The sequence below is a fragment of the Serinus canaria genome, chromosome 13 (assembly GCF_022539315.1).
Source record: "Serinus canaria isolate serCan28SL12 chromosome 13, serCan2020, whole genome shotgun sequence".
Lineage (NCBI taxonomy): Eukaryota > Metazoa > Chordata > Aves > Passeriformes > Fringillidae > Serinus > Serinus canaria.
The window spans coordinates 9,662,632-9,723,579 of NC_066327.1; the positions used below are offsets into that span (position 1 = coordinate 9,662,632).

The 60,948-nt window shown below is 41.9% G+C and overlaps 1 protein-coding gene across 1 annotated transcript; it reads right to left on the minus strand.

The window, feature by feature from the left end:
• Positions 1 to 1,684: 1,684 nt before the first annotated feature.
• TRPC7 (transient receptor potential cation channel subfamily C member 7) lies at positions 1,685 to 59,449 on the minus strand. Its single transcript, XM_030229344.2, has 12 exons — positions 58,676 to 59,449; positions 43,547 to 43,729; positions 28,442 to 28,606; positions 23,800 to 24,016; positions 18,847 to 19,080; positions 16,798 to 17,062; positions 11,205 to 11,400; positions 8,031 to 8,252; positions 5,583 to 5,663; positions 3,860 to 3,913; positions 2,556 to 2,631; positions 1,685 to 1,827 (listed from the first exon to the last, which is right to left on the minus strand). The coding sequence occupies exons 1-12, from the start codon at positions 59,426 to 59,428 to the stop codon at positions 1,685 to 1,687; spliced, it is 2,589 nt and encodes an 862-aa protein (XP_030085204.1). The 5' UTR covers positions 59,429 to 59,449.
• Positions 59,450 to 60,948: the final 1,499 nt, after the last annotated feature.

Here is a 60,948-nt window from a genome sequence, read left to right on the forward strand (position 1 = left end):
TAAAATTACTTTGTATAATGATTTCATTGTTCACATATTGCAGAAAAGCAAAAAAAAAAAAAAAAAGAAAAGGCCATGTAATAGGTAGTCAAAAGATCAAGCAAATATTTCACTCAGTGTACAACAAAATATTATGAGGTAATTTTATTTTTTTTCCATTTTTAGGTAAAAATATTACAGTATACAAGATAATTTTATTAAAGGTAAAAATACAGTATTTTTTTTCTAAACAGGTCTACGTACAGTACACTTTTTTATTTTGTTTTCTTTCATTTTTGTACAAATATAACTATTATTCTAATAGGCTATATGTATTCTCATCTGGCACTTAAGAACTGATCACAGGTCACCTTCTGGCTCTGCTTGTTTGTCTCAGCTGAAACCTAGATGTCATGTTCATTTTATAGGTGTCTCTTGTAAACAAACAGTCCAGTTCCATGGTTCCCAAGTAGTAAGGTGTGCTTTAAGTAGTTGAAATCATGTAGCCAACCATGAAAACCCAAGCCATTCATGTTTGCAGTTGTGTTGCACAGACTTACAACCTTCCTGTTGAAAAAGTGTGATCCTTCTCTTACCACAGCCTTAGAACAGTTTGAATCCCTTTCTCATCCTCTGTAAGAGCCAAAAACATGACAAAAATTTCTACAATGATTTTTCCTTTATTTCCTTTCTTTTTTGGTCAGAATGTTCAATTGAAACCTTGTTGTACTAATTTCAAGGCTGGAAACTACTGGGCAATGTTCTTTGTGGTTGGTCTCTCCCTATGGCTTGCAGTTTGACCTCTGGAATCTGAAAGCTGAGCTTGGTTGCATCGCTGTCTCTGGATGAGTGTTGTTCTTTGAACTGAATACATTAGCACAAGTGTTTTATCTCTGGGTGTTCCTGGGAAGTGAGTTTCACATCATGACGGATATTTCAGTCCACGGTTGTTGGATGGGATTGACTAAAGATAAAAGAGAGGCTAAGTGCATACAAAGAGACCATATCCATCAGCAGACTAGCTAATACAGCTGGAAAAGGTGGACAGGAGTGTTTGGCTGGGAATCCTTTCATCAGGTTAAAGGATAATTTACCCCACAAGCTTGATTTCATTTTGCCAATGCTGTCAGTGTCTCCTTCTCGTTCACTGCCTCGGTTACTTCAACAGATGATTTCTCATTAGCTTTTCATTAGCCACAGTGCTGATCAAAGTTATATTCAGGGTTGCCAAAGTTATATTCAGGGTTGCCAATGTAAACATAAAAGGAGAGTACACAACCAAGAATAGGAATTTAAAAATTTTTGCAGGGAATTTGCTTGGAACATTTTTTCTTCAGGCTTCACCCATTCCTGATCAGTACAGACTCTGTTGGTGTTAATGAGCACAGTTACATTGTCTTCTCTGGAGTCAGATGAATGAAGATCTGCCTTTTTTTGCCTTTAATTGGAGGTGCCTTCTCTATGGTGCATCTGTTTCTGATGTCGAGGGGCTTAGATTTTTACCATTAAGTCTCTTTTGTATCAGAAAATATTAAGCTGGTCACTCACCAAGTGTAGGAGAAAAGCAAAGTGCTCCTACCAACACTTGCTTGTCAGCAAAAGCTGAGTGTGCAGTACTCATCTTTCACACGTTTTTGCCCTCCTAAGATGCTGGTTGAGAATGAGCAATGTTTAGAAAACAAGTTGTCTTTCTCTGTATTCTCCATCAAATGTCCTTATTTAAGGTCTTCCCAAACTTGTCACTCAGCTGCTGTATTAGTTTTGCTAACTCACCAGTAGCTTGGGACTTTTCCTCTAAGAGTTCATAGCGGAGACTGGAAATATCTTGTTTGATTTCTTTAAGTTCTCCTGAAAGAGGAAAATGTTCTTGTTAACCATACTGAATCAAGTCAGTAATCCCTGTGGTTCCAGACCTGAGAGAGCAATAATTGCAGTGTATTTGGTCAGGAATGGGTGTGGAGCTGCATTTGATCTCTCTGCATTACACACTTAATATCTGTAGTTACAAGGAATAACCTGTACTTGCAGTAGTGGTACCAACAGCAAATATGTGTGGAGAGTTCATGTTTCTTTCTCAAATTTATTCTCTCTCCACAATCTGACCTCCACCTACACAGGGTATTTGCAGAAGGGTGGTTAAGAGGTGATAGAGGTTCTTTTCCATCTGCACACAAATCCCACATGCTACCACAGCAATATGAATCTGGATCCCATTCAAAACAGGGTCCTTGGGGCAGGCCTGGGCAGGGCAGTCAGAAAATGCTTCACCTAGACACCAAGGTAAGGTTGGGTGTTGGCAATGCCCTGGTAGTTGTAAAGGAAGGAGAGCTAGAGCTACAGGGGTGAGCAGAGCTGGGTGAAGATCCTGTGGGATGTGTGTCCTGCTAAGGACAAACAAGGACCTGGAATTTCAAGGGCACAAGGGTGGCACAGAGTCAGCCCCGCTCACCTGAGTGTGAGCATGAGCAAGCTCTCTCTACTGAGGATCTTAACTAAGCTCAACCCTCCTAGTGGCCAGATCAGCAGCAAGAACAGCTCATGCTCCTTAGGTGGGTCAGGTATGAAATTCCACTTGCCTTCATTGACCTCGTCATTTTCCCGGTCAACCTGAGCCTTCAGCACGTAGCGCTTGATCAGACGCTTCATTATCTTCTGGAAGGAGAACAGAAACACTCCTTCAGTGGGACACATGCCAGACTTATTATGAGCAGCTCAAACATCTGGTTTCACTAGGGATATTTTTTTCCCCCCCATTTATTTTACATTTTATATTGGGAACATTGCACTACAGTAGTTGATTGACAGCCACCCAATCATGACTCCACATATGAAGCACTTTGGGGTTCTTTGTGGGATGCATGTGAGTGTAGAGCATGTCCCACAGGCAGAGAGAAAACACAGATGATCCAATAAAAAGATAAGGAAATGGGTTCCAGAGCCTTCTTTTAGCATGTTGCTGTCTAATAGTAATTTACAGGAAGAAATAAGTGGTTAATTAATGATGTTAGCAAACTCGCTCACAATGCAGCTGACCTGAGGTTCACAGAGCCTTCTGTTAGCCTTGTCATTGGGTTTTTAAGAGAAAATAAATTTAGAGAAGAACAGAAAATAGAGAGTCTGAACCAAGGTGGGGACTTGGCTTAAGGGAGAAAAGTTTATGGAAATGGTAGATTTTAAGAGACATATATGGTGAAAAAATATAAAGCCATGTAAATGTACAAAATGGAAGATGAGTGTTAGTAAGGAAGAGTAAGTGTGGGAATAGATGATAGTTATGGATATGAGCTTGCAATGTGCTATTGTTCCAAGAATATCTATGTTCCATTTATCTAGAGGGACAGTAACTTTGGCAGTTTTGGGCTGCACTCTGGGGTACAGCTGCTAGCCTTGCCTTCACTGTAGAAAAGACACCCCAGTGGAGAAAAAAATCTCAAAATAAAAACTTATAAAGGAAAAAAGGAATAAAAATATATAGACATGAAAGGAACTGCTCTCTCAGAGACAGAGATTTACATACATCCTCTGCAAACACAAGAGAGCTCAGTGCCTTTGATTGACCAGATGTCCAGTGTTAAAGGAGAAGCCTCTCCCAGCCTGGACTCACTTCTTCACAGAGCAATCACATCTCTGCTTGGAACACCTGAAAAATGCTACAAAGGGTGTGAAATTAAGACAACAGTACACCTGCTCTTTCTTCTGACTAGCCAAATAAGGATTGTAGCAGTGCAAAAGGCTTGTGGAGATCAAAGAAGGATCCAGTCATTTGTATATGCCATGCAGCCATGGAATATGGGATGACTAAGACTGTCCTTTATGTCAGAGGCACCTGGCTAAGCAGGTGAGTCACTAAGGCAGCAGAGATGAGGCACAGTGCACCTACGGTGTGCTGGAGATGGCCAAGGCAGTAGAATCCAGAGGGAGGTAGGGCTGTCACCTGAGAAAACATAAATGAAGCAATGTTTGGGGAAAGCAGGGAAATCCTGGATCCAAAAATAACTCATTTTTTTCCAGAGCAGAAGTCAGAGGAGATTTAGGCTAAAACAAGGAATCAGAACATGGGTTCTTATTGCCTGGGAAAAATGATGCATAACCTCTCCTTACACCAGTTCCCATGTTCTCTTTGACAAAGATATCGTTTTTCCTAGACTAGTTTATTCCCAAATGATGGCAGCTGTATTGACTTGTTCCTCATGCTTTTCAAAATATTGCATGTTTAAATTCTGTATATTTTTGTTATCCCTCCAGAGCACTGTTCATATGTAGCCTTAAGTGCACAGACTGCAGAGACTGCAGATATATCCCTCGATAAACACTGCTAAGCAAGAAGCAACTGCTTCAAAGTTTTTCCCAGTTGTAGAAGAAAAGCTTTCCAGCCAGATTATCACTGTTCCTTCTTTATGTTTAGATAATCAAGACTATTACATTCTCCTTATGTTATTTGGGCAATTTCTTTCTGCAGCAACCAAAATGTTCCAAGGCAGTTTGAAGACAATCCTGGCATTATTAAAACAAAATAACAGGTACTTATCTTTTTCTATCTATTTTTCACTGTCACCTTTGGCTTTTTCAATATTGGAAATAAAGGTCTAATTGACCACAAACACTGGGTGGTCTCACTGAGAAATAATAGGTACAGGAAGAGAACCAGTCCAGCAGAGGCTGACACATCACTTGTGGGTTTGAATGGATGGGAATGTGTCAGGAGTGCTGAAATGCCACTTTGAGCAGAGCACAATCTCTCATCCCTTTTCCTTTGATAGAATCAAGCCAACTAACTCCAGATCCCAGAGTGAATGTATCCCACTTCTAATTTAGATTTTTAGATACCCCTCCTGTTGTGGTAGAAAAGCATGAAAAACTTTTAAAAGCAGTAGAAATTTCTTACTGGTCTGCGGAACAGCTTGGGGGCCCATTGTGCTGGAAGCTGTACCAACACAAGACAAACCATTTCTGAAATTGCCCTTGCACATTTTAGCCAATTTAACTATTTTCCTCATCTGCCTTTAATGTCAGTCCCTTCAGATACAACACTTGCCATCAGATTCCTTTTCAGTTTATGCTAAAAAAGAAGGCAAAAACCCTGCGGGGCACATTCTGTTTATTGTGTTGCCCTGGGACACGTTTGCACAAGAAAGAACACATCTGCTGGCACCACACTGGAGCTGGACAGACAGCTGTGGTACCCTGTGCCACCTCTGCAGCCACAGGGGGGTTCTGAACCGTAGCACATTGCAGGGTTAGCTTGGCAGGACGAGCCAGAGGAAGCACATGCAAATGTTAATGCAGCAGCTGGAGAGATGGCTGAGCCCTGGGGAGTGAAATGCTGTCAATGCAGGATGGGAGGAGTAAAGGTTGGGTGATGTGTATCGAGTCAAACACCCTGGAGAGGAATTAATTAGCATGACAGATGCTAACACCGTGCCTATTTCCATGGGGTACAGGCTGCCTCTGTTTCCAAAACACCCCAGCCCAGCCCTGAGCCATCCCCAGCCTGGCACACGCCAGGACAGCCTCGGCTGGGACAAGGCAAACGTGATTCTTGCAGGTGAGGGCTGGGCACAGGCAGAGCTCTCCCCTGGCTCCTGCCTTCGTGCTCTGATTACCTGGTATCTCGTGGGCTTGGTGTAAGCGTTCTTCCCAGAAAAACTCTCTGTGTTTTGAATGCTAGAGTGAAAACGAACTTTCTGAAATGATAAAACATCATGACATGGTTAAATCAATGATAGCTTCTCATACCCTGACAGCCCCAACCAAGCAGAGCTATAGAAAAACAGTGGGAAATGGTTCTATGTACAGTAGAGTAAAAGCCAGAACATTCAGGCCAAAAAAGGAAATTTTTGGAAGACAAAGAAAACAAAGAAATACACAAATGAATGGAAAAAAAATCTGGATTCTAAATTATCTAGACAGAAATGGTATTCACACACAAGTTTTAGACAACAAGGTGTTTAGAGGCACAAAATACTTTTATCTTAATGAGGCTTCTGCTTATCAATTCAGAACACAAGAAAGATAACTGGTATTTGGAAGAACAAGATTGTGGTACAAAACCAAATTCTGAAACACAGTTGATTTTCATGGGTCCTTTTAAAACAACAGTACCTTGTGCTGTTTCAGGTCAAGAAAAATATGCATTTTTTAAACAGACAATATTATTTTTATCAGAGGCATGACAGCTCTAGAAGCTTCCAAGGAGACTTTCTGGACACTACACATATTTTTTTTTGGAGGTTTCTTTGACTGTAATCCACCTCTGAGGTTTTTGATCCAATACTAACAAAAATAATCCCTTATTCAAGGAATAAATATCATAGACTTCTGCACCTATATGCAATTGTATGTAGAGGGGAGGCCCTGGATAAGGACTTTTCTTCCATGGTTGAAACAGAGATCCTGATTATTTTTTTTCTTTCAAATCAGGGTGTTTATAATGATTAGATTGAAAGTCTGAAATAATAGTGTGATTTTTAAAAAAATTCTTTCTTACTCATCAGGTGTATCATGAGCTTACAGAGTCTCTTGAAGATGATATGTGAACAAAATCAATAGGCAAGCAAGAAATGACTGATATTCTTAATTGTTTATGCTAAAGCCATGGAAGATATGAATTTTGCATGAGTTCCACGAAAAAGGGCAAACCACACACTTTCCCTCATCAGGCTTAGGGAAGGAGAGGCTTAGAGAAAATTTGATTATGTTGTGTTAGGCTTTGAAGCAGAAATTAAATTTGAAACAAAGCGAGCTTAGTGCAGTCTGATTCAAATAACATTTTAAAACAATTTAAAAGTCATTATTTGAGGTAGTTGAAGAAGAAAAACTTCTTTCATTTTGAGACTCCACTGTTCTAGTGGTTCTTACAGTAATCAATAGCAGTATTAAATGCATTTCTGGGCATCCTTGTCTATCTCAGCAATGCTCCCCATGATAGTTAAATTATTTGATAATACAGAGTAAACCACATGGACAGACTTCTCCCTTCAATTTATGTGCTGGCAGAGAGTGGGTGAGCATCAGACCTGAGCAGCTCTCTCAAACTCCTGGGAGGATGATCCTCTTTGGAGGCTGTGGGCTTTGCCTGGACTGGAGGGCTCACCACGAGCTGGATGGTTCACCATGAGCTGGGGGCTCACCATGAGCTGGAGGGCTCACCATGAGCTGGATGGTTCACCATGAGCTGGGGGGCTCACCATGAGCTGGGGAATTCATCATGAGCTGGGGAACTCACCATGAGCTGGGGGCTCACCATGAGCTGGATGGATCACCATGAGCTGGGGGCTCACCATGAGCTGGATGGTTCACCATGAGCTGGGGAGTTCACCATGAGCTGGATGGTTCACCATGAGCTGGGGAGTTCACCATGAGCTGGATGGTTCACCATAAGCTGGAGAGTTCACCATGAGCTGGATGGTTCACCATGAGCTTGAGGGCTCTGTTATTTGCTCCTCCAAGAGATCCAGGCAGACCTTAAAGCAGCCTACACGTCCCAAAGGCAAATGCTGCAAAGCCTCCTCAGTCTCCCTTCCAAGGTTACAGCTTTGGGTGGGCTGCACACATCTCAGCTGGAGAGAGCCACCCTGTTGTCCCCTCCCTGGGCAGTGTCACACATCTCAGCTGGAGAGTGCCACCCTGTTGTCCCCTCCCTGGGCAGTGTCACACATCTCAGCTGGAGAGTGCCACCCTGTTGTCCCCTCCCTGGGCAGTGTCACACATCTCAGCTGGAGAGCCAGAACAATGGCCCTGAGCCAGACAAGCTGTGAGCCTGTTTGTGCCTCTGCTTCTGCCCCTCTCTCTGACTTTGCTTATTTGGCCTTGGAGCACCTGTTTTTACAAAATTTTAGAAAGTGCCTTCTTTTATAAAGATTGCCTGGTGCAACGAGGCACTCCTTTGGGAGGACCCTCTGTTTGCAATGTGATAGAACAAGGTGCAGTGGTGAAGTTCTGGGAGAGGCTGTGCTGTCCCCACAGTCCCTGAGGACCATCCAGCCCCCTCCAGAGGCTCCCTGGCATGAATCCTTTCCACAAAGAAGCTGAAAAGTGGAGACAAAACATACCCGTTTTTTGGAGTTCAGCATCCCCATCTCAAGGTCATTTTCACAGTTTTTGGCCTTAGATTTGCAGAGTTTTATGAGGCACATTTTTATTCTCAGTATGAGATAATAAAATGATTTAGGGCTTGGCACTAGATTAAAAGGAGCAGGTAAAGTCCTTCCTTCATCAAAGTAGGATAGCCAGAGCTTGGCACGTGCAAACTTCCACTCCACATCCGCGTCCTCCTTGGGAGGGGAAGAAGGAGAAACAAATCAACACCCAAATTAGTAATTAGGAAGGAATTTAACTCTGACCAGGACAAACATACAGGTAGGAGTTAACTACAACCAAATTCTGCCTCCCTGCACAAAACATGTGTTCGTAGGCTTCTCTGTGGTAATTTCAAAACAAGGAAAATTCAAACAAAATGATGCATAAACAGAGTGTATGTGTGTTCCAAATATTAGACTATTTCCTTGTGTGTCAAAGGGGTTGTCTCAGTAACAATCTGGGTTTTTTTGCTATGCTGACAAATGAATGTGTCAGAACATAGAGACATGGAAAGCAGAAAAAATTTTTATGAGCACAACAACAGCAGAGACTGCCTGTGATGAACTGCAATGCTCTGTGCCATCTGTTACCACTGCACTGGCCAGGAGTCCCCCTAGGGAGGCTCAGACACTGCTTTCTTCCATCATCAGCTGATTTCCCTCTTGGGTCCTGTCTGTATTCACCATCATGTATCCCTAAACACCTTAATTCTCCTATATTCACCTCCTGCCACTGATGAAGGTGGAAAAAAACTCCATCATTCAGTGCCTGTGAATGTCCTTTATGAATTGTCAAAGTGGGCCAGGATCACTTCCCAGCAACAAGGGCAAGGTTAGCAAATATTTTATGGAGGAAATCGTTCACTTGGCATTTACAGAGGAGGATGATCAGGGCCATGTACCAGGAGCATTTTTCAGGCAGAAGAAAGGATGAGATACAGCTGCTGTACTGCTATGTTCATTGTGCTTTACATGGAGGGCAGAAGGAGCACAGAGGTGTGGATCTGCCAGCTCCCTGTACTCGTGTACATCTGGAATTGTGTGTTCTGCTGGAATTCACACCCTCTGAATACCCTGTACCTCTGGAACCTGCTCAGGAACTGGCATGACACCGTGGAGATGAATTCTGCCACAGCTACAGCAATGTGTCTCCACCAGAGCAGCAGCATTCCCTTTGCCATTTGCTGTTCTCATGGTTTGGGGTTGCACCTCACAGAATCCTTTAGGTGAATTGCAGAACAAAACACTAGTGAACAGTTCTAGTGCCTTTCTGTTGAGCCCCTAAAAGTACTACTGATGGGAGTAGTTCTGTTTTATGGCTGGCAAAGGGATTTCTTTCCATAAATTCAAATTCATCAGGAAGCACCAATACTTGAGGCATAAACACAAGAAAACCAGAGGCAGCAAAGAGAGATATTAATGGAAGGCAGGAAAATATGGTCTTGTCACTCCAGCTAATAGCAAACCATCTGCCCACTGACCATGATGGAATTTAATTCCTAAGCAATGTCCATCCCAGGACATTATTGACATTGCTCTGGTCAGACAAACAACAGAGACTTCCTCTGCAGTCAGTCACCACCCCTGAGGACACTGAAAGATGTGTAGATGTGGCACCTGGGACATGGTTTGGTGGTGGCCTTGGTCACCTGGATGAATGGTTGTAGGTTTTTTCCAACCTATTTAACTCAGATTCTACAACTCTCTTTAATCTTCACAGAGATTGACAGAGAGTTCTTGAACTCTCACACTAGTGAGTACTGAAATTAATTACTATGAAAAGAACTAGTTTTTGTTCAGTTAGGAGGATCTGGGCCAAACACTCACCCTTGTTTTGCTTGTTCATACTTACAAGTAGTCTTTAACAAAATTTTGAAACTTTCCATGCAATCAAGAAGGATGGCAAACCATTTTGCCAAGAGAATGGCTTTCACAAAGTTTAAACTGGAAAGTTAATACAGGCCACCTATTCAGATATTTTCAGAGATCTTTTTTTCTTCAAGAGCATCTCTGTCTACAACAATAAACTAGAAAATGCAGTAAGAGGCTGAGACCTCTTCTGAAGTAAAACTTGTTTCAGGTGGACAGGATTCAGGGAATTTCTTGATCCTATGTGATTAGAAACCTTTGGGGAAATGACTCTGCTTTCTGCAATCCTGAAAGGTTCTGGGGCAGAGAGCATATGTAAGGTCTCTCTGACATTTAGACTCAGTTACAGCATGCACAGGATAGAGTTATATTTCTACTACAGTTCGTGGATGAATCAGACATTACAGTGAGAAAATATTTTCAGCCCTGGCCTTTTTCAATGTCAGGTTTTGAGGGGAGATTAGGACAAGTAATTACTACAAACCCAACTGCAGAAGTTTGACATTTAACAAATCAGAAGTAAAAGGTGACTCAACACTAACATTATCCAAATAATGTATTTTTTTTTCTGCCTTTATTTAGATTAGCAGAGAGTTGTTTATGTCCAAAGCATTTAGCAAATCCACTCTGCTAATAGCCACACTACTGAACAGGGCTGGGTAAACCCTGCAAATGCCTTTCTGCAGAAACCTATTAATATTCCTTGAGGGCTCTGTTTACGTGCTTTAAAAGATGGGTTTTGTAAATGTCCACAAAGTCATGCTTTGCAGACCCTAAAGACTCTTCAAAAAATTGTAGCAAGTTTTATGCCTGGTAATTGGACAATATGGAATTTCTAAACATTTTCATGAATGCACATGAGCTTCAGACCTACATGGGCTGGAGTGTTTAAACAGCAGAGAACAGGCCAAAAAGTCAGAAGAAATATTACTCTGTCATAAGCAAACAATGCAGCTAAGGCAACACACATGGATAAATTATCATAATGAACAAAAGGAATGAAAAATATCACAAACCACTTTCATTAAATACATGTAAAGGAAATTGGGTTTGCTCACAGAGGGTCATTAAATACAAGGAAGCTGAAATAGTTATAGAAATGATTCATTGTTGATAATTAATTCAATCATAATCTGGGAACAGGCTCAGCCTTAACTGTTAAATCATGTTTTCAGGATTCTAACCTTGGATGTAAAGTAAACTACAGCCTCCTTGGGTTTTTAGCGTTTTTACTATCAGTAATAATTAAGTTTGAGTTTGTAATCTGATTTATCTTACCTCAATTTCCTGATAGGAGTTGTTGATCATGGCTATTAGCATATTAAGCAGCACAACCACCATAGTCACGTTATATACTCCATAGAGTACATATCCAATATTCTCAATGAATTTATGGTCGTACTTCAGCACCACAGATATCACTTCAGATAAGCCAAATATTGACCAGAATAAGGTTTTAAAACTTTCTTCTACCCTAAAAATAAAGCAAACAATCTCTTTATAGAGCTGACACTGGGTTAGCCAGGCCACATGCTAATAATAAAAGCAGCAATCCACAAATATAAATATATCTTGGCACAGTTATTGCAACCCATTATCCATCACCCAGGGATGTGCCAAATCACATTTCCTGATTTGATAAAGTATGATTTCTGATCAATACTGCAAAGTTACAGTGTGCCCTGATTTGCTCCATCTGTTCTTATCAGCTGCATTACACTTGGATTTTGTGTCCCTAATAAGATGACAAATCCATGGGCAACTTGCAGTTTGAAACTTCTTATGCAGGGCTTTTGCTTCTACTCACTCACTCGCTCTTTTTCATCCCAAGAAGATAGAACCAAGTCTGACCTCCTTCCATGCAGTTTCCAGGGCAGAAGAGAAGCATGTCTTTCACCCAGGAGAAAGGATTGAAAAGTTCTGCATTGTGGCATGAATATAAAGAGCACAGAGTGCAAATATAGTCAGACCATAGTCTGATTTTCTTCCTATCCTGCTTTGGGACTCCAAACATGTCAGACACCAAAGCATTTGTAGGAAGAAATTGGATTTAAGGGATGGTAGAAGATGTTGCAGAGAGGAATTTCAATTTGCTTATTATCCTTGCTTGAAACTAGAAAGGAGCAAGAGGAAAATTAAAAGGCTGAAAGTTAGGAAAAAGGGGAATAAGCCAATGTCAAAGAGAAGTGGGGTGGAAAGAATGAAGCTGGACAAACAGGTCAAAAAGAGTCTGATCCGAGGAGCTGGGGCTGTAACAGGGGAGGGGAGCAGCCACAGCTGGAAAGGACAGAAGGAGGAGGAGGAGGAGGAGGGATGCTGGCACATTTTGAAAGCATTTTGCCTAATATTGAACTTAGAAGGCATTTTGCCTTTGCTGAGCAATCCTTAGCCTGTTTACAGTTAATTGCCTTCTTTCTCCTCCTGCCTGCCAGGAGGTAACACCTTCAAATGAAACAATGCCATAAAAAATTATTTTGATGAAATTTTTCTTACTAGGGTGGCATTTTACTAATCCTGCTGAATCTGTAAAAACAGCTTATAGGCACAAACCATGGCATATTCATCAGGAAAAATAACCATTACATCAATTCCAGTGTCAATTTCACCATTGATAAAAGCAAGTGAAATTAATTTAAATCCTTTGAAAGGCTGGTGCAGATTCCTGGACAGCTCCTTTCTGATGCAGCAAACTGGTTTTTAATTCTCACCATAATTTGTGGTACTCCACAGCTCATTTACAAGTAGTAGTAAAACTGCAGTAAAGAGTATAATATTCACTCTGTATATTGTTTTGTGGGGGGTAACCTTGAGTGATGTTTCAAATAAGTGTTGCACAACTTCCTAGATCCCCAGAGTCACTGATGCCCCACTCCCTGATCCCTGTTGCTCTGCAGGGCTGCAGAGATGCCCCTGGGGGATCTGTGACTGTGCTACACTCAGGTGCCATCACTTTTCCACCTGCTTTTTCTGTCCTGTAACCAGAACCCTGCCCTGTTCCCCTGCCCTCATCTGCAGCCTGACCTGGCATTAATGTGTCAGACTGGCCACTGGCAATCTGGCCACTGCTCCTTCAGTAGATGTTGTATTTCCAGTTCAGGAACACATATTACACCAATGATCTTTGGCATTGAAACCCACCACCGAGGTGATTTCCCAAACTAATAAAAACCATAACTCCAGCCTTGAGCCCAGCTGCACCCTGCTATTAGCTTTCCTTTTTAATTTAGAAAGGTTCCCTCAGTTTTCCACCCTGCTGGCAGACTTTAATACAATGTGTCAGCTCTGCTCCTTTTCTGCAGCTTTAGCATTGACCTCTATAGTCCAGCAGTGCCGGATTCTCCTTGAAAAGTAAACGGAGAGCTGAGAGCAGCCTTGACCCCCCTGAGCCCCAGAGGTAAGGGTGGGGTGCCAGGTTCCTCTGTCAGGTCCATAAACCTGATTTCCAGTGTCAGGGAAGGGACCAGTGCTCGTGGTGGTGGGACTGGGAGGCTGCTGGAGAGGCTGACCTAACCTGTAGCACCAAAATGATGTCTGGCAGTGCCCCCAGGCAGATGCAGGTCTCTCTGTCAGAGGAAATGATTTAAGGAGACCTTGTCCCAGTCCATCCCTACCCTTCAAAAAGGCTGGATGGCTCTTTCCTTCTCCCTTTTAGATTATTGCCAGGTTGCACGAGATTTGGCACAGGTTGCAGGGAAGATCAGGGGGGCTTTTTTGGTTTTTTTTCAGGAACATCTCACTAAAACATGAGAGGAGGACATTGGGAGCCAAGTTCTCAAAGATTCCAAGACGCCAGTGTGTCTCCTTGTTGCCAGCTAAGCAATTTACCCCCTTCCTGCAAGGTCAGCAGGTGTTTTATCCTTCTCAAAGGCAAACAAATGAAGGATTTAGGAAGTCAGGAGTCCTGCCTGGACTGACAGCTCCTGGCAGCAGGGGGGTCTGGCAGTGACAGATTGGCACACGTTCCCTGTGGAGGTGGCTCTGCAGCAGTCACCCTCTTTACTGTGCTAGAACTGACTGCACTGGGGAGACCACAGAGATTGTTTGTTTGTTTGTTTGTTTGTTTGTTTGTTTCATTACACTTTTTTCAGTAAAATTTAAAGATTTTGCATCGAGGAAGGTGATGCTTCCTAACAGACCATAGCCAGTTATGTGTTTGCAGATTTTTCTCACTTTTGTATGCAGCAGTGTGCTGTTCATCAGAAAGGATCATGGCAAGGCTCTCATTTCATATCAGTCTTGTGCCCTCCTCTTCAAGAAACCTTAAGGCATCCTTTCAGATTTCTCTCCCTAAATGAGTTTGAGAACTAACTCTGCCAAAAAAGCAACACAGTCAGTGTAATCTACAAAACTATCACATTTTGACAAAACAAAACAAGTAGAAAAAGCCTCCAAGCCTCGAAGTAGCTTTGGCACTGAACAGTGAGTCACATTCCCCTTTGGGGGGAGTGAGACAGAAAACCTTGCCTTGTAGCCTTCAGCCTGATTTCTGATGCAGAAAGCAAGATGAACACAATCAGCCTTGCCTCCATTTCGATTTTGTTTGCATAGCATGTTCTTAATTACAGGCTGTTTCAAGAGCTGTGTGCTGTACACAGCATCTGATAAACAGATAAACATAGCTGGTGTGGTGGCAACTGCTCTGGAAATGATCTGCTCTTCAGCACTGAAGAACTTCCAAAAATTTTTGAAAGTGTATTTAGTGAAATAATTTCTATATTTAACTAGTGTGGAGTAAAGACAACTGCATCCTTATTTCCTTTGCTTCCAGAACATCAAAAGGAAAGAAATGACAGAAACTTTGTATAATAACTCAAATCAGAGGCCTCTGGGGTGCTATGTGCTTGCTCTGTAGATGAACAGAGAAGAAATTGAGTACACAATTTCAAAGTACAGTAGAAAGGGAGGGTGAAAGTTAAACCAAATATTCACTAACTGTTATCATTAGAACTAAGCAAGCAATTCCCTCAGAGTACTTTTTTTCCTGCTTACATACTGCCCTGGGAAGGTGTGCTTTTCTTACATGTGTAATTTGAAGTATTTTAGTGAGCAGCTGTTTGTCTAAGGCTTCCCACTGAGGCCATCCAGGGAGCTGTCAGTGCTCACAGTCAATTATGGGCACAAATCCAGTGGGTCTTCTTCTGTCACAACTGTCCAGGTGACCTCCCAGAATCAGGCCCCACAGTTAAATAGTCACGTTTCTGACTGCAAAACTCTCTGTCAAATTTCACCATCCTCATTAGAATCCACAAACATGGTCCCAGGAGATGCCTTCTGTGATGTTGCTGCAGTCACAGAAGGGTTATGAGGACACCAAAGTAAGCGTGACCCCTTTTTGCCCCAGGGATTTTCCAGGGAATGAACAGCTGCAATACCCAAGCTCTCATACTGAAATCTTCCTCCTTTCCATGAGACAGCTGATGGCAGCAGGAGAACACCCCTTTCAGCAAGGCCAACAACCTGCTGAACCCAAAATAGAGCAGGAGGCATTGCTACAACTGGTGTCTGCCCATCTGCCAAAACAACCTCGTCATCAGCTTATTAAAATTGTTTGAGACTGTCTACCTCAGGGCTTACAGTTTGTTGCAAGGAATGTCTAAGAAGGATCTTCAGAATGAATGTGAATCTGTTCTCTTTGTTTCACGTGATGAGAGGGCTCATTTTCACTGATCATCATTTGCCACTCCTGTGTGTTTAAATAACCAGAAGAAAGTAAGTACTTTTAAAGGCTCTTCCAAATTCTTGAAAGGAAAATTTATGCTCATGGAAGAGTTGCTTTATAACAACATGAAGTCCCCCCAGGATAAGGAGTCAGCAGGCTGAAGTTAAGGAGGATCTCTCCCCAGTCCAAATATCCCTTGGGCATTTAAAGCAATCTTTACTCCAGGGAGCAGTCATCATTTTAGTGAATGTTTGATCATTATTTCAATCAAAAGCCAGTAACTACTGGAAGATGCACTTAGATAATGAGTGCTAATAAGAGAGCTGCTGGGCTGAATTGCAGCAGTGACTGGAATTTGTCAGTGCTGCTCCCCAGGGATGTGCCTGAGGGATGCCACAAGTGAGGGCTGCTGTGCCACCAGGCACTCAGGGATGGTACTGCCTTGATCCTCATTAAATCTTGTGCTTCAAGGGCATCTTCTTTTCAAATCTGAAGCAAGTCACATCCCACACACTCAGTTCTCTTCTCCCTAACTGCTGAGCACAGATAGATGTAAATGCATCTGGTCTCACAAATCCTTCCATTAAAATGCACCCCGAGGCTCCAGGAGAGGTCTAGAATGCAAATTTAGCTCAAGGAGGGAAAGTAAACATTGTGTTACAGGTTACATGTGGCACAAGAGGGTGGTGTGGTAAAACTGCAAGGCAACAGCCACTTGCAGGACAGAAATGATGCTGGAAAGGTAATTTCTCCAAGAGGAGTGATGAGCTTAGCCCCAGGCTCACTGTGTAACACGTTCCAGGACTGACACATCAGATGCAGCATCCAATGTCTGCTGTGCACACAGTAACCACTGTGGGCTTTTGAACTAATTACCAGATGTACCAAAGTTATGAATATGCATTTGTAGTTTGGGTATTCAATACTTGTGTAGGTAAAAGGACTCTGTAATCACCGTAAATCGTGGTGTGTATTTGGGAGCCATCCCACAATAAACATACACTTCCTAACTTTGAACTGTTCGAGACCTTTTGTCCATCGCAGTCGGATATCGGTACTAGATCAATATCCATATTTTTAATAAATCAGTGGTACTAGTTTCCCTGCCAAAACCTGGGTGTGATTTCCCCCCAGAGCTGCAGCAGGAAGCAGCAGAGCAGAGGGCCAGAGGGGCCAGCCCTGCAGAGCAGCCTCCGTCCCGCGGGTACTCACGTTGTAAACGCGGGGTTGTACTTTGCACCAAGGTAGTAAGAGTAAAGGTTGAACATGCCAATCATGAAGGCTAGGAACACCATGATGAAGATGACCATGAACTTGAAGATGTCCTTCACGGTCCTGCCCAGAGAGATCTGCAGGGGGCCGAAGCTTTCGTTGGCTGGAAGAATGTAAGCAATGCGGGAGAAGCTGAGTACCACAGCTATGGCATACAGGCCTTCTGAAATGATCTGGGGATCCGAGGGGAGCCACTTGTTCCTGGCTAAAACAATACATGTACACTAGGTGTTAGTAACAAAAAGGGTTAGGTGGAAGCTGCTATGATAAACGACCCTTTTCCAGACTCAGTCTTGCATTTGGGTGGGAATTAAAGAGGAAAGAAAAAACACCAACTTTGGGGTATTTGTGCACTGGACCACAACAGGCTGTACAAATACAGTGAATTAGTTGTATTTTTCACATGGTAAAGGCAGGAAATTACCAAATCACTGGGATTTACTGAAGCCGCACAGTGAAAAAAACCCAGCATGGCTTTAAACAAACTTGGCATTTTCTGTTTCCTAGTTGAATATTAACTGTGCTGCACTTTCTCCATTTGAAGCTCTTGAGATGGAGAACCAAAACCACAACACAGTGGAGTATAGCTGTAGATTTGGATGCAGTATTTGGAAAGGCAGCATTAGGGAGAACAAGATCTTCTCTCCCTACCATTAGATAAGAAAGTTAGGATTTGTTCAGATATAGCAGATATAAACATTGTGTACCATTTTCATGTTCTCTCTAAATTAAAACCAGTTTCTGAAGTCTAGTCACTTTAATATTTTTACTTTAGAAAGCCCCAAATATGCATCATTTACCTAATCTGCTGAAATGTAAATGTTTTTATTAATATGGCTTATAAATGTCCTTGCATCAACTCAGGTTCTTGATGGAAAGATTGCCACTCACAGTTAAAACATGTGACATCCTCAGGGCCACAGCAGTAAACTAGGGCATTATTTGCAGCAATCTGAACCAAAGGAAAAGCAGCAGATGGAGGAATTCACAGGGTCCTCTTGGGAAATTCTGTTCTGGACCCTTTGCCCCTTTGTGTGGTGAACTCACTTTAAATGGGTGAGCAGCAAGCCAGAGAGGGAGAAGCCACAGCCTCATCTCTGTGGCTCTTGGCTTGTGTGGGCAGAGAGGGCTGCAAGAGGCTGGGCTGGTGGGGCCAGCCACATCCTGTGGCTCTGGAACTGCTGTGGCTCTGGGTGTGGGGCTGCAGTGGAGGAAGTGCTGCCTCTGCTCTCCTCTCCAGCCCAAGTGCAGCACCAGAACAACCACCAGGACACACAGGGAGCCACTGGTGTTCCTTAGTTCCTTCTGGAGCTGCTGCAGCCCTCCTGTGAGCAAAAATCCCCATGGGTTTTGCCCAGGTGCCATCTAGAGCTTGCAGAGGTGTGCAGTGTCTCCAGTCCCCACATGGGTGTGAAGCTCTGTTCATTTCTGTATAGCAAAGGAAAACCATTTCAGCCATCCAAAAGAACATTTTCAAGGCACTGCTGTAGCTTGCATTTCCCAGTGTCAGCACTTACAGTGCTACAGGCTCGACAAAAATGTAGGTTTTGATGAGCTGCAGCTATTTTTGTTGCTATTCTTATTTATTTTTGTAGAGGTGTTGGATGTAACAGAAATGCAGAGTTACTGCAGCCTCAGATTCTGTGTTTGTTCACACATTTCCCTCCACTTTCATTTGGAAAGCCAAGCAGATTAATTCATCTGTAATTTAAATTCTATTCTGCTCACTCAGAGTTCCTGATTACCTGTTGCTCACGCTACATTTTCAGGATGTGATTGACCTGAATGCAGCACAGGAGCAGAGGCTGAATGAGGTTTGGGTCCTTTCTGACTGGTTAGAAGGATGGCTGGAATGGGTAGATCCAGGGAAAATAATGTGGTTAATTTAGAAGAAAACGGTATAAATATCACAAAAAGAAAGCTGTTTTCAGTTCTGCCACACATTAACTTAAAAGAACAGGAAGTATTAGATAGCAAAAAGCATCTTACCATAGGTAAAGTAAGCAACTTCAGGGGGAAGGGTGACATTATTGAGGTCATCATCCTGAACGTACTGATCTACGTACTGTTGTGCCTCAGAGGCTTTAAGAAAAGCCATGAACCTGGCAGTGAATGATGCCACAAAGATGGACAGCATCCCAAAGTCCAGCAGGTTCCAGAGATGCACCACATATTCCCGTGGACCCTCTTCCCAGATCTCCTTGCACTCTGACCATATCATACCTGTGGAGGGAGCAGAACATCTTTAACTGGCAAACACAGAAGGTGTTTATTCAGACAGATCTGTTGTTTCCTGCTTCCAGTGGCTTCTAAGATCAAAGCAAAAAACTCTTTAATTGAACAAATTTATTGAGAATGTCATCTTTTCTTAAAAAATAATACCACCTTTTGTGATTATGAAGCAGAAATCTCAAAATGTCACTGTAGATGTCAATGGAAAAGCTGATTTCTGATGATGACAGAAAAAGCACTGTTCAGAAATTCTGATGACACTGGAAAATTCTACTGCTGATATATTCGGAGAAAATGTAGATTTCCTCTTGTCCCCAAAATGACCTTCCTACACTGTGGCACTGAAGATGGCACTGCTTGCTCTGCTGCTCTTTTCCTTCTTCCTTAAGAAAGTGGCTGTGTCCATTTTGAGAATGCAAACAGAACTGTTCAATAGTAAATTTAGTATTATTAAAAAAGCGTAAGACAGAAATTCTTCCAATTTCATAAAGCTTTCTGTATTAAATAATGAATTTGCATATATTAAAGTCTGAACTACCATTTTGAAGATGCTGAGTTTAGCCCAAATTTATGATTTCTGACAACAGACTTACAAATAAACCTAAATGGCAAACCCAGTGAATTCAAATATTGGACATCCATGTACTGGGAAGAGCTGCAGTGGACAAGTGAATTCAGTCAAAGAGCTCAGGTCAGATTCACCAATTTGCCCAACTTTCAATCCCAGCAGGGCTCCAGGGCCGAAATCTTGCTCCTGAATAGCGAAAGTGTTGGAATATTTAACCCACTGATAAATATTTCCTGCGCTCTACCCAGTCCTGTTTCCATAGCAGCAGCAAAATTCACATTTAATCAAGAAGGAGCAGCGCCTGCCAATTTCCATGTGACCTCCCGCAATCTTCTCCTTTCTGTGAACTCCTCTCATCCTCTCTGCTGGAAGCTCCCGTGGTGTGGCATGTAAATGCTTTTGCTTGGCTCCTTCTGCAGCTCCTGGAAGCACGGGGTGTCCCCAGAGGTGCACTGGGAAGCCGGGTTACAGAGAGGGAAACAGGTCACTGGGAATTTAGCCTGAGGTGGAGGGAGGAGTGGAGAGCTGCTGCTCTCAGTCCTTGTGCCTGGGGAAGGATTTAAAGAGAAACAGGAGCACCATCAGCCAAGGTCACAGCGAGCCTGTGAGCTCCACAGCCCTGGAGTCTGCCTGGAGATGTGCCCTGATTTAGGGCTGTCCTGGGAGAGAGCCTGAGGTCTGCAGAGTGCTGAGCAGAGGGCAGCAGAGGAACCTCCTGGCTCTCCTCCTCCGTGGAGCTTGGCTGTGTAAAAGCAGGAACTTCATCCCACACTGTCACTCACCATGAGTGAGAGTTAATAATAAATAGCCTAAGGGAGGAGGTGGAAGAATTGGTTTCTCAGGAATTTTCCTGGAGCAAGGATGAAATATTAAAGAAACACTTCTACCTTCAAAAAAAAGCATTCCAGAAATGATGGATAGGAGCCATTAGCCCTGTGCATTACACATGTGTGCTTTATAAAGGCACTAAAGCACTTAAGGGAATATCACAGGCATGGTAGCATTGCCCAAGAAAGCACTTGTTCACTGATGACCAGAAATGATTCCCATCCAAATTTATTTCTAATCTTGCTCACTTATATACCTAAATCACAGATTAATGAAGTAAGAAGTGTCTAAAACTGAGGAGTCTGACTAAAATTAGAACCTCTCTGTGAAAGTACCATGCTATTGGCCTATAATTTCCACCATTCTTTTCCTCAGCTTTGTGGCAATCCTTTTTTAAAATGTCTATTCAGGACAAGTAGAAAAGTTACAGAAATTACTTGGTCAGTACTGCTGGATAATTGTATATACATTGTGAGAGAGTAATTAAAAACTTTTCAGTAAAAGTATTGAGAAGAGAAAAATCAGCTAAAATTCAGGGGATGGGACATAAGATGAGGTGTAAGAAATAAGAAGTAGTTAGACAAAGCAGGATGTGATAAGATTGCAGTGTGGTGTTCCTGAGGCCCCCAATGGCTCTGGCAGGGGGCAGTTCCCTGAGTTTGATGCTCAGGGATGTGGGAGGTGAGCAGCTCCTGGCCTCCAGCTTCTCATGTCTCTTGTTCCCACAGCAGGGATAATCAGAAATGTCACCTTGATGGGCAGTTCTGGTTTCAGCAGGGGAAGGAGGGTCAAGATACAGGCACAGCCCATCTGGAAGGAAAATGGGAGTGTGCAAGAAGTGTTCACCACCTGTGCACAAAAGGGAACAGTTTGTCAGATTTTTATATCTGCTGGCCTGGTACATAAATCAGGAGCAGCTGATGCCTTTGAGCCTTCCTGTGTGCACCCAAGGCTGTTGGATTAAGAGATTAATAGTGCTCAGATTGCATCTACCCAAAGTTTAACTGCTACCCTGGCTGCTTTTCCAGGGGGGATTTAGAAATAAACCCCTCTGCTTTCAGTGCACACTTCAGCCCATGCTGTTCATGAGGAAAATTCAGCCTTCCTCATTGGAAGGCAAGGGATGGGAAGTCCTGGCCACAGGGAAGAGGCAGCCAAGGCAAGTAATGAGCCCTGGGTGCATGAGCCAGAATTGCTGGGCACCACACACAGAGGGGATCTTGGCCTTGTTTAACCTCATGAGATCCCCACAATTCCTTAAACTTGTCTGGACAATTCATCCCATCCTTCAGGTGTGCCAGCCTCAGCATTTTCCATCTGCCAGCTCACTAAGGGTGCACTTGAGCCCTCTGTGTCATTAATGCTGGTATTAAAAAACACTGTCCCCATACAGACCCTGAGGGACACCACTTGTCACCCATGTCCACCAGTGGACTCTGAGCCACTGGCCACACAACCTTCAGCAGCTTTCTTACACATTGATCAGTCCACCCACCAAATCCATGTCTCTGATTTAGAGAGAAGGATGTTGTGTGGGGATCCATGTCAAAGGCTTTACAAAAGTCCAGTTAAATGGCGCCTGCAGCTTGTCCTGGTGCACTTACACAGTCACTCCATCAGAGAAGGACACTAGGTAGGTCTGTGTTGGCCCCTTTAATTATATTTCTACCTGAATATAGGTATTTATAACATCTGTAAGATGTTAGCACCAAAAGCTGCCACCCTTAGTGCTTTTACAATCCTTGAAGTTCAGGGTCACACATGGGGCTCAACAAGTGCAGGTGTCTGCAGCCACGTGCACCAAACTTTCACCTCAGTATTGCTGAAACATTACTTGAAGCTTTATGGAAGCAGGCAGGTAAAATGGCCAGAGAAGACTGTCAGTGCAGATGTAGGCAGTCATTAGAAAATCTCATTATATTCAGGAGTCTGTACCATGAATCACCTTTCTTCTCCCAGAAAAGTGAAAACCTTCGCTTTAAATGAAATGTTTTCTTCTTCATCTCTCAGGAACTCAACAAGCAGACAGATACCTACTGCCTATAAGAAAAGAATACCTAGTTTAAAATCTAATCATCTTGTCCAACTGCTTTAATATAATTTTAAAAATATATCTTACAGTCTTACTCTATCCAGTCTGGCATCTATTCAGTATTTTCTAGCCTAATATCCTGTATGGGATTCTGATTGTCACAGGGATAGGGAACAAAGAAACATTGGCCAGGAAGTCATCAGATAGAGCAGCCATATCCTATTTTTCAGGGGAATTTAATGCCATCAGTACTTATGGAACAGTGGAATTATTTGCTGCAAGAAGAGAATCAAAATCATGGTGGTGAACAAAAATAGCTACAGAAGAGGTAGACAAAGATTCTACAGAGTTGATAAGCTCAATTTCCCAATAAATTCTCCTGAACTTGTTTAGATTAGTGATTCAAACTAAGTGACCTGCCAGGAGTAAACGATGCCTATAGGAAAAGTGAGACATCTGAATTTGTCTGAAACTCCTTAGAAATTTGACTTGTGCATGTGGCACACTTTCCCACTCAAAGGGTTCACCCACATGAATCCTTACTTTGTAATTGCTGAAAACCTTAATTTCTTTTGTAAGATTTGGGCACTGCACTGTTCTGTCACCAGTAAAAATTTCATACTATGCATTTCATAAAATCTAACTCTTACTTGCCTAGCAGGTTTCATCACTAGACCTTGGAGTGCACTACAAGAAAAGCAAATGACATTATACTCATTTTGCAGACAAAGACACTGAGGTTCAGTGAATTACAGTAGGATCCCATGGCAGGGTAATAAATCAGACAGACTCACCACACTTCTTTCTGCTCACTTTATCCCAGAGTGAAACCACTAGTTTCTATTATAATATTATCTTCTTTAAGATGCAATGATTAAATAAACAGAAATAAATAGGCAACATCTATAGCATTTATGATGGAAAGTGGAAAAATCAGGTAAATGAGAATTTGCTAAGCATTATTCACTCATTAATTCACTTAATTTACATTTTTCAAAAGTAGTGGCCAAGATCAAAGTCTTCTTCACTCCTCTTTTAGTCAAAACTCTTGACATCAACCTTTAGATTCATAGTCAGTTGTTTCAGTTTTGGGGAATTTTCTTGGTTTGGGTTTTTTGTTTGTTTAGCTTGGGGTTTTGTTGGGGTTTTTTGGTTTGTTTGGTGTTTTTTGTTTTTTTTTTTTTAATGTTTCTGTTTTCTTTGTCTTGTCACTGTGTAATATGCCATTCCTAATGAGGTTGAATTTCCACAGGGGACTTGTGGAGACTTTGGTTCTACTTACCCAATACCCACTTCATGATCAGCAGTTCTGTCCATGAGAACTGGGTTGTTTTGACTCTGAATATTTGTTTTGGATGATCCGTGATGGTTTCGTTGGGGAGATTTTTGACTCCTTCAAACCGATCGGAGGCGTTCACCACCAACAGTCCCAGGAAGATTGTGAAAGAAACTGCATGAGCCACAAACTTCATGAAAGGACTTCGAAGGGTTCGTCCCAGCTGCAATGGAACATGCCCAGTCAGAAGGTTTTTATTTACCCACCACAGCTGGCCTGCAAGCAAAGCTGAGTTAATAGAAGAAATAACAATTGATGATTTTCGAGTGTATCCGTAGCAAAAAAGAAGACAAGGCTGTCAGCATGGAAACAAGATACATGAAAATTTCTGTAAGCTAAACTATGTGCATAGGTAAATGTGTGTATGTGCCTTATTAAATTTCTGTAAAACTTTTGCCAGTGATATTGACACTAATTGCTTTTCACCAATGAACATAACAAGTTACTGTGTTGTAGTTAATGACTTAAGATCACGCTTTGTTAAGAGTATATAAGCTGAAGAACACACAGAATAAAAACTATTTTCTTAGACCCTGATCACATGTATGTATGTCACGTCCAACCAAACAGTGACATTTGATGTGATGTTCTAGATGCTTTTCACTATAAAATTTGAAACCTTTTGGCCACAGTGAAAAGGATTCAGTAATTGATTCTGGATCATCAGCTAAATCGAGTTCAGATTTGTGCAAGTTGTGATTTGCCATTACTAGACACTGTGCATTGGGTAATTTTCTATGCATGGCAATGTCTGACAGTGCCTCTGTAAACCCACATGTAATGTCTAATTGCCCTGGCCATATGGTGAGTGGAAAATGAAGAGCCAGGACATTTATATGAGAGACATGTTTGTTTGTGTGTGTGTTGTATGAATGCACTTGTGTGTCAATATAAATCCTAATGATGGATACAATTCTCCCCTCATATGTTAGAGTCTTTTATTAATGGTGAATTCTCGGTTCATTATCAATGTGTAAGAAATGGCCTTCTGTTTAAATATCCTTTAGTAATGCTTTTCATATGTTTTGCTGATAGTCTTCTCTCATAATTAGCACCAAAGCTGGAGAATTACTCCCACAATACAAGGATTTATTTCAAGACACTAAGCCAAGAACAAGAGCAGCAGGTCTTTTCACTACAGATAATTGTTCTGCTCTTCTTGACAAGCTTTCTTGGTTAATGAATTTAAATATCAGTCTTTAAATTTTAAATTTTCTGTGACCCAAGAAAACATTACTCCAGAATGATGGAAAGAGTAGAAGCATTTTCAGGAGCACTAGGGCCAAAGCCTGTAGTGTTGGACACAACAGGGAGAAATGGAAGAGTTGGCCTGGATGGGGTCATTCCAAACTCCCCTCAAAGCCAATTGGAATGTTTTTTTCACTTTATTACTCATTGATTAGGTATCACCCTTTTTTTTTTCTTAATGTCCACTGATTTGATAATAAAACTTCAGAGGAAAAAGGACATAAAAAGGAAATTACTTGTTTTCATATTTATCTCCAATAGCAGATTAATTCCAAGGACCCTGGTCTCTGCTTATGGCAGAACAAGAAATATTTCAAAAGCAGAAGTTTCTAGGTCTAGCAGAAATTCAAAGGAAGTACTAGGATTCTGGGGTTTATTTGCTTTTCTTATCAGAGTTTATAACATGTCAATAAAATATTTTACAAAGTTGACAAATAGGAAATCCTTTTGGAAAATGTGCATGCTTCTCAATAGCATGGATGAGTCAGCAAGAATATTTCAGGATAGGATAGGCTTAAACTTCATGGATTGTGTCCACAGTCTGTGCATCCAGAATGAATGAATGACTGACTGACCCTAAAACTGGTTTTAATAAATGAGTTCTGTGCAAGTGAATTAAAAAATATGTAAGGTTGGGGTACAAACTCCAGTCAATATTATGTACCAAATTTTTGTGGGTGGTATTTGGTATGGTACATTCTAACCCCACAGAGCTTCATTAAAGGCAATTTTCTGTTGGGGAGGACAGGCTCTAAAGTATGTTCTAGCTAAGAGACATCAGTGCAGGAATTTTGAATGTGAATTCCTCTATTGCCCTATGTGAAACTGCAGAATTTGATCATCATAAGAATGTGGCACCCAGTAGTGCTGCTCAGGACAGCTCCTATTGCAGTATTCCACATTAGAGATTTCCTCCATTTCTCTTGCTGCCTTGGTCCAGAATTGAGCCCCTGACTCACACCTGGGCACCTGTGAGTCTCTGAAGACAGGCCTGATATAAGTTAAATATCTTAACTGATTATTCCTGTGGAAAAATGATTTCTTTGCCCAGTTGTGTAACATCAGGATTGCTCCATCAGTAAAAAACAAATAAAACACTTGTAAATCTGACCAGGACAAAACTGGGCTGCTCAGAGTGGAGATGCTGCCTGTGTAGAATTTTCTGCAATAACACTGTGAGAGGAGAGCAGGCTCCTGGATCAACCTGCAGCCCTTGAAATTAACAGTGATGATTTTGGGTGAGGTACCAATTCTTAGGGAAAAAATTGTGTTTGTGATTCAGTTATTTCTATCACAGGCCCCAATCAAAAATCAAGACTACATTGTTCTGATCAAGGCAAATCCATGCATTAAAAGACAATACCTGTCTGAAAGAAATTTCAATTGGGCTTTGTGCTAGAAGGTTAAATGTGGTTTTTTCACAGCCTAGTGGGGCGAAAAGGAAGGAACATTGAAAAATGAGAATGCATGAAAGGTTTAGGATAATGAAATCAAAGCTGATGAAAAGCTAAGTATTCCCCTCCCCCCATTTTAAAATTTTAATATGCCTACCTCAAGAAATTAAAACCAAGTAACTTTCTAAATAAGTTCTAACTTCTGTTGTAAAACTGTTTTAGTTTTAGCAGGGGGTTGTCTCAGTTTCTTTCCTCTTAGTTTTTATCTTTTTCTTTTAAATTCTCCACTTATTTCTAGTCTAATTGTTCTTCCCACCTATTGCCATAGTCAAACGTGGCCTCTGTAATTCTGAGACTGCACCACAAATGTTGCTGTTGGCTGTTGGTGTGCCAACTGCCAACACATTCAACAGAGGTGAAGGAAATTGAACAGCTTCATGAATCCCTGCTAGACTGGGGTCTGACACGAAGGAATCAAGGTGGAAATTCCACACAATAATTCCCTCTACAACCCAGCCAAAAGCACCCACAGCACAGCCTGGATTTCACAGGAACTTCCCAGTGAGCACCTCTGAGTCCTGGCTGGTACCCATGAAAAACGAGGGGCTTTGTGTTGGTACAGACCTCGAGGAGATGAAGTTACATCCTCATATCCTCTAACACAAAGTGCTCCTCTTGGAGCTATTTTGGAGGAGATCAAGGCTTAAATGTGTTTTATTATCTCAGATGTACTGAAGGACTTTTTCTGGTTGTATCAATATGTGTTTGAAATTATAGTCTTTCCTCAGTACTCATTGATGGATCTATAGCTACCTGAGTTTGAGACATCTAGAAAGGATTCCTCACTGGTGTTTAGAGGAAGTGAAAGAATACAACACCAGTGCCAGGGGGTCATTTTTATCAAATTTAAGTACCTGTGACAAGCCTCCTGCAGAAGACATCTACCTTGTAAGGGAAGATGTTGCTGGCTATTGCTGGATGTGAAATGACCTTCTCCCCTGCCACCCCTTTTTCTGTGGCAAGAGCAGTGCCAAAGCTATTTATCACTCAGTCACACACTTATTTATCTCCACTTGTTTGAGCAGATTCTTTCAGGATGAAACCTCTACAGATTTCATACCACAAAAAACTTGAGATTTTACCTAAGTTAATGTTTGGTTCTGGTCCTTTGACCTCTAGGTCTCAACAAACTCTCTTCCTCCATCTGATCTATATTTAGGTATACAGGAGTATTCCAAGTTTCATCATCTCTTCCCTCAAAACCATAAAGATTTTATGATTAAGTTTAGTCCTTGCTACAACACTAAGTTGTTTCCTGGGGCTTGCCAGAGTTTCAGGCCCGTATGTCATGATAATGTTCCACTAACTAAAACCACAAAAGTGCTCTATTAACTAAAACCACAATAATGCTCCACTTACTAAAACCACAATAATGCTGCATTAACTAAAACCACAATAATGCTGCATTAACTAAAACCACAATAATGCTCCACTAATTAAAACCACTAGCTCAGAAAAAAGGAGGAAAGGTAACAAAGGAGCCCTGAAGAAGGGAGGAACCCACAACAAAAAGTGCATAAAGCAACAAGAATTTAAACATCAGAGTTAACTAGAACAAGAGTCACCTCCTTTGGTGGTTCTTCCATTTTTTTCTTCACTCCACTCCTATGTTGTTATCTCCTACACATTTTTTCTTCTTTTTGTTTTCTTGTCACCCATTCCCTTGCCCTCTTTGCCCACCACCCCACTTCTTTCCCTGTAAAGATGAGTCTCAGACCATGGCAGTTCTATTTGTGTCTGTCAAGCAACACCCCAAGCCTGCTCTCCCCAGGGCCAGCCTTACAGGATGCCATGAATCACTTCCCAACATCTTTATGGAAAAATCTGGGGTTTCAGTCCAGGCCCTGGGTGAAAATGCCTGCAAAGAGCCCATCAGGAGTTTGTACCTTGCTGCAGGGAGCAATCCAGTAGGCTATGGCAAGGAAGGGCAGCCCGATGGAGACCCCAAAAACAGCCAAGAACTTCACAGCGATGGATTGCTGCCGTAAGCCTGAGAGGTTCTCGTACCACATGGTGAGCAACTGCTGCTGGCAGTTGGGGTGAGCCACGAACTGCAAGGAAAGCAGAAACAGAGACATCAGGAGCATTGTCTGAGGAGGAAGAGATTTCAGGGAAAAACCTTCTGAACTTGCCCGTGGAACATGACAGGTCCTGTCCATAAGACAAACAAACAGAAAACTGCAAACCAGGCAGGCAGGACCCCCGGGTGGTGGCAGAACGTGCATCACTTCTGCTGCTTGTCTTCTCTAGAGAAAAGCTGGTTTTGTATGGTTAAAGAGCAGAATGTCTGAGCTGAATCCCAACATCCATCAGTGGTCAGCACTGGCAAAATGCCTCTGAGCAAGATTCCCCTTGGGGTAAGAGAGTGAGCCCTGAGATTCAGAAAAGACACAGAGGGGCTTGGAAGTCAAGCTGAAAAACACTGTGATGACTTTGCCAAGGCCATTGACACAGCAGCTTAACACAGCACTAATATTAAATTGTTCTATTCACTTTGTAAAGACCAAAAGGGAGCCTTTCTGCAGGGCTCTCCTGCAAATTATGAGATCTGGCTGGTATTTTGCTACTTTAAATGCTTTATCTCAGAGTACCTTTCAAAACATGACAGCTCATTCTTTACTGATAGGACAAAAAGACAAATTCAAAAGCAGCAGGAGAAGCTGTGGTGCTCTGGTACAGAAAGTACCTGTTTTGTACCCTGTAACTGGGACTCTCCAGTTTACTGTTCAGAAGTAAAAAAAAAAAGAGGTAAAAAGAAGGTGAATGGTAGAAAAGTGAAAAGGGCAGTTTCTTAATGGCAAAATTACAGCACCACCAGATCCTACCTAACAGTTTTATAATAAAAGATTAAATTTTATTTCATATTGTTCTTTGAGGTGATTGAATTTAGAATGTGGCTATTTTAATCACAAGGAAGGACAATTGAAATGCAAAAGAATAGAAAGAAAAAATGAAAAACAAATATGTTGCTGGTGCAGCTAATTTCATAAGTGGAACTGAGGGTTTCATTTATTAGTTCTGTGGCTGAATAAATGTTCCTAGGAGGGAAATATAAAATGCTCTGCTCTTTCAAAGAGTAGAACTTCCTGGAGGTGAAGGGGAGAAGGAAGGGGGTCAAGAAAAAAGGAGAGGAGGAAAAGCAGAGGCTGCTGAGGGCTCGGGGGTGACAGGGACAGGGATGGGGACAAGGACAGGGACAGGGACCACACCTGGCAGCCACCCCTTGCCCTGGATCAGCCAGCTGGAGGATTTCAGCTGCCACCTGTAGTGTTCTTGGAACTGAAAAACAGCGGGAATTCTAACTGTGCTTTCATCTTCACTACCTGTGAACGATGATCGATTGGGGAACTGACCGGACTCTGTTTGAGATGTTTGCATAACAGAACTGCTACTGTTCAGGAGGAAATGCAGTTGCACAGTAATTAGGATTGCTCTGCAGTAACACTCTTCCTTTATTAATAGCACATTAGCATCTGTTTAAAATATGCTTTTGGCATGAATTAGGCTTTGGGGTCTACATTTCTCAAAAAGAAGAAAAAAAAATAAAAAGAAAATAAGACTCTACCCCTTCCACTGAATAAATCAATCAATGGATGGGTACTTTTAACTTCCTTTGTCTTTAGAATTTTTTCCTGGAAATATTAACATTTTAATATACTTTCTTTTAAGCTGTTTTCATGGAAAAGAATGCTTTCAAAAAAAAAAAAAGGTAATTATAAATCATGAGTCCTAGTCTTTCTGAGCATTTAAAGTTTAAGGTTGAGGTGATGACAGCAGTGTTACAAGGAGGCATTTCCTAATGCCTGGTGTTTATCTTTGTTGCTGCTTGGGCTTGTTATCTTCCTGGCAAATGGACAAAAAATGAAGTGGGAGGATGCTCAGTAGAGAATTGATTCCTTTTGCAAAGTTTCTTTTCAGGTATCATGAATTCAACCCCACTTGTAGTGGCTCATGGGAAGGGAAATGAGACTGGTGGATGTGCAGATTTCTGGGATGAAGGGCCCAAGCAACACCCAGACTTCCTCCTCCTGTTGCAATTGTTCAGGATTGATTCTAACAAAGAAATTCAGTTGTCCTTGGCAATGAGACAGTCAAAGACTTCTGGTTGGCATTTCAGAGACTTCATCAGACATTTTAATCTGTCCATTTTTTCAATGTGTCTGGAAACAGCTACAATAAAAATACAAGTATAGGAAAATTGAGAAGGAATTGCCATAAAACCCAGTTCAGTGGAACAATTTATTTTGTACAAGGCAATAAAGACAGGCAGAGTGCCAGAGAGCCTAGATGATGCTCATCTGTCTTCTGTTTGGCCCAAATCCTCCCATTGCCCACACCAGTCAGGATTTTCCATGACTGGGTCCACTCCTGGGTCAGGGGTCTCATCAGCCCCTCTGGACATCTCAGCCCTCACTCCAGACATGCTGCAGATCATACAGAGGAAGCTTTCCAGATAAAACACCAGGACAGGGATCTCTTTAACATTCAGGGCAAACAGAACAGAAAGATTTCCTTGGGGAAAAGTGGAAAACTCTGTTTATTTAAAAAGCAAAATACTCACAAACATGAAAAGATTGATAATATTAAACCATGGAACCTCTTGTTGTTCTGAAGAGATGGCAAATTCAGGAAGTCCTTCTGTGGATTGGAGAGAGAAAGTCTTTTTTGTGGGTATGTCCTGGGTTTTCCCTGGTCTCTCCAGGGCTCAGGTCTGGTGTCCCAGCTGCAGAGCAACCTGGAGGGGTCCTGCATGATAATCCTGGTGTTCCCAGACTGAACATCAGCTGAACAGCTCCAAAAAACCTTCCAGCCTCAGCTAACTAAAGAAACCTAACTAAAATCAAAGGAGAGCTCTCTCCTGCTCCCTGTCCGTGCTGCAGACAACACAGGCAACACTGAGAGCTGGAGCTCTTTGTTTTTGAATACAGCCACAAAAAATTATCACTGCTTTTCCTCTCCTTTGCTCTTGGATCTAATTTTAAAGGCACAAAATTTATTTCTGGGCTAAACAGATGAATGGGGATACAATTCAGCATCATCAAGTCACCCCAGGACATCTTTCTCTGATTATTACAAAAATGAGGGGAAAATAAGTTAAGGACCAGAGATTATAAGATGATAATGAGTTAGAGCATGAATGAGTTTGGATCTGTTGTTTGCTTACAGCAAGCAGTACAGTTTCCATTGTTTTCTCTCTCAGACATTAATGAGACACCCAGTGACCCCTTGGGCTCTGCCAGCCCTCTCTCTATCAACATTTCAGAAACTGGACCTAGATCTCCCCAGAGATGTTACATTTCCCTTTCTCTCTTCCCTGGGAGTGGGCACTGACACCAAGGTAAGGGTTCCACTAATGCTTTGGTGAGACACTTGGGCATGGAGAGCAGAGCTTGAGACAAAAGCTTCAAGGCAGAGCGCTTCAAAGCATAATGACAAATGTGTGATGTGTGATATTGAATTTCAGAGGAATGAATGCTGCAGTGCTTTTTCAATGTTCCCATTAAATGCCCTTTTCCTTTCCTCAGTGCTGGAAAATGAGGCAAGGAGGCTTTTAGGGACAAACCTGGGTGCTCCTGAGCTGCAGACAGGAGAGAGCAGTGAGAGCAGGGCTGTGCAGAAGGGCAGGAAATCTCTGATTGAAATGGAAGCACTGGCAGTGGAGGGGATTGCCTGGCTCCAAAACCAGCCTCTTAAAAGCATTGAGTGCTTTATCTCCTGGGCAGAGTCAGTAAGGTAATGCATCAGGATCTGCCAGCTCAAGCACAAGGTTTGCCAGTGCTTCTGCATTCAGAAACCACAGGGGAGCTTTGCTGGCCCCAGGGCCTTGGGATCCCAGTAGAGGGCAGTGGATTTTCCTGGTGCTGCTGTGTGTACCTCTTGATATAGGAAGGAAATTGTTCTTCCCTCCAGCCTAACACTCACAGAGCTTAAGTTAAAAAAGGTTAAAAAACCCCATAATAAAATCACACAGCAGTCAGCTCAAACAATGGAGCCACCACAGCAGCATTTTTGAGAGGCAGTGGAAGACTCAGGTAAGTACTGACACCTCCAAAAGCCCTGCCCTGTGCTACAGGGGATTAAATAAGAGACATGAACATTTATCTGGAATATGGAAAAAGTTTCTCAAAGAGTTCAGTGGGAATTGAAAGGACCCAAAGGAAGAGTTTTACATGTAGGAATCAAGAGGGTTTGTCAGAGACCACTGTGGATACCACACAGAGTGATCACTTTTCCACATTTCTATTTAATTTGATGAGTGACAGCTCTCTCTGGTCACTTACCATGTTATATGCATTGTGGGGAAACACTCCTGAGCTCCTATGACACAATCAGGGGTTTTCCTTAGCATAGTTGCTCATAAAAGCAGGAGTTTCACTCCACAGATGATAAAGTGCCTTTATATTCTATAAACATATAGAAAGTTACTTCTGATAGAAAACACTGCAATAGAAAGACTTTAATTTTATAATTTCCTATTAATAGAAGGTAGAGGAGAGGAGAGGAGAGGAAACGGGGGAGGAGAGTGGAGAGGACGGCGGAGGAGAAGGAGCAGTCCTGCCCAGGAGCCGGATGATCGGAGAGGACGAGGAGAGGAGAAGGACGCCGAGTAGAGGAAGGAGACGCGGAGAGGAGACCTGGAAGAGGAGAGGATCAGGTACTTGCAGTGAGAGGACGAGAGAGGCGAGGCGAGCAAGGGAGTACGGGAGAGGCCATTGCGGAGAGTGAGATTCGAGAGATTAGAAAAAAGGAATAGGGATAGTAGAGGATAGATATAGAGTAGATGAGAGGAGAGTAGATGAGAGGGTAGAGGAAGCATGAGAGTATCGTCTAGTATATGAGAGGAGATTAGATTATATGATAAGGCGAGGAGCTGAATCATCTTATATTAATTCAGTGAATTAGATCGAGAGAGAGAGGAGAGTATATGATATGATAGGAGGGAGCTTCTCTTCCTTCTCTTCTCTTCTCTTCTCTTCTCTTCCTTCTCGTCTCTTCTGTCTTTCTCTTCTCTCTCTTTTCTCTTCTCTTCTCTTCTCTTCTCTCTCGTCCTTCGCTTCTCTTCTCTTCTCTTCTCCTTCTCTTCTCTTCTCTTCTCTTCTCCTTCGCTTCTCTTCTATTCTCTTCTCTCTCTTCCTTCTAGTAGCGTAGAGGATAGGATCTTAGACTTCAGACGTATAGAGCTTCAGATTAGAGATTCTCTCTTTTGTACCGAAAATGTGTGTCAGCAGAAATAAGAAAACTTATGGCAAGACAGCAAAGAGACAGAGGTCAGCTTCAGATGATTGGAATTAATTGTGCAGAAAGGAACCAGTATTTCTTTTATCACTGAAATAATTCTATTTCCCTTAAAAGTACAGAAATCTACCACTGAGGCAAAAGAATGAACCACTCAGACAGGATCATCTCACTTTGCTAATGAACCCTACACTGAATAGCCAGGGGCTGTGCAGGAAGGCAAAACTCATCAGTGCAGCAGTGAAAGCAGATAAAGCCCTGCAGATCAGAACTAACAACATGAACCTGGGACTATAAAGTCCTGAGGTGCTCCTGTGTGTCCTCTCAGCTTGTGCCTTCCTGTCAGCTTCATGGCAAACTTCAGTGTGTTCAGTCACTGAGGGTGAGCTGAAAGGGAGCTGCATAAATAGACTTCCAGGAGAACATTGGGGATGTCAAGAGACACTGGCAGGGGCAGGGATGAGCAATTTCTCTTTCCATCATGTAGCTGCATTCATGTCCTTGGAGCAACCTTTCTGGGTTCATTATTAAGCATTTCTCTTTTGATGTAGCTCTTTGCTTCTGCAAACCTACATTTATTAACACATTTTAGGCTGCAGCAGCTGCTCAAAGGAACCCTGGGCTGGGTGTGTAATGCTCCAAATGCCAGAAATTTGAGGGCAAATGCTGACTCAAACGAGCCATTCAAAGGGTTTCAATTGGCACCTTGTGCCCCTGAACTGCCAGCCCTGCCCATGGCAGGAGGGCTGGACCTGGGGGATCTTTAAGGTCCCTTTCCAACCCAAACCATTCTGGGGTTCTGTGCTGTCAGGAGCAGAGGAGCAGTGCTCCTGCAGGGATCCACACACTGGAAAAGCCAGGTGGGATCTGGACCACACACACTGTGTGCTCTGGAAAGGTAAAAGCACATCAGAATAATCACAAAGCCTTCCTGACACCTCTCAGGCAAACCCAGCCTGAGCTGAGCTTGCCATGCTGGTGCTGCCAGCAGGACAAAGCCAGGGCTGCTCTGGAAGGGGAGCTGAGGCTTCCTTGGCAGCTTTCTGGGCAAAACCAGAGGGAAGGAGGCAGGCAGGGAGGGAGGGAAAGCTGGGCTGGCTGCACAGGCAGGGCTGTGCTTCTCCAGCAAAGCCTTCACCAAAGGGGAAATGCAATCATCCTTTCTCAGCAGGTGGCTGAACACTGTGGGAGTATCAGCAAACATTGGCAGGGCTGGGAAAACCTCAGGGCAAGGTCAAAGCAGGTGATGGCTGCTCTTCCCTGAAGGGTGAAAAATACACTGCCATTTCAGCACAGAGGAGCAGATAAACCAAGAGGCAAACACATGCCCACATGCAAATAAGAGGGGAAAAAATCACTGAATGTGTTAAAATAAAACATAGTTTCTTTGCTTTTGTAACACTTCTCCCTTTTGAAGATTCCTTGGATATTTTAAGCATTTTTAAGACTTGAAGCCTAAATAAAGGGTCTGCGTTTACACTGAATAAAATACTTTTCTTGAATGGAAACATACTTTTTGAGGGGCAGGAAAAAAGGTGGAAAATGTGTCAAAACATTTTTTTTTATCCAGTAAAAGACCCGTTACAGATTTGTTTCACTTGATGCAGAGCAGAAGAGGACAGAGCTCAGAGGGAATTCCTGGAGTTTGCTGGAAAACACACAGAGCAGGGAAAGACCAGCACAGGCAGAAGCCTTTTCTTATCTCTGCTCTGTGAACTTCCAAGTGAACAAAGACCCCTTTGTTTTGCAGAAATTATTCTGAAACCTTAGCCAGAAGCAGGTGGGATTTCTATATATTGTGTATTTATTTCATGCTCTGGAGTCAGAAAAAAAATTTGCCTTTAGCAAATGTATGCACTATTAAATTCTGGCAGCTGAAATTGTCAGGGGGTAAATATGGCTGGAACTTGGTTCACTCTGCTTTGCAAGAGAGGCAAATAAAACTGCAGAAAGTTTAAGAAAGAAATAGAAAAGTACATGCCCTACTGCTAATGAATTAGAAATAACAAGTAAAGTTTCATTCCAAAGACCCACAAAGTGACACTGGGACGTTTTCACAGACAAATATCTGCTCTAATTATAGCTAAATTCTATCCATGGCCATGGGCCCTGTTCTAAAAACACTCTGCACCAGGCTAACCTTACAAGAGAGAGTAAAAACAGGACCAAAATCCTTTGCCCACATGCAAAAGAAAGGTTTTCATGGATGAGAGAAAATTCAGCTGATCAATTCTGGTTTCAATGGGATCTGACCACAGCATGCAGGGAAGCACTGTGTGACAAGAGGTCCTCTGAGGTACTGCTGCAGACACCCAGAGAAGCAGGAAATGTCCCTGCCCTGAGGATTCTGCAGCTTCCCTCTGTCCCTGGGGCTCATTTGACTGTCTAATGGCATCACACAAATATTCATCAGGCTCTTGCTCATCCTGCAGATGAGCTTTGTGGCAGGCTTGGTGAATATTCAGACCTGCTGACTGGAGTTTAACTTCAGTGGTTTTAACCCTGCAGCAGAGGGGAAAGGTTTGTATTTGTGAGCAAGGCCCAGATGAGCCAGGATTATCAGGGAAAAAAACCCAACTAATTGGGCAACTTCAGCCTCTGAGTTACATTTAGGGCATAAACCCACAAGTATTTAGAACAGTTTTAGTGATGAATGGCACCTTTCACAAAACCTTTCACATGGTTTCCTTCTGAACCAAAATGTCTTTGCTATTAGAGCCATTTGGCAGAGGGCAAATACTCCCACCAAAACCCAGGAAACTCACATTTTATTGAAATCCAAATCTGGATCCACTTGCTGGTTGACCTGAGTTATCCAGTACAAAATTATAATTTTGAGCACTTAAAACCTTCACATAGCTCCAGTTTACAGCCACATCTCCTTCCTGTGACTCATTGTGCTCTGTAAAACAAGAGGGTTTGGGGCAGATCTGCTCCCTGCTGAATCAGAGGGTGCATTCCCAGACTGGGCTCCCACTCTGCAAAGGTGGCAGGGGACAGAAGCAGGGCACTGAAGGTCACCCCAGTGCTGGTGAGGCTGCCCCAAAGCCCCTGTGTGGCTCAGCCCTGGAAAGGGCAAGGCAGGATCCTGCCAGGGTGAGTGATGGGGTGGAAACAGGCTTTGAACAGGCACAGCTTAAAACCCTGTGAAAACAAGCTGGTCTAACAGAAAACAAAAATAATGGGGTAAATAAAACTGCCAAGCCCACTGCAAATGAATTTTGCCCATTGACACTAATGCTCTTCAGCACTGACTGGAAAGGCAAAATGAATGATAATAGTGGAAGGGACTTTTGTTGTTCTCCTGTTAATTTTAGACCATTTGAAATGAAATGGCAAGTCTGATATGTGTGATGTGTGTAACTAGAAAATGTAGAGATAACACAAATTCTTTGGTTGGTTCTGTTTAAACCTTTCTTTGCCTTAAAGTTTCTTTATAATTTGACTTTTCTGAGATAAAGACTGGGCTTTTTTGGGCTCAGCATTCTCCTCTAGGGTAGGGAATGAGGTGGTTGGCTCTTTGGAAAACTTCAGTTTCTTCTTCTAGCATATTTTCTGAAGAGATTTATTGTTACTGTCTGATTTCTCCTCTTTTTACATATATGAATAAATCTTATCACTGAATTATTTATCTGAAAACAAGAAACTGAATTGCAAGTCCCAGCCTTTAACACTCCGGGATTTTCATATCTGTGCAAAATCAAAACCAATTGAAAATCTTTATCATTGAATTATTCATCTGAAAACATGCCACAATAAAAAACTACCAAACAACAATGTCCCTTTGGTCTCTAAAAAAAATATCCACAGAGGGCACAGAAGGAGAGATTTAAAACATTGCCTATGGGGATTTAGGCAAAGTCAAAACTGGAGTCAGCTAAGGTCAGGTTTGTAGCAAACCATATTAATTGCCCTTTTGTATGGTAATTTTATTATTAATTATTAATAAAGGTAATTTTAAGCCCTTTCATCAGTGATGTACATCCATGCAATGGTTTTCATGTGTTCTTGTGCTCACTTGTCTGTGTCTTGTGGACATTTAAGACCCTGTGACACTTTGCAAATGGAAATAATTAAGTCTGCATATTACAGTGAACTGGGAATATTGCAGACAATATTCAGGATGGAGAAATGATTCATTGAAACCTTAAGAGGATGGATGGATGTGCAGGAAATAACAAAATGAGATTTGTCAAGGAAAAGAAAAGAAATTAAAACATCTGGGAAAAAGGAAATAATCAGAGTCACAGATTTTAGTGGGAGGAAGGAACCTTGCTAATGAAAAACTCAGATATAGAAATGCATTCTGTGGGGAAGGGAAGTAACTCCTTCCCTTTCCAATCTCTGTCAAAACATCTGCAACATGCAATTAAAAATGTAAAAAGAAAAATTACACGGATTAGCTTTAGAGTCCAGAATGACCACAGTGTTTCCACTGACATTAAATTACATTTTACAGTATTCACTGGCTCTCCCCTGATACTTTCCTTCCCACCACCACTGTCCAGGCCATCAATAACTTCACAAGACCTCAATTGCATATTCCTGAAACTAAAAAGTGGGAAAAAAAATTAATGAGGGCTTGCAGAAACAAAAATACAACTTTCTGAAAGCCCTTTTGATTGAGAAGCTCTTCTCCTTGGGGCTTCTCATCAGATGCAAACCATTACCCTGTCCTGTTCCAAGGCATACCTGTGTGTGCTACAGCCCCTGGGGCAGTGACAGGTCAGTGCTTGTCCTGTGAGAAATTCCTAAACTGAAGTTGTGGATGTGGATGATTCACCTGGGTTGCCCAAATGCAGCTTTCCATGGGTGCTCAGGCTGGTGTGCAGGTGTGGCTGTGCCCAGAACCCTGCAGGATAACTGCAGCCAGAGCAGAGAGATCTCACCCACCATGGCATGTGGCAAAGGACACTCCTTGTCCTCCTACTGCCACAACTTCTGGTCACTTCTGGGTTGCTCCTGCCCTCTGTTCCCCACCTTATTTTCCTGGGCAAAACCCAGCTGTCCCAGGTAAGCTTCCTGAGGATGCTCTAGTGGAGCTTCTCTGGGGCAGTGTCTGTTACTGCACCTTTGGGGGCAGAGCTGTCCCTTCAGCACAGGCAGGGCTGCCTCTCCTAACCTTCTCCAGCTCCAGTCAGGCTGTTGCAGCAGTAAATGAGAGCTGGGACTTCTCATGCCCTCAAGCATCTGAGTCATGTGACTGACACAGTGAAAAGTTATAATCTAATGCAGCCATGACTATTCTGTTCAGAGCATCCTCCATATGTTAATTATTAATAATACAGTTATGAAAAAAGTTCCTGTTCCAGCTCTCTCTTAAATAGGATTTACACAGCCATCTGGTGTTCTGTGGAATTCTTATTTTTTTTCCCCAATCCAATTTGTGTGTCTTACTGTTAATTAAATTAAAACTCGTGAAAGAAGAAGGTGCTCTGGCTTTGTGGTGGCTATGGACAGAGCTGCTGAGAAGACAGAGGTGGGCACTCAACATTTGCAATTAAAAGAATAGAGCAATGATAATTTTGCCATTGGGAAAGAAGGGAAATGAATGTCACCTCCTACAGAGGAGCAAGAGCTGTACACCTACAGAGAAGCCACAGCTTTCCACCTAAAGGTAAATGCTGACACAAGTCCCCTGCCAGCATTAAAGAGAGACAAGAAAGGATCATATTGGTACAGACTAAAATGAGAACATAAAATGTGTGCATCTGTGCAGCTGATGTACAGCAGCAGAATGGTTTTGTTGTAAGACATCAAAACTTTAATTTTCTCACTGTTGGCTGTCCAAGGGCAGTTCCAACCTCTGAACCTCTGCCTCTCAAAGTAGAAATCGTATTCTGGCTTAATTAGAAATGAGTTCACACAGAGCAAAAATGTGTGCTACCCTTACATTTCAAGTACCTGGGTGAAAACAAATTGGTTTGAATGTTTCAAGAAAAGAAAAAAACCATTACTACCAAATTTTCAATCAAGAGCACAGTGAGCTTTCAGATGTTGTAAACCTGCATGAGGCAACCCATGGCTACAGAACTCATGGTCCTCGGGATCAGAACTTCACCTTAGCAACTCAAGCCACTTTTGGTCATAATCCACCAAAACCACCTGTCCCACCCTAATGCTGCTTTTTATTTTGCCACTTCTGTGAGCAGCTGCTGGACCCCACCAGAGTTTGGTCTCCCTGTGAGAGCTCCCAGCCTCTGCTCCAGTGTCCCAGTGACACCTGGGCAGTCTGGCTGCAGCATCATCAGGGTGCTTGGCTGCTCCTCCTGCACCCAACCCTCCTCCTCGCTCTGCCCCAGCCCCTGCAGAGCTGGAAGAGAAAGAAATCTCTTCTGGGCTGAAGTGAGCAAAGCATCATAAATCAACCAGGGGAGACAATGGTGAATTTGCAACAATCCCATAACATGGGCTAAAAGTTCAGTTCTTGGAATCCAGGACTCAGTAAATGCTGAAGTGTTTGAAAATTGTTTGTTTTGCTCTTGAAAAACTGTTTCCATTTTGATAAATTTCAAGGAATCATTAAGACAGATGATCTCAACAGAAAAATGCCTCTGGAAAACTTGGTCAGAGGACATTTGAGTGAGTTTTTTCCAAAAATCCTGGAGTACAGAGTGATTTAGTTCTTTCAAAAAGTGTGAAGAATAACAGCAATACACCATTTTTATAAACACTTTATAAACTACTTTAATTTTGGGTTTCTCCTCGCTGCAAAATATGTAAAAGCAGAGTTTCTTAATTCTTCAAGTGTCTTTTCTAGAAAGTCCTTGAATTAGAGCCTAAAGCTTCTCACCATCATCTCATATGTGTTGGAAGGATGCTTTGCAGAAGAAAAAAAAAGGAAAAAAGAGACCAACAAATGGAGCCTGAAATTGTTGATGCTTTCTTGAATGGCTTTACAAGGTTCATCTCAAGCTTTGTGAATTACAAAAAAAGATAATGATCAATAAAACCATGTCCTTTCACTTGACCAGAGAATTGCTTTTGTGAAGTTGAAAATGAACGAGGTGAGAGGGGACTTTAATTGGAAGCACAGGAGGAAAAATGCAGAGACATTTCCATTAATATGGAAAAAACCTGCTGTAGGTACCAGCTGCAGGTTTACTGAGCAGAGGAGGTCAGAAGGCTTCAGCTCTGATGTGAACACGAGATTTTCCTTAGACACCATAACTGCAGTAACTGCACTGTGTGAGGACAGTGAAGCAACAAAGAAATTTGGAAGAACTAGGAAGATTTTAAAAGATTTTGCAAAGGCCTGATGAAACTCTGCAGATGCAATTGCTCTTCTGTCTGAGGATGGGAGTCCTTGACATCTTTCCCAGACTCTAGAAATAAAAATGTGATGAAATACAGACTGCATCAGCAGCTGTAAAAGTAAAATAATGGATATTAAATGATAATTTTCAATGTGTTTCATGGTTCTCTGCAATTTTTCATCAAAGAAAGCCTATTGTAGGCACTGAGTATTAATATGGAAATGTGAATTAAGAAGCTAATGGTAGAAATAGATTTTTTAAACATCAAATATTTCTTAAATTTCCCATGCGAGTGCAAATATTTAGTCTGGATATGAACTTAATGAAAAAATAACTCATAACCACTAACCCCTCTTTCTTTTTTTACTTTTTCAGGCCATTCTGAAGTCCCTGAAGTTGTTTTGTATAGAGCTCCTGCCCAAGCAGGGTCATCCCAGAGCACCTGGCACAGGATTGTGTTGGGACAGCTCTTGAATATCCCCAGTGAGTGACACTCCACATTCTTTGGACAATCTCTTCCAGTTCTTGGTCACATGAACAGTGAAGAAATTCTTCCTCATATCCAGGGGAACTTCCTGGGCCTCAGTTCCTGTCTGCTGTCTCTTGTCCTGCTAGCTGGAGCTCTGGGCAGAGCCTGGTCCATCCTCAGGACACCCTCCCTGCAGGCACTGACAGACATCGAGGGGGTCCCCTCTCTCCTCTCAGGGGTGAGCAGGCCCAGCTCCCTCAGCCTTTCCTCATAACAAAGATGTTAATTAAGTGCCTTAATTATCTTTGTTTTCTGCTGGACCCATTACAGGAGCTGCACATCTCTCTTGTACTGAGGAGCCCAGAACTGGACAAGGTCTAGTCATGGTGAGTCATTAGCATTGAAAAAGTGACTTGAAAAGTACAGAATCTGTCCAAGAATCTGTTCATTAAACATGTATAATACTTCACCCTCCCTCTGACCCCTCTCTATTGCAGGATTTCCTTAAAATGAAAGTGGATTTCAAATCACAAGATCTGTACATAAACCTAAATATCTGGGAACTGAATAAAAAGCTTGCACCTGAAATGCATTACCTCTTAAGGAATTAATTACTGTTTTACCATACCACAATGTCTTTGTTCAGTGACTGTGACCAACATCAGTCCATTATCATGTCACTGCCAAAGCCAAAGCCATTTATCTGAGTGTGTCTGTGCCTCCCACAGGCTGAACTGCCTTGTTTTGGAGTCAGCAGTTAAATACTCATCTTACACATAGACACACACCAGCTGCTGAAAGGAATGTGCTGAAAAGTGCCAACCTGAGAGCCATCCTGAGACTGCTGAATGCTCCTGTTCATACCCTGCAATTGTTTAACAGTTGTTACCAGTGTGCAATGAGTTGCTGTGATCCACTAAGGATGCTCAGCTCTCCTGGGCTTGGGAGGATATTTGTACATGAAAAGATTCACTGTACATGACCCCCACTGGTGCCTTAGGTCAATGTGCATTGGGAAAAGCTGCACATACAGACAGGGTAAGGAAATGGGGGAATGTTCCTCTGGAACCAGGTAAGCCAGGGTGGAAGTGCCCAGAGCAGCACAGCAGCTCCAGATCGTGGTCTTGGTATCAAAAGTATGACACAAATTTTTAGAAGGAGGAGTGAGCAAAGTAGCCCAGCAGAATTCACACTTTGAAAAGGCTCGAGGTTCTGACGCAGGTCCCTTGCAGCTCAGAGTGTTCTGTGATCCTGTGATGATTCTCAGGTCATGGATCACTGGGCACTGTTCCATGGGGAGGTACTCTCTGTGTCTCTTAGATTAGTTCATTTTCTGAAAGAGCACCAGAGCAGTTTTGGCCTCCTGTTACCAAAGCAACAAATTCAACAACTAAACTTGACCCAGCTTGCTGAGCATCTGACTGAGAGTAAACTGAGATGTTCAGCTTGGTCTTGGTGATGGAACAGAGACACAACATCCTAGGAGAGAACATTTGGCTCCATGCTATGTGCTCCTGCATGAAAGCATTTAATTTCAAATATGCTTTAAGATTCTCCTTAATTAATGGCTTTCATAACAGGAAAAGACCTTCTCCAGCCAGCACAGCAGCACAGTCAAGAGGCAAAATGAAGCAGGTGGTGGGTTTGGGAGGGGAATGGAGAGCAGATGTTAGCTTGAAAATTTGGAATGCACTTCAAGTTCCATAGCAGGAGCCCAGTTTCCATCAAAGCACATTGTAGGAGCAATTATTGGGAGCACACAGGCCTAGAATTTGCCAGAATAACATTTTCCATTCACACAACACACTGGCTAGTAAGGCTGGCTAGTTGTTTCAAGTACTTCTAGAAGAATTTATTTTTCACTTTGTAGATAAACTTCTCCATATTAAAGGATGTGAGAAAACACAAATCGAGCCACAAGTGGCTAAAGTTCTAGGGACAGTCCTGGTCCCACTAAAATCTATCTTTTATTTATTTTTCAGGTGGCATCAAGGGAGCATAATGAAATGTGAAGGCAAAGGAAAACTTACCTTTTTGACCTCATATTTAATAGCAAGTTTAATCCTGCTCAGACTTGGCCGGTGGTGCTCAGGGCACAAGTGGATGTTCACATCTCCATTCAGAATAGCCTCCACCTCCTCAGTGTCTCTGCACAGGTCCAGCACCCCCACAACAAAGTCCTTGCATTGCATAGATAACTTCCTGTAGTCATTCTGAGGGGAAAAAGGGAAAAAAAAGGTTTTTAATTGTGTGCTGGGAAGCTGGGCTGCAAACAGCAAATGAAAAAGGGAAGAGAGAGCAATTGTGAGCAAGGTTACTTCTGCAAAACTGCTGCCTGGAAGAGTAAGAAAGCATTTGATTTACACAGCATGTTGGTGGCTTTTCACAAAAGTACAGGAACTCCTCCAGACTTAATTAGCAATGCCTCTATCAGCAGCATAGTTTGCATGATAATAGAACAAGTTTTACAGAACGAGTAAATAATTTCTAGGGAAATTTTGGTTTTAAGCAATCAGTTGATGTCTGTTCTCTATGTGGCATATCTCTAGGAATGTAAAAATATGGCCAAAAAAAGGTCCTGCTAACTGGGTAAAACATGCAGCAAATTTTTCAGTTTAGATTCTTTCCTAGTAATTCTTTCTTTTGTAACTTTCAAGAAGTTTCAGACTGGTACAACAAGCTGGAGCATCACACACGGATGTGTTCAAATGAATTATATAGCTGTAATACCAACTTCAGCCTCAAACCTTAAAATTTAGTTAAACATTTCTGAAAGAGCATCCAGATGAAAATTGTCACAACACCTCTCCAAGAAATGGAACTTCAGAAACTCAACATGATTTTCTGTGATATAATTTCGCTTTGAAAACCCAAATTACACTTGTGGGGAAAGAGATAACCTGTTCCTGACTTGACAGAGGACTAGAAGAGCAATTTCCCTGCCCTAAATTAAATTGTGATTGATTTTCACATGCTGGCACTTAAAAAATGAGGAAAGAGCCACCACGTGAGTAAATGTTGTAAATTAGAACACAATTAAGGCTACCATTCATATCATAACAAAATGGTGATATTAAAGGCTCCATGCAACAAATGGGAATAATAAGCATGAGACAAGCTCTAACTGATTTGAGAGGTCTTTTCAAATTAGGTTTGATGAGTTAATTAAATTCAGCACCTTGTCTAATTAAGGCAGCAGCCAAAAGAAGCAGATAGTTAAACTTGGCTTTGATGAAGTGATAAGGGTAACCTGCTTTGTGCTTGTGTATTTCCTAAATTATCTATTCTATCATTTACACATAGCAACATATTAGCCTTCCTTGTTCCACAAAGATCTCAAAGCACTGTGCAAACATTCATTAATTAGTTAGAACAGAGCTGTCTAAAATACTTAATTAGAGGTGGCTTAACTTCTTTGGTCAGTTTTTCCCCTTCAGAACTGAGATGCTAATGATTTAAAATCAGTTGGTTTAATGACTTTGGCATAGGTTTGAGGTTACTTCTGCCATGAATGGGTGTGTGTGTGTCCCAACTTCCCTTTTCCTGCATGGAAGAGCTGGGAGGAGCACAGAATAATTGAATAATCACAATAATAATCACAGGGAGCCAGAAAGCCCCTCAGGGCTGCAAGTGGGGCATTCTCAGAGGAAGGGGAAGAAGCCATTTCTGATCTGTGTTTAGGAGAAGGGGCTGAAGACGGCTGGGGAATAGCAGGGATTTTACTGCAAGGTGAAACTTGTATGTTTACATCCTCTTAGGTATCAAAAAAGTTTAGATCTGAGTTCCTCTCTTTGTCCTTGAGTGCTGTAGTCAGACCAGGTGCTCTAATTGTGTTGTTAATGGAGGGGAGCAAGAACTTCAAATCTTCATTAAGAGGAGACCAGAGAGTACAACAAGCAGATCTTGACCTGGCTGAGCACCCCATTGCAGAGCTGGGGCACCCAGACTTCCATAAATGTGCCAAGCTAGAGCACTAAGATTTAAGATGTTCTTATGTCTCAGGCAAAAGCTAATGGCCCATTTACATCTAAATCTAGTACAAGAGCATTTTGTGGAGATAGATAGGATTTCTGGAGGAAATGTTTTCAAAAACAAGGTGAGATAAAGTCTGAAATGTAAATGAAAGACAGATTTTACTTTATGGTTTCAAAGCACTCCTCTCAGATCAATTCCATGCTTTAATCTTCCCCACACCAAGATGAATTTCAATAAGTTGAAAGCTTACCTCTTCACTAAGAGAATGGATGGCCAAACAAAAATATCAGCCTCAAAATAAATACAGAAATAGTGAAGGACAGCAAATATGGATAGATCTGAAAACATGGGTAGGGTGGGAATGAAATGCCTTGGTGCCAGGTAATGGAGATGCCTAATTAGCCCAGCAGCTTAAAACAAAACAAGGGTGATAAATCTGCTGAGCTTTAATACCATTCTCTATGTACTGTTTGCAAAGCTCACAAGCTTATCTCTTAACCAGCACATTTTAGGTCATTCTCATCACCACTATTAGATTATTTTCTCTCTTCTCCTTTCTTCAAGGAAAGATGTTTAGTAGCAACTAGGAAAGTTCTTCCAAACCTGCAAATGTCAGGTTCCCAGCTGGCAAACTCTATCAAGACCCAACTTTATGCACATCTCCAACCTTAATATTTTTACTGGTTCTGTAGATTTGTAGAAACTATGGATGATTTCCTCATTCAAAGTTTTTTACTCTGATTTTCAAGTAGATGCAAGCAGCCATACATCCTATCCAAGACACAGGCTGTAGAAAGAAATAAAATTAAATTAAATTAAAATAAAATAAAATAAAATAAAATAAAATAAAATAAAATAAAATAAAATAAAATAAAATAAAACTGCCCTCCAGCAATTCTGCAGCCAGGCAGGGAGGCAGATTATATCTCTCAGGAGACTGCTCATCTGTTAAGACAAGTCTCAAAGATCACTGAACCTGCCGTGTCTTCTGATGATCCCTTTTCCAAAATCATTTGTCATCTTTGTTCTGGCCTCCTTAATGCTCACAGTCATTATAGTAAATCCTGATCACCCTGATGGCGAGAGCACACTCAACGACTCTCCTCGTGTCAAGGTATTTCTCTCAAGCACACATTATTCTTTACTTAAAGCTGAGATTACCAGAGGTCTGACAGCCAAGCTTCTCCTGATCCTGGCTTGCAAGGCACAGCTCTGGTGACGCAGGAGAAGTTCTGTACCTGCCTCTGAAATCCTCTGAATTGTGAGTTCTGACGCACGGGAAAATCCCAAGGAAGCCAAGAAGATTTATTTACAGGCAGCATCCAAGCTCTGTTGGTGTTCATGCCAGCACTGTGTATTTCACACATTTGCCTGTGTTTCACACATTTGGAAGCACCCAAGATGCTGCTTTCCCTGCAGGAAGGAGTGCTGGGACAGTGGATGGGAGGCTGCACCCCAGGGCAGAGATTAGCCAGGGGTGGGAGGAGGAGGTGAAGAAGAACAAGGATGCCTTTCCAGATTCTTCCAGACACTGGTGAGCAGTTACAGAACTTGGGGAAATGACCCAAAGCTGTGTCAGGAGAGGTTTAGGTTGGATATTAGAAAAATATTCTTCACCCTGAGGGTGACTGAGGACTGGAAAAGGCTCTCCAGGACAGTGATCACAGCACCAAACCTGACAGAGCTCAGGGAGCCCCACACTCTCAGAAACATGATGGGATTCTTGCTCTGTGCAGGGCCAGGAGCTGGACTTTGATGATCTGTGAGGTCCCTTCAAACTCAGAGTATTGTGTGATTCTCTGTGATTCCTGTTACCCCAGGGGTTTTGAAGATCACAGCCCTGAGGACTCCCTTGACTCAGCCAGAGCACAGAGGGGCAGATGGCCACTGTGCCTTGGGGTGCAAAGGGACAGTCCCCTCTTCACCACTGCCCTGCCAGCCAGGTCCAACCCCTAAACCAGGCACTGTCAAATAGGCTTTGTGGAGAACCATCCTGGCTGCAAGCCTGGCCAGGCAGTGGGGTCACACTTGTACCACAACAAGAAACTCAGGGCTGGAGACACAAAACCCAGCTCAGTTCTCCTGGCAGGGCAGCAGAAGCAGACACAGGCAATGACAACAACCCAAACCTTCCCAAGCTCCCAGTTAGGTGCCATGTGATGGAAGGCTGAGGATGAAGAGGCTCATAAACCAGATGGATTTTTACAGTAATGAAAATTGCAGATCACACATGAGAGATGAGAGGCCTCATCCTGACAGGCTGAGTGCTGTCAAGCCTCAGGGAGGAAGATGAGGGATACAACCCAGTAGGCAAGAGAGCCAGTGTGTTTCAAATAACACATGGAAGAGAGTTTTATTTCCAATAGAGGCAGTGAGCAGAGCAGGATCAGGATAATGCCTGAGAATGTTACAATATCATTTTTTAAAAACTAGAATGTAATAAAAGGATTCCAAATTAGTAATTTCCTGCTTCTTCTAACACTGTTGTGCATGTGGAGTTAAAAATGTCTAATTTTGCTGTTTTGAAAAGGCTGATGGTACTTGTCATTCACTGCAATTTCTCCAAGTACCCTATTATTATCTGTTGATTATGTTCTAAATGAACTCTGTCATGTCTCCACATCTGTTCAAACCAACCAGATTTTTTCAGAAAAGTGCTCTTTCAGGTCAGGGGGATGGAGTTTGAGTAAAAAAGTTAAGTGAAATGAGAAAAACTAAGACCAGGAACCTATCTGGGCATTTCTGGGTAGCATTAAATTTGCTGTGCAAATGAAAGCTGTAGGAACATTGCACAGAGTCTCTTTTTATGATTGTTTGAGCTCTTGGCTCTTTGTATTTATTCTACATCACACATACACATATATCAAGGAGAGAAATATTGCATTGTTTAGATTAGCATTTTGAGAAGAGACAGCAGGAAAAAAACAGAGAGAGTTAATTCTGTGAATGTGAACAGAAAACTCCCCGAAATAAAAATTATTGTAGGAAGAAAACAAAGCTGAGAGAAAGGAGGGGGACAAAAAGCAGAAATATTTCATGCAAGATTTGAAATGAAATTGTTAAATAAACCATCGTGTCAAATATTCAAATGCTTATAAATATTTACCAATTAGATACCACATGAAAAATGCACAAGCCTGTATGGAAAAGTTGTGGGACAGATTTCCTTCTGGGCACTTACAGTGGCTTTGGCTGGCCATGTGTTTGGGAGTGAAAAGAAGCCCAAGGCCTGTGGCAGGACAGGTGATGGGAGAAGATGCAGAGGAAGGGCCCTGCACTGACCCTGACCATGTAACTTTGTTCTCCTCTGAAATGCACTGAGCACCTCCCAAGGGCTTTGCCAGCTGCTGACACTTTAGAATACAGTTGAGTGCATTCTTATTGTTTCCAGACTAAATGCCTGCATGCACAGTCCATGCCAAGGCTGTACAGTTAATTCTCCAGGAAGCACATAAACATTGGTTTGTGTTCTCTTGCTCCTTCAGTGGCAGCACATCAGAGAATTACTGCAGCTCTGGGTGCATTGTGCCATACCCCTGGGCATGTCTCTGAATTTAGAGCCCAGTGCTGGTTCAAAACATTTCCCCACTCAGGTGCAGGTTGCTAAATGTTTCTAGAGGTAGGAACAGATGCCTCAGTTCATTTTCAAAATGATCCAGACCTTGACTTCTTAATCTCCAGTGTGCATAATAGAATAAGCAATCTGTTCATATGCAAGAGTTTGACATTTCACAAGTGTGACTCTGTTGCTTTCCAAGTAATTTGGACCCTTCTAAATGGAGCCAAGAGAAACATGGCCATGGTTTGTCCTCTGAGCAGTGCCAGGTTGCAGCATGGCAGAGCAGAGGGGCCTCCAGGCAAAGGGGGATTTGGGATTCTGTCAGGAGACACCCAGAGATGTGGCCAATATAAGAACCCAGGGACAAACCAGAATGTGTCTGTGTTGACATTATTCTTCTCCAAAGGAGCCCAGAAAACAACAAGATCATTTGACTGAGGGCCAAAAATTGTCTGACTTCCAACAAGCTGTGGAAATAACATCCCTTGCATCATTCCAAGGATTTCAATGGCAGTTGCACTGACTGATTTACAATAAAACTTTTTTTTGTTGGTGTCCCTTTATTCTTCTCAGCTTTCCAGCTGCAATTCATCTCTTCATATGCACTGCAGAAGCTCATCTCTGAGAGAGCATATCCCTCCACCGAGGGGATGGAGCAGTAAGGAATCAATCAAACCACTGACTTTGGATTTCATCTTGCACCTATTGACTGGTAGATACATCAAACACTTCAAGAAGCTCCAAGAGGGTGGTACTTGGAAATCCTTTAGGATTGTTACCATGCTTTTGCAGCATCATTTGCAGGTCCAGGTATATGTTTAATCTTCAGCAATAACATTCCAAGAACTTTGAAGTGTGACCTGTCAAAAGGACAGGTTTGCACCTCCCTGTTGACTTTCTTTTGCACTTCAGCTCTTTTCTGCTCTAGCTCTTACAAATCTACAAACTCTACCAACAATGCCTTTTGGGAAATTATTAATCTTTTTGATAAATGTAGCTTCTGTGGCACCAAAACTAATGAATAAATTCTGGAAGCTGTTTTTCCATCAATAAAAACAGTAAAAAAGGAAAAATACTTTACCTTGACTTCCCCTTGGAACAATTCCTTGAAGAGGTGTCTGGGTGGATTTTTAAATCTAAAATTAATGGATGTATTATTTAGGGAAGCAAATGCAGAAATCAAACATAATCCCTATAGTTAGGGACTGAGACTGAGAACAATTCCTGACTCTTCAACCAAAGTTTTAGATTGCCTAGCATAAGAAATTTCAGAATCAGTCCACTCTCAGCCTTTTTTATTACTTCTATTGATTTTCTTTACAATCTGAAACTTAAAATAAGTTTCCTGTACAAGTGAACTCCCTCTACACTGAAATTAATGGATGATTTGACTAATCCAAAGTTCTCACCCTGAACAGTCTTTTCATGCCAGAAAAACACCTCTATCTCCTCTACTCCTTTCCCCCACAGTCACCTTCAGCCTGACAGGTACCATTACTGAGCATCCCCGTGCAGGAACATCAAAATGGAACACTAATAAAATTGTGGTAAACTGAACTTTTCACATTTAAATTTTGAAAGTATTTCTAAACTATTTGTATAGAGATTTTCCAGCTCCTCAGAAATCAGCTCTGGATGGAGGATGGACTGCTTTTTTGTAAGGAAACACTGAGCATCACTCTTTGGAAAGCAGGAGAAAAATTACCTTAAGGCAATTTCAACAGTTTCCAGATTTTACACTTATTTCTCTACCTGGCTAAAGTATCACAGTGATTGGCTTAAAAGCTTTATATGTAAAAATCTTTCTGAGTTGCTTGGCAATGGTGAGGCAACTGCTGTGCTACTTCCTTATGTGACACTTTCCTATTACTCTCTGCTTCCCAGATGTTTTCTCCCATTAATGGTTATAAGAGGATTCCATGTTATTTTATATTTTTATGATCATGTCTGTTGCTCACCTAAACTAAAATCCTGCTCCAGGGATGTGTTCAATCAAGCTGGAAGCAGTAAGGTGTAAGTGCTGCAGTTGCAATGTTGCTCATCCTTAACTGAGCAGGACTAAAAATGACTTCCCTGGGAGCTGTAAAGGGTAATAAACATTGCACTGATGGTGTGCACACTGGCATTGCCAAAAATCTCACTTTCAGTAGCATCACAGGAAACAAAAGTATCCCAGATATGTTGGGAGAGTCAGATATTTCCAGGGTTACATCTGTCTTGCCATCCTCAAATGTTGAAAGTTTCTTTCAAGTTTTGGAGATTTTTTTAAGGGAGAAAAACCCTCGAGGTAATAATTCAAATATTCAATTTTCTTACACTGGTGCATTGTCTATGCTTTGATGTGTAGAAAGAACCTTTTCCCCCTTTTCACTCTTTCAAAAGAAAGAATGGGCAGGTTCCCTAGGAAAGTAAATTAAAGTTTTTCCTGCATATAAAGTATTTTGTTAACTTTAAAGAAGTTTTCTTTTATCTGGGAGATTTTAACAACAATGTCATTCCTAAGGTAGGTGAAATAACCTTGTGGGCAGTGGACATTATCCAATTTTATGTGACTGATCAGTGGCTTGTGCTGCCAACAGAGTTACAACTTCCATGAAAAATGGTCCTCATTTTCCCAGGTGCAGGTGTGGGTTGTAGATGACTGAGTTATTCCCTCCCCTGGGAACCACAGCCCCTCCTGCTCTGCTTGCCTGTGAGCAGACATAGACAGATGCTAACACACCTTCACACACAGAGACACACATCTGGATTTCTCAAGGCAGCTCCTGACATCCCAGTTTTGGCAAGGCTCTACACCCCTCTAAAAAGCTTTGAAGATTTTCTTCTCATTCAACATTTTAAAACCATTTTTCTTGGGCATTATGCCAGGCAGAAAATTATTTAATCACAGAACCTAAAAAGAGCACTTACCAAAACAACTCTCAAAATATACAGGATATTTCTTAGTTTATAAATATGTAGAGAGCAACATGAGAGTCACAGATTTGGGGGGTTCTAAGGGCAGAAAGACTATATATATCCTTTTTCCACAGTCTCTGCTACATATCCTTAGAAAAATGTAACCACAATTAATTAATTTAGCTATCAAGACAAAGCTGGTGTAGCAGCTATTATTAGTGAATTTGTCTGTGAAAAAGAACAGCATAGAGAATGAGTTCCTTCTGCACAGAGTGAGTCCCACTCAGTGAGCCAAGCACTGATTTCACTAGAAGGCTTAAATCTATTCTCCTTCTCCCAGGCTATTTCCATTACCACTTTTAATTTCCTCTCTTATTTTAATACCTAATTTGTTCCAACAAGAAGTTAAACTTGTAACAATAGGAAATTTGTTTTCCTGCTTTACTGGGACTTGATTCTTTCCTGTACTATCAGTTGGGTAATTAATTGGTTGTACTTGTTTATGCATTTGCTTTGCACAAGTGAAAATTAAAACTGGCTTATAGGTGAGAGGGGGGGAAAAAAGGATCAGTTCTTTATTAAAAGTTAAAAACCACCAAACCCCATTCCTGACTCCATCCCTAAGAAAAAAAATTGTCACTAAAGATTGACCTGGAAAAATTAATATACCAAGAAAAATCACCTGGGAGCAGTAATGTTCCTATACTCATTTGTACTGGTGATGCTTAACTTTCAAAACAGGCACTGGGTAAGACTGAGAGCTGTGCAAGAGAAATAAAAACAGTAATAAAAGGCAATGAGTACATTCTGCCTACCAGACCAATTTTCTGAAGTTCCCTGCTACCTTCTCTTCTTAAAACCCAGCAAAGTGAAACATGAGGGGAAAAAAAAAGAAAGCTGCTTAAGTAAAAAATCCATCTCTTTAAAATATGCAACTCCTGTCTGGAAGAAAAATAAAGAAAAGAACAGAATGTCTGAAAATTTAATGAAAACTTAAACAAATGCCATATAAACACATTAAAGCCTTTAAGAGCAACTTGCTGAAATAATAAATATGAGTCATAAAAAGTAATCCCAAACATAACAGAAGCAAGATGTCTGCCAGAGAATGTGTTAAGGGCAGAGATTAAGAAAAGATGAAAAGATCACTCAAGGAAGAATGGGTCAGAGTGGAAATATTAAGTGATGGATTTACAGGAATGTTCATGAGGTTAATTAGAGAGGTTCCCACACCAGTTTCTGCTTTCAGTGGGAGATGAGTGGCAGGCACCAGCTCCCATCAGTCAGTCCTGAGAGCAAACAAGCCCCAGAGTCTGTCCAGCCTGGGGAGGAAGCAGAGTTTATAAGTGCAGCCTTGCTGGTTTACAGTCTGAGGAATTTCAAGTATTTTTCTCTTTCCAAGTTCACTGCTGTCCTCCATTCCCTCAAAGTATTTCCCCCTCCTGCTATTTCACTCTTCAATGTTTTATGCCACTTTCCATCTTTTTATCACTCATTTCAAAGCACCAAGAGTCTAATAATGATTTTTTAACTCCCTGCAGCATAGGGAGCCAGAAACACCAAGAAAATGGACTAAGTCATTTCTCTTTTAAAGTTTAAGTTAAGCATATCCTGTGAAGTTAGGCAAAATAAAAGCTGGAGCTGACTTGCTGAGGCAAGAGGAGTGCCAGATCATCCTAACAAGTCCTAGAGTCTCAAGGGCTGTTTTGTTACTCTTTCAGCATCATGAGAACAGGGGGAATTGAGGCTCAGCTGCTCTGCATCACTGATAGATGGTTCCCAATGGAAGCAGAGGCAGCTCAGGCTCATCCCTGCAGGCATCCACACACTTGACTTGCTGCCCACCAGCCTCCCATCCCACAGCCTCTCACAGTCCCTCAGCCAGCTGAGCCTGCCCCTGATGCTCACCTGCACATGAGAGCAGGCTCACTGCCAGGACCTGCTTTTGGATCCCAAAAGCTTTTAGAGAAAGCGTTTTAGAGGAAAAGAGACAGGAAGAAACATATAAGTGAGAAACAAAACATGTAATGCTGTAGTAATTGCACTGACAAGGTTGGTGGGAGCAGTAAACAAAGACCACACACCATGTGTCTTCCAGGTGGTGATTTTGATCTTGCTTTTAGTACCATTTCAGTCAAGAGGAGCTGAGATCTGATTTACTGTTTCTGGTTGGTGAGATCTTTTCTAAGCCTCCTTTGCGAGGCTCTAATTTGATTTGTCTGGATTGCTGAATGGAATGATTGACCTGATTTACTTCATCACAAGGATGCTTCCTGACACACACAAGCATGGGGTCTAATTGAGAGCATGCAAGGCTGCAAAACAGCCCTGGCTGTGGAGTGGGATCTCACCAGAAAAAGGAGTACACAGGCACTGCTTTGGGAAAAGTAAACAGAACTGTTATTCTGGGTTTCTCTCAGTTCCCACACTGTGGACAGTCATATTAAGCTGATGCTGCTGTTAAAGACAGTTGCAAAGGCATTTCCTGCAGGCTGTTTGCTAGAAATTCCATCTCCTAAGGCTTTTGATTGACATATAAAAACCATTCTGTTGACACTGCTTTTAATATTCCAGTCTTGGAAATGAATCTCCTGGCTGTGAGCAGCTGGTAACTGTGCACACATCTGCATGTGCCTCCCCCTGAGCTGCCAGGAGGGAGGTGGATTTCTCTGGACAAAGAGGAGAGCAGTTCTCACCAGCCTGGCTCAGGGCTGATGGCTGCTTCAGAGGGACAAACCCTGGCTGTGCTATTCACACTGCAAGTGATCTCAGACTCATTTATATGAGCAAAACAGACAGAATCCTCTGGTAGATGGCAGAAGGGTTATTTGCTTTATGACTGAGGTCCAAGATCTGCAAGCTTTTGAAGAAATTGCAATGTACAGAGATGGGTTTTTTTTTGAGAAAAAAGGGGGAGAATGAGAGGGGAGAATTCTTCCTGTGTGGACTAGAGGGATCCTAGCTCTGCTAGGCTGACAATAAATGCTTTCTCCCTCAAAACATCTTCACATATAAATCATTAGCCATTAGCCTAATATCTGTTTTCCTCTCTTTGTGGAAAACTACAAAGCACTTATAATTGTTTTAATTGTACTTTTGATTTTTGAATTGATGTGTCCCTCAGTTTCCTACCCAGTTTTCCTACACTCTGCAGAGGCATGGTCACTTGGAACCTTTCAATCCACACAGGATCTTCTCTTTCTCTGTTTCCCAGGGTGATGCAGAGGAAGGAACCCATCCACTGGACTGTGAAGCCCCCAATCTGTATTGCCTTTGCTCCAGTGGATGTTGGTTTGGTTTTTTAAAATACAAAATTTAAATTAGAAAGACAGAGAAACTGGTTCTTAATTTTGAGCTTTCAAGTGGGGTATACAGAAATGACAAAGCACTTAATTAAGCTTAATTTTTTTCAACTTGGGCTGCCTCCACTACAGGAGAATATCATTGCATAAAGACCTGCAAGCATACACAGGGACTCTGATTTTTGCTTCTCTCTCTTCTGAAATCCATCTCTTAGGGGTTTCCCACCCACCCCATTTCTACATGTATTTTCACAGAAACAATTTTCATTTTACTTTGGGGAAGGGGCCTTATTTATTTCTAGACTAATGGACTGCATATTTCATAGCAATTTTTTTTCTACAATTAATAAGAAGGTTTTTTTGGCAACATTTTGCAAAGCTGTTTCATCAGCTTTGCAGCATATGATTGAATCTCAGCAATTTAGGGTGATAAAAATCTATTCACCTTCTGCCATAGTAAAAAACTAAAGAATGGATAAATTGTCCTAGCACAGGTAACACAAGTTTTCTACTTTAAAGAGGCCCATGTGGCTGTTTTGCTTCACATTTCTCTGCACAAAGAGGAAACTTGCTTAAAAAAATCTAATGTTCTCAAAAAAATAGCACATGCATTGGCTTCTCATTTTGATGTGCTGAAAGGTGCTATTGCATAAGAGATTTGGGGCAGCAAGCAGCAGGAGAGAGGCACTGCATTTATATTTTAATTAGCTCATGCTAGCAGTATCTTCAGAGGTTACTAAATTACTATTTGTCCACCTACATTATTAAAATTTTGTGTCTTTCCATTTCAAGGACTCTTTGTACCTCCTGAAAACTGCATTTCTGCAATTGCACATAATTTTTAAATAATGTTCTTAAATAATCCCAAGTGATAATTTTATAAGTCTGTTGAGTACCAATTTTAATTATAAACTTTAGGAATCAAACATATTAAGATTCTGGGAAAATTCTATTTTAGTCACAAAAAATGATCTCTAGGACTTGTCTAATTTAATAAATTTTCTTCATTTGTGGGCTTCTTAAATACATTTTCAGCAATTGTGTTTTTCTTCAAAAAAATTCTCAAGTTGTCATGTTCTGTGAAAAACCCCCCACTGTTTTATTAATACCCTATTTCACATCACACTGATTATGTTAATAAGAATAAATATTTTTACATAAATACATGCCTCTGGGGTTTTTTTTTGCTACAGTGAGAATACATTAGAATCTTGAGAAATTTCTTCTTTCTGGAAGAATTAATGTACCAAAGGAATGTGAACTCTTTGAAGCAAACTAATGGTATGGGTAGGTACTTCACTAACATTCATGGATGTGTGCTGCACAGACCCTTCCAATAAAAAATTGGAACTGGAAAACCTGGAAATGCAGTTATTTGGCAAATGGTTTCTAATGTTTTGGAGTTTTTCCTGGTATTCATTTATTCCCATCCATTTGCCAGTGCAGAGATGGAACCACCATGGAGCTCTTCAGTATTGGAGTGTTGGTTTGCTCCTGGAGGATTCGTGCAGGAGAAGGTTCTGGTAGAAATATATTTCCTCTTCTGCAGCCAGACACTTATCAGGACTGACAGGCACACAGTGCTTGAGGCTGCTCATGCTCCTCTCAATATTCAGCTGTCTGTGAGAAGAAGCTGGAGCATTAATGAGATATTATTGTTGTTAAGTGTGGGCATCAGCCTCCAGTGCCTTCACAGTGGAGCAGCCCTCACTCCAGCCCTGGGACTCACTGAGCCCAAGGAGGTTGCTTCAGTCAGACTGAATCCAAATAAAACTTCCCCTTCAAATTATTGTGTCTTTGCCTTCTGGTGCACATGGGGGAAAAGCGTTTGCAAAATTTTGCCCTGATTTTATTGCCCAAAAGATCTCAGTGGTTTAGGAATTTTTTCCTTTTAGTCACTAAAAGGTTGCAAAGTCTGAGGATATGTTTTCTTCTTACTTTTAAATTGGAGAGCAAAGATTCACCGAACCATTTAGGTCAGAAAAGCTCTCTAAGATCCAGGTTTAAACTGAAGACTGAAGGCCACCACTAAACCATGTCCCCAAGTGACACATCTATGCATCTCTTAAATCCTTCCAGGGATGGTGACACAGCCACTTCTCTGGGAAACCTCTTCCAGGGCTTGACTCTCTTCTCTGTGAAGATTTCTTTCCTGATATCCAGCCTAAACCTCCCCTGACACAACTTGAGGCTGTTTCTCTTGTTGCTCATTATTTGGGAGAAAAGACCACCCCCCATGTGGCTACAAGCCCCTCAGGGAGCTGTAGAGACCTGGAAGGTGCCTCCTGAGCCCCTTTCTCTCCAGGCTGAGGCCCCCATCTCCCTCAGCTGCTCCTCATCAGACTTCTGTTCCAGACCCTTCCCCAGCTCTGTTGCCCTTCTCTGGACCTGCTCTAGAACCCCAAAATCTTCCTTGGGGTGAGGGGCTCAAAACTGAACCTGGGATTGAAGGCAGCCCCACCAGTGCCTGGTACAGAGGGGTGATCTCCCCAGTCCTTTGTAGGATAGAGCTACAAATCCTGAAACAGATGCTTTAACACATGGATAGTTTTCTTAATTAGAAATAATGGATTCCTGTTGAGAATCCTGCCCCAGTGCACTCACAACGTGGACTTTATTACCCCAGAGTCACTGATCCTGATTGCAGCTGCACAATAGCCATAAGTCAGAAAAAGTCTAATGTTGATGGCTGAGCCACTGAAAATGAGGGGTTTAATGACTAATTTATGTTAGAAAGGGAGACAATGCTTTTTACATCATGTAAATGACATACAGAAATACTGCATTGGACATTTACAAGCTCATTATGATAATGGAAATCTCAAATAACTTGTAAGAGAGTTCCACAAGCTCTACTCTTATGTTTGGCATGATGATAAACTTCATAGCTATTTATTGATTGTTTCTCTTTTCCTTTTTCATGCAATTCATCATGTATAGATGCAGCACCAAACCATTAAGATGCAGTGCAGTTTAAATTATTTTACAGAGAACCAAAATTCCTTGATTTATACCTTTTATCATTGTAGCAGAACTAGATGTACTGGATTCTTAAAACAGTCTCTAGAACTCTGCCTCTAAAATAGATTGCTCAATTAAAAGACTTACCTTTCTTACAAAAAACGAGTCTCCATTTTTTGAACAATCTAATTTTTATTCCTGCTGCAAACTAGAGATTCTAAGCAATCACAGTGTGCAAGACAGAAACTTAAGCCTCTGCTGTAATATGCAATGTTCAGTTCCAAGCATTTATTAACTGGAGAATGACAGTGATCTGAATCTATGCATAGCTAAAACATCTGGCAGTCTCTGCCAGTCTTACTCCCCCACCTCTCAAACGGCAGCCCAAAATTTGATCAAACACGTAAACTACTCAATAGCCTGAACACTCTCAGCCCAAGGAAAAAGGCACAGTGGTGAGTTACCTTAAATTCAGTTTCAATGTTGGCTAGCCTGGCCAGTTCATTGCTAAGCTCTAGAGCAGTAAGGACAGGGTCTTCACTGGACAGAGACAAATAAGCAGCACTGGCTAATCCCTTGTAGGCGTTCATTCTCGAGCGAGAGTGACTAAAGGAGTCTTTCCTCTGCTTCTCCATACATTCATTGCACTTGCAAAAATAGTCATGAGGCCTTTCAATCCGTGCACCTTTTAGAAGCAAGATGTGAACGATTTCATACTCCTGGCAGTGGGCAGCGAGTATGATGGGGGTAATGTCGTGGGAGAAGCGAGTTCCGTCCTCGTCGTAGGCGTAGAAGTCGTCATCCCTCAGCTCCTGCTCGAGGGGGCTGAGCGTGAGGCGCTGCCCCTGCGCGAAGGCCGGGTGGTTCAGAATGGCTTCCACGATGCGCACGTAGCCCTTGCTGATGGCCAGCAGGAGGGCATCCCCCACCCGGGCCAGGTTCTCCTTCTTGAGCAGCAGCTCCGTCACTTCCAGGTGCTCGTTCCCCACGGCCAGCTGCAGGGCGTTCTGCCCCATGTAATCGACGCAGTTGAAGTTCAAGGTTTTGGATTCCTCCAGCATTTTCCGCACGACAGGAATGTTGCCATACTCTGCAGAGTCAAGGAAGTGCTCCTCCTCTGCAGTGAGGCTGGTGCCTTTCTCGTTGAACATGTAGGCAGGGCCCCGGATGGCCTGGCGCCGGCCCTTCTCCCGAAGGGTGGCGTGCCTCCGATGCATGTCTTTAGAATTGCTGTGTCTCAACCTGCAGAAAACCAGAGAGGAACCTTGGTTAGATCCTGGCAGAGTCATCCCTTCACAGAACCTGAAATAAGGTTGGAAATGTGTCATCGTGACCACATCTGGCTACCTTTTCATGGCCTGAGCCAGTTACTTAAAATCATTTAGGACACACCTGGAATAAAGGTTACCTTCTGAAGAAAAGACAAATTATTTGCTCACCCTTCCTGATTGCAGCAAGGATGCTCAGCCCGTCCTTGACTTGATAAATAGGAAAAGAAAGGCATAATTTTATAACATATATAATTTTAAACATATTGTATTACATTACATTACATTATATTATATTACATTGCATTACATTACTATATCATGTTATATTATGTTATGTTATGTTACTCTATACATATATACATATTACATTATATTACATTATATTACATTATATTACATTATATTACATTATATTATATTATATTATATTATATTATATTATATTATATTATATTATATATCATATCATATCATATCATATCATATCATATCATATCATATCATATTATGAATATATATATTTATATATTTAAAAATATATATAATTTTCCATTTGTATTGTTTAGAACTTCATTGCATCATGTTTAGGGTTAATACACACAAGAAAATATTTCTCTGCACTACTCTTCTTGAATTTTGTCCTTGAGGGCATGAGCCCTAAAGAAAGTTAGCAGGACTCTCCCATGTCAATAGATCTTGGATCAGGCCAGTAAACCATGTTCCATGAAGTTTATATGTTTCTAATTTTAAACACATGCTAACAAGGATAATTATATTGCATATTCTGATAAGATTCAGCTGATACAAGCAAACCACCTATTCATTCCCTTCTTTTTTTCAAGGTACACAATACCATCTTTCTGTTTCCTGATCTAGGGAGTTTAATAATGAATTGTCTGATTTCTTGCTGAAATACAGTTGGCCATTATTTCAAATACAAGTACCCAGATCCAGGGGAGGGTCTAGACAAACACAGGAACAACTCCTCATGCAGTGTCACAGCAGTCCCCAGTAAGCATGATTTAGAGAGCTACTACAGAAATACAAGACTGTCTCATCACAAACAAAGGGCAGGAGAAAAAGGGTCAGAAATTTTCTCACTGATTATGTGGCTGAAATGCCTTTCACTCAGAGCTGGTGAGATGAAGATGAACCATTCTTATTCCACCTTCTCTGGAAGTCCCAAAGCAAGCAATGCTATGTGCAGTTGGTCTCATGGGTGAGAAAACACACTGTTGTACGAAATAAATGGAAATCCTAAATGCATCTGTGCCTTTAAAACATTCACATTTTGCATTCAGAGTTGTCTCAATGTTGGTCTTTTAAAAAATTTTATTGCAACAGCCTTTCAACACTCCCAGTGCCTTTTAGAGTCTAAGCATGTGGAGTTAATTGCCATCCAAAGCCCACAGAATGTGCAGCCTGGGTAAAAAGGTAAAAACCACCCCTCTTTCACAGACAGCATT

Coding starts and splice junctions, on each gene's coding strand:
- TRPC7 (XM_030229344.2), bottom strand. CDS start 59,428: ATGCATCGGAGGCACGCCACCCTTCGGGAGAAGGGCCGGCGCCAGGCC. Junction 2,632..3,859: donor TTGGCCATCTCCAGCACACC/GTAGGTGCACTG, acceptor TTCTCCTTCCAG/AAGATAATGAAGCGTCTGAT. Junction 1,828..2,555: donor AAATGACGAGGTCAATGAAG/GCAAGTGGAATT, acceptor TTCCTCTTTCAG/GAGAACTTAAAGAAATCAAA.